The sequence below is a fragment of the Arachis hypogaea genome, chromosome 13, assembly GCF_003086295.3.
Source record: "Arachis hypogaea cultivar Tifrunner chromosome 13, arahy.Tifrunner.gnm2.J5K5, whole genome shotgun sequence".
NCBI classification, from domain to species: domain Eukaryota; kingdom Viridiplantae; phylum Streptophyta; class Magnoliopsida; order Fabales; family Fabaceae; genus Arachis; species Arachis hypogaea.
The window spans coordinates 125833425-125905513 of record NC_092048.1 but is presented as its reverse complement, the minus strand read 5'-3'; the positions used below and the strand labels follow the sequence as shown (position 1 = coordinate 125905513).

Here is a 72089-nt window from a genome sequence, read left to right as displayed (position 1 = left end):
TCAAAATGACATCAACTAAATCTCTAGAGTTCTTTCCCAAGTTCTCATACCCAAAATTATGTCCAAAAATCTTAAAATGATGTCATAGAAGCTTACAATCTTGTTGGGAAGGTGAAATAGTTGAAAACAAAATTTAAATTTGAGAAACAGGGCGTGTGTGTACGCACAGGGGAGTGAGCGCGCACGCCTTAGAGAAGTTTTAAAATGTGTGCGTACGCATAGAGGTGTGCATATGCACAGGTACCAAAATTCACAATGTCTGTGCGCTCACACAACCTGTGCTAGCGCCCTCAAAAGATTGACCTTCCCAACGTGTGCGTGCGCACAGAACTGTGCGTACGCACAGGTTGCAAATTCTTATTGGCTATGCGGGCGCACAAGCTGTGCTAACCCTTCAAACAGAAAGCCTTTCCCTGCCTGTGTGTCTGCGCACACAAACCAGAAATCACAAATTCTGCAGCATTTACAGAATTCAGATTTCAACACCAAACTTTGAATGATCATAACTTCCACTACAGAAATCCATTTCCTACAAACTTGATATCCACTTAAAGGTTTTTCAATGAAATTTAATTTAAAATAAATTCCAACAAATTTTGAAAACCGAGGCTCAAGTTATGATTCGTCAAAGTTCACCGAAAATCAATTTTTACCAAAAACACTAAAACTCAATTTTACCATAATTCTCAATTCAAGACCAACTCAAACCCATTTTTAACGATATCAAAACAACCCAACATCCATACCAACCACTCCTTCAACCATTTTATCAATCACACAACTTTCTTAACTATTAAACCATTTAATACTCACCTCATTCCAACTCTAAATTCAGCCTAATATCACATCCAAATTCCTCTGCCACCAATCAATATCAACACCAACCACAAGATTTAAAACTCCAAAATAATCATCAACTTATATCATCACACATCATAATCATTATTCAACACATCCAAAATCATCATAAAGACTCATAATTCTTCTCATTCACCAATAATGTTCCCATTTATCATCATTAATTAATCATCAACAATACTAACAACTCTCAACAACCATAACAAATCTCAACATTCGTCATCAAATTTCTCAACATTAACAACCATCAACATATAATATCACTCCTCAACCATATCCACTCCATACACTATCATATCAATCACTAAATTATAATTCACATTCAATTAACATATACATTCAATTCCATCCTATTTTAAGGTCAACTAGCTTAAATTTTCAGAAACATTACATATTACATAAAGGAAACCGAAACCATACCTTGGCCGATTCCCAATATGCGCAAACACCCAAAGCTTGATTCCAATAAGATCAACAAACCTCAAGCACCAACACCACTTCCAAAACTCACCAACTATCAAACTATATACATAACATAGCAAGAATCAACACCATGGCTAACCAAAACATCAAACCATAAGAGTTTGAAGAAACTTACCTTACCCAATGAGATTACAGATAAAATTCAACAATTATCCGCTACTAGAGATCGCCTAAACAACCAAAACCACAAAACTTACTCAAAAACCAAACTCCAAAAATGCAAAAAGTTAGGGCAGGAAACTGGGGTATGAGTTTCGAGTTCTTACCAGATTTTCTTAGATAGAAAGGAAGAGCTTATCGAGAGCTTCGCATGGCCGCAAACGACTCGTCAATCGGAGTTCCGTAACTCAAGATATGATCAAAACAAGGTTAAGGTGAATAGTAAAACCCCAAACGCCTTCTCTTCTCTCTTCTCACCATCCCTCTCTCTTTCTTTTCTGAAAATGAGGCTAAATGCCTCTTAGTTGGGGAATTTATATGTTTGGGCCCGGTCCAACCCACTAAGTGTTTTTGGTCCATTTGGCCGACTTTGGGCCAAAACCTTTAAAATTAGTATCCGGTTTTCGATTCTAAATTATTTTTATCCTTTCAAAACAATAAATCAATTTCACAAAATCTTATTTTCCAAAATACGTAGTACTGGACAGATTAGAGCCGGTACTGCCAGCTTAAGCGCTAGTCTGCATTTTTACAAATTTTTTTCGAAAAAGATACATTTTCCAACTCAGAAAATTTCATTAAATTTAAATTTCACCTTTATAATTTCAAATTAAAACTTCTAAATTTTGAATCTACTCCGGGAACTTAAGAATTATTATTTTATTAAAACGGTTTTACGTAAAAACTCCAGTTGTTATAGTTAAGATATGTTAGAATAGGTTAGATTAGGCTCTGAGATTGTTGAAAATGTTGAATTATTGAGCTGTTTGCTGATTCTTGCTACTAAAATTGTTTGGAAAATGCTTGACTGTATTAATAATAATTGAGTTGTTTGTATATTACCTTAATAATGATTGAAAAAATTAATAAGTTGAGAAGGATTGATGGATATTTAGTTTGGATGGAACCCTTTAAGGGTGGCTAAATCCGAATTTTAGGGGAGACTCTGTTGAAATTTTTATAAGATTTTTAGTGAAATCGAAAAAATTAAAATTATGTTTTCGAAGCTAGAATTAATATTTCTTGTATTTTGGTTCATATATATTTGTCTCTCATTGTTTATTAATTTGTTCGTTTATTTTATTACTTGGTTGATATATATATTAATTTGTAGTCTAAGTCGTTGGATCATGAGACGACACAGGCAGAGACCTTCAAGTATACCCATACTTTGAGGAAAAACAATGAGAGATTTGCTAACGAGCAGTCTATGGCCCATTATATGAGTTTAAATTAATCCTAACACTACAGGAAATTTTCATAATAGCGACCAATCAAACTTTTCTAGGATTTAAAAAAAAATCAGTTGCTAAATTGGTCGCTAAATTTCAATTAGCGACCGATTTGGTGACCACCCACTCTTGGTTGTTAAATTGGTCGGTAAAATAAAAATTAGTGACCGATTTAGCTATTAATGACAAAGCCAATCTAGTTGGTTGCTAAAATTGGTCGCTATTTTTTAACTTAGCGGTCGAATTAGCAACCAAAACAAAAAACAAGATTTTAGGGTATGTTAGCGACCAACCACTATTAAGCTTGTTTTTATATTAGTCGCAAAATCGGTCGCTAAATTAAAAATAGCGACCGATTTTGCAACTAATATAAAAACAAGCTTAATAGTGGTTGGTCGCTAAGAAGTTGGTCACTAAATCAATTGCTAAATGTTAAGATAGCGACTGATTTAGTGACCAACTATAAAATACTGGTTTTAAAGCAATTGGTCGCTAAATTAATTGCTATTTTATAATTTAGCGACCGAGATAGCAACCGACTTAAAAATATGTTGATAAAATAGTTGGTCGCTAAGGTAGCGGGCACTAAATCGATTGCTAAGGGTTAATATAGCGACAGATTTTTGCGACCAACTATAAAAACTTAGCATTAGAGAAATTGATCCCTAAATAGCGACCGAATTTGCGGCTAACTAAAAAATAAAAATTACAAATTAATTAGTTGCTAAATCGGTCACTGTTTTAAATAATAGGAACAAACTGGATTTCAAAATAAATTAAAAAAATCCATCACTTTTCAACCTTAACCCTAAGCTCTCTCCCCATATAGAGTCTCTCTCGCCGCCTCCCTCACTCTCCGGCGGAGTGGAGAGAGAAGTCACTTTCCGTTGAGTCCTAGTCGGTGCCGTTCTCGTCGGAGCCATTCTCGCCGGTGCCATCTCTCCTCTTTGAGTCTTTATTACTGTCTTCCCCTCGCCGCATACTTTCTCTATTCGTTCCGCCATTGTCGCAGATCGTTGAATCCCCATCCAGATCTGTTATTGCTCACATCGCGTCGTTCTTTTCTCAGCGTTGCCTCCTGTGGTAAATTTTTCTCCGGTAACAACAACAATAACAATCTTCCAGTTAAGCTGATTTTCTCCTTCAGTCAAGGTAGTTCAACTTCGTATCTCTGATTTTGATTTCTCACTATAATTCTAGAGAATGTCTCTATATTTTTATTTTGATTTGGTTTTATCTATTAGGATATTACTTATTTTTGTTAAATTAACACAAAATACAAAATAGCTCAATAATAAGTTGAATTTGGAGGTAGAAGCTACACTGAAGTGAAACGTGAGTTTCTTCATGGCGTGGCTCTTCTTCGCTCAAAGGAGACTCCTTACGCCTCTCACTTCACTTCAATCGCAACTGCATTGCATTGTCTTCTATTAGGTTTGTTCCTCTGAGATTCACTTTAAATTCTATAGATCTAAGCTTCGAGTATTGCTCCACCATTGCAAATTTGTATTTCACTGCTAACCAGGTGAGTATGACCATGCATTTTTTTTACTTGCGATATACTTTTCGCAATCCAAGCTAAATTTTATATTATTTATTTAAGCATCAATCTATTTGATGACATTTAATCATTAAAAATATCCTTTTCTTTGAGTTATTCCTTTAAAATATTTCAAACTATTGAGTATTTTTCTTGTATTATTGAAATTCCAAGCAGAAAGGAGTAAAATCTCAAAGGTTGGAATTAGAGGCAACCCTGAAGAGTTCTCATGAAGAACTTGAAAGTAAGAAAAGAAAGTCTTTCTTCTACAGAACCAAATGACAGATTTAGAACAGAAATTGCAAGTGGGTGTTGATAAATTACCAGTTAAAGTAATTATCCTCCTAATCTTACCTTTATTTCCAACTAATTTTAAAAGAAGACAAAAAACTGAAATAACAAGATTTGTATCCATTTCAACTTCGCAAGTCGCATAAAACGAATAATATCATAATTCAAACTCATCATAAGGCCAAAGTATGATTTTCTGAGTTGATGTTTCAGAAAGATTAGCCATTTTGAGCTCTTGTGTGTTAACTATTGTAACTAGTCAAAGTAATGCTATTGTAACATAGCATTTAAGTACAAGAGATTAATGTTTATAGTATGATTAGAATGAATAGTTTTATGTGTCTCATATTGGCAGAAGAATATATAATTGAATGTCTGTATAAATATACAAAAAATGAATGTATTTGTTATTCAAATGTGCTATAAAAATTTCGAAAATGTAATGTTTGCTATTATGTTATAGGGTGCTGAGGGTGTTGAACCTAAAGAAGAGATGGAAGTTAAGTCCAAGAACATTGGATCAAGCATTTCAACACCATCAAAGAGAAAGAGCAAGAAAAAATCAGAAGCAACAACTTCTCAAGCATCATCTTCTTCTTCTGAGGTACATATTCAAACAACTACTGTCCATGCTTCTTCTGCCATGAATTTCGAGTCTATTTTGGGAGTTGCTGGTGTTTCCATCATCTTTTAATAATCTTATTTCAAGTTCATTGATTTTTAATTGTTTTGTTGCATTTCCACCTTGTTTTTTATATGCAAAATTTGGAACTTGTAATTTATGACCTAACAACTTTTTTTTCAAACCTAATTGACAAATTCTCTTTCTAACCTTTTCTTTGTATATAGTTGATTTGAATAAGTCTCTTGTTTTCCAGGTACAGGCACAATTCCTATCCCTCACATCTTTCTTACATATTCTCCATGTCTTGTCTTGCAAGAGACTTCAATTGTTGTATAGGTTTGATTTTTGTTTTTAGAACTTATATATGACTTTGGTAATGATTTATTATTTGATTCTAGGAGACTTTTTTTTTGTTCTTTCCCTTTTTTAGGGATTTCAAAGGTTTGTGGACTGAAGTGGTCTTATGATGATAACCGTAAGTTAGCATCTGGAGGAAATGATAATTGTAACATCCTAACTACCAAAGCTCACGCTTCCGGCTGCGCGACTCTGATAGCTCGGACATTACGACGACACTTATACTATTTAATACTAAAATATGAGCCTGTTTAAAACTTTAAACCGTAATACCGCTCCCAAAAATACTTTCGTTCGATAACGTACATCCATAAATACCATACAACTCACACACACACACACACACACACACACACACACACACACACACACACACACACACACACACACACACACATATATACAAGCATTAGACAATACAATTCATATCCCTCTTACAGAATATCTCAAGATAAAGGCGAGGGTACAAATAATAACCTAAAGCAATACAGAGCATCTCAACAACAACTAAGTATACTCTTCGTGACTTCTGCGCCCATATCCTGAAAGGGGAAAAATGTAGGGGGATGAGAACATCATCCTCGAAAGGGTTCTCAGTAGAGGGTTTTTGGGAATTACTGTAATAGGATACGTGAAGATAAACTGTACCAGTGATTAATAACCGTCTTATGCCTCTTTTCAAAAACAACGGTTTACAATAAAATTGAAGTCGAAAATCTTTCTGAAAGAGGAACCATTCAATTCTCAAAAACTCAAAAGCCTTTCAAAACAGTTTATCTATGCTGAAATAAAATAGCCTTTCATATTTTATTCTAAACCAGAAACACAAAACCGAAATCAACAATCGGTTCATCTCATTCCAACCACGGCCCTAGGCCCAAACAATCCAACCATCAACCAATCACCACAGTCCAACAGAGTCCCAGTAGCAAACACAAATAGGAAGATGCAAGCACAAACAAACAGTTATTGCAAGTAGAACAATTAGCAATTAATCACATATGCAAATCAAGTATAATATGCACACCCAAACAATGTCATATAGATGCATATGATGCATGCCTGTCCCTAGTGGCTGATGATATCATCTGTCGGTTATAGAGCCAACCCGACAAGTCCTGGTAGCTAACCATTGGACTGTCCCTCTGTCGCGCATCCCCAACTCGAGTTATACTCATTATAAACTTGATCATAACCATGATCCATATCCATCACCTTCACTGGTGAATATTTACGGGGGCGAGCTCATCCGGGGCTTTCACAGTGCCCGGCCACCCTTACGACATAGGGTCAAAAGAGCTTCGAGTCTCAACCTGGAGCACGTGGTGGCTAGCCACTGCTTCCTCCCAGGAAAACCCTAATCTCCAATAGTGGAAGTGCAAAATCACAATTATCAATATCTCAGCATATATGCATTCATTCTCAGCCATGGATCAACATCCATCTCAGCCATCCAGCTCATGGTCCAACCCAGAACCAGCCAATATTGATAATCATACACAGCCATTCCGACTCACGGTTCAATCCAAAACCAGCCAATACTCATAATCATACACAGCCATTCCGGCCCATAACAAAATAGCACTTCCACATTCAATATCATCAATTCATAAAATCGGCATTTAAGCCATAAATCACTTTTTTCCAAATTATTTCACCTTGAAATCAAGTTTCAACTCTTTTCAGCCTTTGCTTTAAAGACCTCATTTCTCAAATCATCTCGGCTCATAAGCCACTTTTACTCAAGGTAAATTCCCCTTTGAAAACAATGCCATTCTCGGCATCCTCTTTCCAAAGCTTCCATAACCATGGCAAGTTAAAGATTTATTTTGAAACATTCAAAATCATCCATTCAACAATGGGATTTTATAACAAAAGTTCCTTGGCAGAGTCCCAAGTCTTTAGGGGAGGATAGCATAACTCATTTCGCCAATTCATTTAAAATCATTAAAACCTTGGCTTTTCGATTTGAGTAATAAAATAGGGTCTAAGCCAAATCGAGTCACGTAATCTTTTACTTCTTTCAAAGCCGTTTCCTTTACTTAGGCAAAACTAGCTTTAACCCCCATGATAAATTCTAAAGCGTTTCAACTGTTCAAAATTGTTTTAGTCTTGCAAAAATTCAGAATTCAAAGAGTACTTAAAACTTTTCTCAAAACATTTCAAAATGAAACTTGTCAATAGACATTCAGGTTCTTTCAAAGTCATTGAAACTTCTTTAATTGAAACCCCCAAGTCAAATTCAAAGGCATAAACCTTTTTCACATTCAAACAGCTTTAAAGCACAAGTTTCATATAAATAACTTTCTCCTGAAAGAGATACAATGCCTTTCTTAAGAAGCAAGACTAAATCACAATTTCCTCTTTACTGATTCATTTCGAAAACATGAATCATCCTTTTCTCGATAATTCAAATAAAACCGGATTTCAATAAAGACTTTAACTCATCATGAATCATCCTTTTCACAAGTCTTTAACTCATCATTTTCCAGACAACATTTCAATAAAGACTCAGATTTTATAGAAATTTCGGCAGCACCTCCCCTAAAATTTGGACTTTGCCACCCGGTTTGGGTCCCAACTAAACCGTTTCAAAATCCTTTTCAACAGACCAAAAATCCAAAATCAATTCAAGGCAAGCCAAATCCAACAGTCATCTCAATTCCATATTTCAAGGAAACCGTTTCAAAAATCAAATCGTTATCAGCCGAATAAACTCATTTCTAAAGCTTTAAGGAAACGGTTCAGTAACAATCATTTATCAAAAACCAGATCATTTAAAGCAAGCCAGGCTGAATTCAAGAGTGGATTCTATTTTTCACATTCTCAATAAAATTAACTCAAATCAATTCTCAACGGGTTAAACTCGATCTCAAAGCTTTAAAAGAATCAACTTGAAAAGCATTTCGTTTCACAAAACCACACAACAATTCAACCAACAGACGTTCATAACCAACCAAGGCAAATCAAGCCATACATAAGGCCGATACAATCACCAAATACACATTCACTCACATCAGTATCCATATGTAATAATTCCAATATATAAAATATAGTTTTTGGAAAGCTCCCCTACCTCAAAACGCAATTCCATAACCCAAACGTCTCACAGAGTCCTTTCCGCCTCAACCCGAACTGACGGCAACCAAGACCTTAGCTCCCAGTCACGTTCACAATAACCATAGCAACACTAATCGCAACATACAATAATCAGGACTCGATTCCACGTTACCAAACACAACAGAATACTAACGCGAGATTGTTCGAAACATAATTTCTTACCGAAATAACACAATGAGGCAGTTGCGATTTCGAACAGGTCCGGCAACAGCTCCGGCGGCGACCAGAAGCTCCGGTGAATCAACTATAAAAACCACGCAGCATTAAAACCTTCTCGAGATCCAAAAAGGCAGGAACCTCAATTAAAATCCTTACCGGCAAACTTTTCTGGCGACGGTAGCAAGGTCTCAAGTGGCAGAAGCTCAGCCCGGAGCTCCGGCGGTGATCCCGGAAGTCACAGAACCATCCCTGCCGGTCAGAATCACAGAGATACGGCTCCCTTCTCCGGCAACGACACCTGCGGCGGTCGAAACCCCTTTCTGACGCGGTAGCTTGGCTCACCATCATCAGCAACGACGAGCTCCGGTGGGGGCAAGGGCTACCCTAGCGATGGCGACCACCACAGTGACAGCAGCGATGGCAGCAGCGTTGCTTTTCTCTCTGGCTGTCGCGTTCATTCTCCCCCAGATCCGATCGGCGACTGACCACCTTCAACGGCAAAGGAGCAAGTGACGGTGGCGGCTGGGTAGCGATGGATCTGAAGCAGGGAGGCTCGGTCGCGGGAACAGAACCTTACCTCCGCCGATCTCCCTCCCTCACAGTCGTGCAGTTCATGGAGGTGGCAGAAGCTTCATCCATGGCGACGCTGCAGCGCGGTGACAGATCGGCAGCAAGGCGCGGCTCTACGGGACGGCGGCGCATGCGAAAACGGCGGCGGTGAGGCAGCAGACGCGACCGGCTGGATGACGGCGCGGCATGGTGGCGAACTGAACAGCGGCGCCAAGCTCTTTCCCTCTCCTTCCCTTTTTCTGGCTCGATCCCCCTTTCCTGATTCTGTTTCCTTCTTCCATGGAACAAAAAAAGGAAATCGTGGGTACTGCTATGGGCTTCAAGTTCGGTGAACTTGCTGAAGGTGAAAGGGAAGACAGGGTAGGGTTAAGGGAAAAAACTATGTGTTGAGGGAGGTGAGGCTACGGCTGCTAGGGTGAAGGGAATTAGGGTTTCATTTTAAAAAATTAGGTTTAGGGGCATTTTAGTAATTTCACATAAAATTAGGAATAATATAGTAATTAGAAGTAAATTCTAATCCAACAATAATATCCATAAAAATACTATTTGCTCATCAATTTTTACAAATTACTTTCAATAAAATGCCCAAAACCAAAAATTATAAATAACATAATTAATTTCTCTATTTTCCAAAACAGCAGTACTAATATATTAAAATATTAATTATTTAATGCAAATCATGTAAAAATCCCTATTATTTCATAACTGCCAACTTTATAATATAATTATAGTAAATAATCCAATAATTATCAAATTGGATAATAATCATAACTTATCTCAAATTCAATAAATCAAAACTTGCTTTAATTTTCTTTAATAAAGAAATTTCTGAAATTAAAGCTACATAAACACTGAATTTAAAATTAGCTAATAATAATCCTTTTTCAAAGATTTTGGGTCTTACAATAATAGAGTATGTACTTGCAAACTTCATCAACTTTCTAACTCCCCTTTCTACTGTGTTACTCCTTTGATTTTTATGCATTGGTACCCTAGTAATTTCCTTTATATGTTTGCAGTTACTTGTTTAGAATGAACACTCAACTCAGCCGGTCTTGAAGTAACACAATAGTGTGGACTCCTTGCATTTGGAGGAGGAACTGCAAATAGATGCATTCATTTTCGGAATACAACCACAAACTCACACTTAAGCTATATGGATACTGAAAGTCAGGTAAAAGTACTTGTCTAGAATCTTTTTTATAATATCTAGTTGATTTTGTTTTAATTTTTTTATTTACTGCATGGTTGATTATTGGGTGGAAGCACTATGAAAAATACATGTCTCATGCTGAAGGGTATTTCTGAAAATTCAAACTATGAATGGATCACAAATTACTAAATTAAAATTGAAATTAATTAATCATCAATAGAATTGAAGACTGAATGATTAATCATTAATGAAATGTTAATAGAGGGGAGGGATCATCAATTATGTAATATCGTGACATTCATAGCATCAACTTTCATATATCGAGACAAGGATAAAGACGATTCTTACTCTCAGGGGCGGAGCTAGAAGAAACATTAGAAGGGTTAAAAATATTTACACAATAAAATAATATTAAAATAAATTTTTGAGGGAGGCTAAACTGAAATTTACATATAATTTACATGTAAAGAATTAAAATTAGGGGAGCCGCCGTTGCCCCCCTTTCGCAATATGTAGCTCCGCCCCTGCTCACCCTTCCTTTCTTTTATTCTTACCCAGGGGTTAAAAATGTTAGTGCCAACATTTACAGCAAAAAGAATTAACAGCAACTGCCAATTTCAATTTGCGTCTCAGTAGAAAAGACTACACCAAACTTATTGGTGATAACAAGTGTCAATTGCGTGAACAATTAATAACACTTGTTTTTCTATTCACTTATATGTTTCTTGGATTGTAATCTTTTTATGACTAAATTGTGTAATAATTTTCTGTTTTTGCTCTTATATTACTCACTCTTTTAATGACATTTGAAATCTAGAATATAATTTGTTTGTTCATTATGCCTAGATAAAAAGGGTGAACTTGACTAAAAAAGAATATTTATGAAGATTTTTAGCCAATTGCTCGATTTTCATGTTAGTTGTTAATGTTTTCAGAATAAATGAAGTTTTATTAGAATTGAATAAGAATAAAAAAGCTCTTACTATCAAGAATATGGTATACGATGCATAAAATAAGCTTTTCAATTAATATAGTTATTTGGGAATATTTATGTTGTCAAGTCTTTTGTTTCAATTCATTGCAAAGCAATATAGCTCATTTTATTTGGGATAACAAAAATATTTTGTTACCAATAATGCTTGGTTGCTAATTAACGACTGATTTATTGACTGAAATGTTGGTTGCTAAAATACAGGTCTCCACTTAGGGTTGGGGTCGTTCTTCGCCAATGACCTTCGCTCCTCCGCGTTGACAAATTTCTTTACCTCTACCACTGTTAGTAGTCCCAGAAAGTTGTTGACTTGAGGGAGGTGGTACAGAAGCTAGCATAAGAGCTTCACCAGTAGGCAGAGCAGTATGAGTAGAAGTATCGAAAGATTCTTGCACGCATTGCTGTCAGCTCGAACCTGACAGAGAAGTTGGAGCAGCTCAATCGATTGCAACAGTAAATGGAGGAGTATAGCCAACAGATGCGCGTTGGAGGTAGCGCGCGGCGCTGCTAGTTCCAGCGGCAAAGCTGTTGGTGGGGCACCAACAACAGCACCTACTCCTCCGCTTCAGTAGGGGGACCATGACGCCGCTGCCGCCGCCAACGAAGATTACCAGGGTCTGTAGGGTTTAGGGTTTTATGCATTTTGTTTGTCTATTTCATTATATTCTAAATTTGTGACATTTTATTTTATTCAGAGTATTTATTGTTTAATAAAATAACTTGTTGATTTCTGACAACTTTAATTTTTTGCTAACAACTTTAATTTTTTGCTAACAATTTTGTTAACAAGAGTCTACTAATTGTAGCTTAATTATACCAAAAAATTAAAAAATTAAAATTAATATTACCGTAGAATTTATCGTCGGATTTAACTTGGCGCCTAAACACATGAAACGGCGCCAAAATTACCGTCAGATGTATCTGTCGATAACCATCAACACAATCTCGCCAAATTTATTGAAAAGACTGATGAAAAATTCGTCAGTAATTAGTGTCGGACAAAATAAATCTGCCGGCAAATAGTTTCCGACGATATTCATACCATTAATCCAAGGATAACGGTAATCTTTTTAGCGACTAATTTATTTGATTAATCTGACGGTAAATCTGATAGTACTCAGCATTTTCCTTGATGTGTATGTTATAAGGTTATTAATTGAAAAATTTTATAAAAATAGGAGGTTTGGATTCTTAGTATATTTATTTTTATATTTATTAAAAAAGTTAAAAATATTTGCTAATAATAATTTTAATATGTGTCTTTAATATATTTTTAGCTAAAATCCTTAATTTTTTTTTTGTTTGCACCATAGTATTTACTAAGACGAAAATCTAATGACTAACTTTTTAGGTAATATAAAAATATAAAGTGGTCGATCATTTCAAACAAACAAGTTTTATTTTCATCCTCCAAGACGAATCAAACACAGAAAAAATAGTTAAAAGACAAATCTTTATTCACGTGTGTCAATTTGCGTTGGTCTAAAATCTTTAAATATATTATTAAATTAAGGTTGAATATAATTATTAGATGGAAAAGTATAGATAGACAATAAGAATACTAAACAATGTGAATAATGGATATGTCAGATGTTCAATTCAATAGATATGCAGATGATTATGTTCATTATTTTTAATTTGATAGTTATTTCTTTTGATTTGATTTACTTATGCAGAGTTAACAATGGCTAGATGTTCAATTTACTAGGTGTGCAAATGGTTATCCGGTTTAGGAAATAATTTAAAAGTTGAGTGTTTTTTTACTTTATTGGATCAATTCTAAAGCCCATTGTTCATATTGTTTATAAAAATCATTGTCTATCTAGTAAAACTCTTATTAGATATATTCAACTAGAAATTAATTTCACACGAACTGAATGCGGTGATACCTTAATTACGTGAAAAACTAGACATGAAAGATTCCATCGAATAATCTTAATTATACCTCTAATCCTTATTAATTACTAACCGCTATCTAGCTAATTCTACTTGCCATTTTCAATGGTTGCATGGGGGCTGCTTGAAGTTACTTTGTTCGTGAAACAATTGGAGTGGGTTTGTTTGTATATAATGTCAATGAGATTTTAATGCCAAATATAATTGCCTAGCTATAAAATCTTAAACGCGGTAGCGAATAATGGCAAACACTAGTAATAATAATGAAGACTTTACTCTCTTTTAAAGTAGGGCCTTTAATTCATAACCTAATTATGCTCTATATCAAAAGAAGATGATGGATATATGGAAAGTTTTACAAGTGCTTGGCAAATATATATACAAGGACACATATAAAAGTATTAGTGACTGCTAGCTTAATAGAAAAACATGGTTAAGATGTCACTATCCTATATTGCTAGCCGACGGTAGGTTCGCTTTGGCGTATGTTAAAACATCCTAAAAAGCTTAAAGAAGTAACATATGATTACAATTTTGTACATATGAAATATATTACTTAATACATTAATAATTGTACAAATTACAAAGCTGATTTTACATGGATGCATGATTTACTAGTTAATACTTTCGGTTTGAGAGTAGAGACAAATATTTTTGTCACCATATGTCTGCCAATGTGTCATTATTGGGTTGGAAAACAAAATCTAAAGAGATATATATGCGTAGAACCCGGCCCTAGAAATAATGGCTGATCCTCAAGCGAATTATATATGGAGGTGTTAGTTAATAGTTAGAGATAAAATTTTGTCTTATATGTAAATTAACATTAATTAATGTTTTATTTTTTACTAAAAATGTATTGTATATATATGTGCATGTTATCATTCTTATAGTTATGATAACTATAATGATTATACAATTTTATCAATGTTTTTAATTATTTAACAATGTTTTATCATTTGAAAAATAAAAAATATTGATAAAATGTAAAAGATTAACTTTAATTTTAATAATTCTTTTTAAATATTGTTTAAGTACCTTAAGTCCTTAACCATCATTATAAATATTGACGTTATAAACTCCACCATGCATACGGAGCATTTTTACATTCATGACAGACAAAAAATACTTGCATTGAATAATTGCATCATCATCATCAACATTACTATTATTATTATTATTATTATTATAATAAAAATCTGCAGTGGTTCTGAGTCCTGTAAGATTAAGAAGGTGGAAATGGAGAAAGATTTGGGTGTTAATAAGAGTGATGATAAATATAAATGAGAGATTTGAGCGATGAGGGCATGATATGGATTATAATGATCAGATTGAGATATGGGATAGTGTCTCTCTCATGCACGCTGGCTCTAATAACACAGCAACACATTGAAGGGTCGCTTTCATGTGCCATCACTTTATTCCTTCTTTTCTCAGAGGCCAGGGAATGTATGTAGTGCAGGTCAGAGAGGTGAATACTGAATCAATCAATAATAACGCTTTCTCCTCCTCTCATTTCTCGTTGAAGGGATGATGAACCAACCAACCAACCACATTTTTATATACAAACAGAATGGAGCCAGTATAGGGAACTTGTTATTTTGCATACAAACTGAAAACGTGCACATCTATACATGTAGCGCGTGGAGTGATGAAATAATTATACCACTACTACCATTCCAGCAGTACCAGTACCAGACTCCTCTACTTCCTCAGGAATTTAAACTTAAAAGCCTGCTTCCCACAGTTGGCATCCATATATAATACAATATTCTCATCATTCATTCTCAAAATAAACGTAACTTCATCACATGTATACATATCTAAGAGTAATTTAATTAATATTATTCAAATTATTTATTAATTTTAATATAAAATTATCAAATATAAATCATATTAGCACAAACTCACTTGTTAATTCAAATTAGACACTTAGGGTTTGAATGGAATTGGAATGGAAGGCAGGGAGCAGTGGAAGTGAGAGACATGTGACATAGGGGCGGGGTAGGGGGGCGTGGGGGTATTGTCATCTGCCAGAAATGGCAGAGAGACAGAATGTGGACAAGAGTTGTATGCACACCTACACTCACTTTCACTTCTTCATTAGCATGGCCTAATCATTTCCTTCCATATATTCCTATTTACATCCCTCTATCATATTCACACATATCATATCTCATATCTATCGTAATCATTTTTCTATGCATCATATGCTTCTTTATCATAATTTATGACCCCAACTTTTATTTTATTTGTATGATACAACTTTTTTAAAGAATTCCTACTAATATTAGTTTAATTTATAAATTATTTTATATTTTTTTTATAAATTTAAAATATTTATTCACAAGCTAAATTTAAAAATTAATATCAATCTAACAAAATAAATGACACAAAATAAAAACATTAATTTGCTTTTAAAAAAAAAAATCGTATGGTGGAAGCGCGTGTGGTCTCCCACATTTGTTTCTAACTTTTCTCGATCGTCCTCCCGGTCATTAGTATTTAGTAGTGATATTTCTAGCTACATATACATGGGAATAGTATATCAACATAAGATACGAGGTATTATTTAGAAGCGTCATTGTTCATATGCAGTAATGTATGTGTTTTACGAAAGTGATGTATGTGTTTCGTGACAAATATGCATCATATATATGCTGAAGTTTTCATAATTGATATCACTTATTTATTTGCGATAACTAATCATGCTACATCTCTAAGTTCAAATGGCACTACTGTGATACTTATATAATAAATATAGTAGATGCGATAGCTCTCTCCCACTTCAACAACTTATTCATAATGCTATTAATTAAACTTTTGACACTTTATAGCTTTAAAATGAATTAATGGACATTTGTTGAGAAGCACATGTAACAAACTTAGTTGCTCAAACTTATAGCTTAGCTTGAATGAATATGTACATGTGTATGGAATTGTGAATATAACGATTAACGACCATCCAACTGTGTTCGCTTCAAATGTAAATAAACATAATTATTGCCACACAACTTTGCCATTGAGGTTAACGAAACAACTTTATTTTCTGCATATTAATACATACATACGTTATATATTTTCTACTAAAAACATTGACTCCTAGTATTTTCATATATATATATAATTTCTTCAAAAGATAACAAAATTCACAAGTACCTTTTTTCTATATAAAAAAAGCAATCCTTCCGAAGTTTAAAATGATCAACGTTATTCTTTTTTTCTAATTATACATATATATATATAATTTCTGTATACCTTCACGTACATAACTCCATATATATGCTAATAATTTTTACAAAAAATTAACTTTTGAAAATTAAGGAAATCTGATAACTGGTTATACATAAAATTTGATCTCTAAATTTCAAAACCTACCTATATCGCAATTTTAATTATATATTGAAGTTGATAATACTAAACTATATAATCGATGTTAAATGTTGATATGTGGTTAATATATAGTAGATCTGCAGACTAAACTATTGTTCTTACTGTAATGATAAAAGGGAAATAAAAAATAAAGGAAGAAGAAAGAAGAAAAGAAAGATTATTGAGGGATAGAATTATAGGTGGTAATTTGAATGAAAGGCATAATGGCCAGCTATAAGCAGAGACAAAAAAGAAATGATTTGTGTTTGCCACCGCCATGCCATTTTGCCATCTTACTTAGGGCTCAAATCCAAAAAGAGAAAAAGCATTGTCATTTAATAATCCAAGGGATCTTGCTCTGTATATCATGGAAGATATTATTCCCACGGTACGTATTTATTCTGACATCACCACCACGTTTGCCTTACGACACCATTAACCTATTTACAAAATTATGCACAATATTACACTTTTATTATACTCTCTTATTATAATTAACCTTCTCTATATTCGTCATCAGTAAATTACGTGTCTCCCAAAGTAATATAATTATCAGTAATGTTAAGGGGAGAGTATCTAATTTTTTTATATTATATAATTTTTCAAATTATAATTATTTTAAAAATAATTAATGAATATTAAATAAAAAAATTTAAAATTATTTGAACTAATTTTTTATATTTGTCTTCTAAATATTATTGTATAATTATATCAAACAAAAAATAAATAAATAAACAAATTAAAGACAAAATGAAAGATTGCAATTAGGGCCAGAAATAAATTTAGTTGGATCAAACTTCATTATTAATAGGTTAGGTTTATAATGTAATTAATTATCTTAAAAAACTCATTTTAATAACAATTATTTATATGTAATTATAAAATTCAATATTTACAAGAATATAATTATTTTTAAAGTTTTTAAATTATAAAAAATATTTATAATAAAATATAATAAATTTAAAATATTTAATAACTTTTAAATTATAAAAATTAATTATATCTAATCAGACAGATCCGACAAATTAATAAAACTAATTTGCTAACTTGGATCAAACTTATTAATAAATTTAGACTTTTAAAATAATCTGGATCCAAACGTGTTTTATGACAAACTAAATTAAGTATTAGATCAAATATAGGCCAAGCACCAGATCCATTTCCATCTCAAATTGCAATTCTATATATGTTTCCTTTTTTCAATATAAAATACCTGTTAAGACTGTCAGTAGGTCATAGGATTTTTTCCCTTCTTCTTACATGATATAAAGCTTCCAATTCAAATTTTCTAGTTGTTACTATCTTACTAATTAACTTAAAAGAAAGTATAGGAAATAATACTTTTTTGAACCACGTAAATAATAATAGGTTAAGAAAAAAATTAACGTTAATTTTAATTTTAAAGATTTGAATCTTCTAAGTTTCAAAATTCACAAAATAATCTATAATGTTTACTTTTTTGTTAGATAATATAGTCTTCTTTTAATTTGATTCTTTTAATCAAAATGATTATTAAAATTTTTAAATATTACTTTTAAATTTTTAGAGACAGTTTTATACTTTACTCTTCGAATCAAATTGGAGAAAAACTAGATCGTTTAATAAAAATAAATGTTGGAGACTGTTTTATCTATTTTAAAATCTAAGATACTAAAGTCTCTTATTTTAAAATGCCCAATGATTAATTTTGGTAATTATTCTATATTTTTGTTTATATAAAAAGAATTTTTTTTCAAATTATTCATGTTAATTAAATTTAATTATTTTTATTTTTTAAAACCAAATTAATTTTATAAAAGGATTTTTATTTTTTTTATTTATTTTTTATATGGGTTTAAAATTCTAGTGTTTGTGGATTTTTAGTATTTATAAATATAAACAAAAATTTATTTTAATTTTAAATATAATTTAATTTTTATTTGCTACGATAATCTGTCTTCTCAAATCCAAAAAATTTAACTTATGTATATTTCAACATTTATAAATGATGTGCTAATATCTATTTTTTCTTTATTTTTTAGCATAAAAAATTTATTTTCTCCAAATTTTCGTTTAAAATGTTTACCTTAACCATTAATTCAAAGTTTCTTTAGAAAAATCAGGTTTGGCACTTCTTTGTAGTCATCATAGACATAGTAAAATAATAGGTACCACGTAAAACACCTTGTTAAATTAATGTAAGAGTTACAAGATGAAATAGCTGCTTTTTTTTTTTGGGAATACCAACAAACCAACAAAGAAGGGGTAACAAACACTGTAATGTAGACTCCTAGAGTTCAAAAAGTAATTATATTTGTCACTTTGGCTTTGCTACTTATGTGTATATAATCATCTAATAATCTACTTAATTGTAAGATTTCTTACTCAATAGCTATACTTTTTACTTCACTCATCAGTTTCTACAAAAAATGTACTTCATCATTTTATGTGCTTATTAGTTAATGACAAGTAACAAAAAGAGAACATAATTATTATTAACTGAATTATTATATATTGTGGCTAAATTCTTGAACGGTAGATAAACTAGACGCTTTCAATTGTCCAGATGGTCCACAAATTTTTAGGCATGACAAAAGAATATGAAGTAATTAATCATGGTTGTCACCCTCTTAATTAATTCATATGAGATGATAACAATATTATAAGTTTGGGGTTTTGGAATTTGAGAAAAAAGGTAGGTGAATGTGGGGTTAGTTCGAGTTTAGAAAGTTAAAAGAGCAAAAGGGATATGAGAAAGGCAAGAAGCTTTTTTGATCCCAAAAGTCAAACGAGCAATCACCCACCATAATGATGCTTCACCGCCGATGCAGCAGAGAGAGAAATGCATCCAATATATAATTTATATATTAAATGAATAATATTTACATTCAATATATGAATTGGTCCCCCAGAAAAGAAATATTTTTATAATAAAAATGATCTTAGTAATAAACAAACACCGGAGAAAGTGATAGATATATAGATACTTTACATTGAATTGATGATGAATATATGATGGATTAATTTTTTTCATCACTTATATATACATTTGATTCTATGTATCTATCTCTATTATTGTGCACTCATCATTAATATTAGGCTTTTGCTTTTGCCCATATTAAATAACGAAAAAAAAAACTAAAAAAATAAAAGAAAATTATTAATATAATTTTTTTTAGTCTAATAATTTTATATATTTTTAGTTTATATTTTTTAATATTCTTCTGATATAATAATAATCTACAATTCTACAGTAACAACATAGGGGAGGATGTTGCATAGAAGTTTCATACAGATTTTGAGGGCAAACACTATGAAATTTTAACTATATTATATATATATACTAAAATTAACTTTTAAAATCAATTATTAATATAAAATATATATTAAAATATAAATACATATTAAAAATAAATTAAACTACATATATATTTATATATAAATATATTAATAATTAATTTTAGTATATAAATAATATTTTTGATAAATTTTTGTCGTCTATTGTTGACCTCCATGGCACAGTGAAATTCCACTAACCAGTTTTTCCCAGAAGCTTTTTATTATTATTAGCACACACACGAACAGTGGCATCACTATACTACGACTTGAGGACAAACTGATAGCTTCCATTGTAAATTGAAAAATAAATAAATAAAGGTATGCTATACTACACGAAAAGTCTCTCTTCTTTCCTATTGTCTTTCTTCACTTTTTAGCATATTTTTCGCTTTCCCTTTTTCAACATTTTCAGCTATTTGTTTGTTTTATTCTATATCCAAGAGATTATCAATTCCCCCATCACATGTTTAGAAAGAGAGAGAGAAGAGGGGCAAAGAGCAAAAGGGAAAGTTATTGGGTTTTGTAAACACTATAAGTTATAGTGTAATAGCTTCCAAAAATAGAGAGAGAAAAAAACATTCTTGCTGCTCACAAAGATCATCATCATCTTTCTATATATATATCTTGGTACTAATAGTAATAAGTAGGAGTTATTATTATGATGTCAACAACAACAACTTCACAAACTATGGTTAATAACCAAAGCTTATTTGGGGAGCAAGATCATGATAATGAGAATATGGCTACAGAAATGGGATTTCTTCCTCTTCTACCAACAAACATGATCTTCCCTACGTCTCCTTTGGGATGCAATCAACAACAACCCTGCTACTCGTTATTGAAACCCTTCTCTTCGATATTATCTCCAAATTCACTTGCATCTGATCAAGCTGATTCAACATCAAACCTAACCGCTGAAACCCTACTCGCAACTGATGCGCAACAAAAATCAGGATTGGACCTCACCTCTACCACTTTTCTTGGACCTCAGTTCCTATCTTTGAACAGATCCAGTATAAGTAATCCATGGTGAGAAAATTAAACCTAGTTTTATTTCATTCTCATGCAGGCTGTTAATTTGTTTTGTATTTTTGGAAAATAATCCCTTTTTATCATGAAAAGCTGTCTTTCTTTTCTTCAAGTTGTTTTTTCCTTGTTGATAAACTATTTTTGGAAAATGAGATAACGTAATTGTACCCTAACTAAATATTTAATTATATGTATAGAGATAGTGAGTCACGGGTTTGGTTTTCATATAGGGCAACGGGAGAAGTACCTGATTGCTTCAGCAGTAAAAGAAATGTAGTAGATAATCATCATCATCATGTGGGGGTTCCTACCATTAAGATGAAGAAAATCAAGGGAAGAAGAAAGGTTAGAGAGCCTAGGTTTTGCTTCAAGACTATGAGCGATGTAGATGTCTTGGACGATGGCTACAAATGGAGGAAGTACGGTCAAAAAGTGGTCAAGAACACACAGCATCCCAGGTACATACCGTTTTTTATTAATGCTATTGTGGTTCAAAGTTTTTCTCTTCTTGTTTTTGCTTTAGTATACAAAGTTGAAACAATAATAATAGATTAATACATGCTAGTTTATTTAATTTTCCTGTTTAAACCTTGTAGCCATTGTACTATACACCAACACATGTTTTATATACTAAATGCTGATTCATTCTCTCTCCAATCTTCCCCACACCCCTATCACATTATTGCTTTTTTTTTTTTTTTATATCAGTCTTCACCCACGCACATTGGCTTTGAGGCTAGCTTCTGGGTTTTGGGAAGATTTTAGTTTTCTTGAATAATGTGTGGGGATGACAACAATAATTATTAAAGCAAGATTTTTCACTTTATGTCAAGTTTGAGGGAGGAAAAGAAAAGCATGGAACATAAAGAATTTTTGCTAAGGACAGAATGAGAATAGAAAGAGTTATTATTACTCATGGTGAAAAGTTAGCATGCATTACTCTTTCTATAAAATTGATAGTTAAAAATAGTTAATAATCAAACATGTTAAATTATCTAATAATTTATAATTATTAACTTCACATAAAAAAAAGTATACGTAAGTCTCCACCGTTAATCATTGCTGTTATTAGATATTGTTTAGTCTAATTTTTGCTTAAATGTAATGAAGCTCATTATTCAAATTCAAAATTTGTTTTCCTTCACACTAATATTAATTCATGGTGCTATATATTTCCCTGATGCACTATAGAAACCCCATAATTAACCAAGTCTTCATCATAACATTTTTCGTGTGCCTTCATGATTTCTTACTATGGAAAACGAGAACACTCAAAAAGAGTGAAATGATTCAATCTGCAGTACCCACTTATTACTTTAGCATCATGAAGATTTGTTTAGTAGTGTGACTAATACATACCACAATTATTGGCACATGCATGCCATATATATTTTCTTAATTCAATTAAGACTTTGGCCATTAATTATTTGACATAAAGATGAATTAATAGTAAGAATAATGATTGAAGAAGCATGTTTACGATGCATGTGCAGAAGCTACTACCGTTGCACACAAGACAATTGTCGCGTAAAGAAACGTGTGGAGCGCTTAGCTGAGGATCCAAGAATGGTGATAACAACATACGAAGGAAGACATGCACACACTCCATCCAATGATCTTGAAGACTCTCAACCTCCCTCTCAACTTACCAACTTCTTCTGGTAGTAGTCATATATACGATGATCATCAACACCAACATCAAAATTTATATTTATAACTTATAATATGATGAATGTTGTACGTTGCATATTTTTATATGTGTAGCTTCCAAAGGGTGTGCTTGGTAGAGATGAAATTGGAGTAGGTAGAGAGGGAATTGGTGAAGAGAAAAAACTGACCATATAATGTCCATGTTTTTGGATTTTATGGATGCATGCACATGTATATACTCTTCTCCATATATATATATATATATATATATATACCCACTCCTTCCATTTTCATCCCTTATTCCAAGCACATACCATACCAGTGTGCTTGATTTGTGTCTACTTTTTATAATTACTTAACATGGATGTAGTAATATATCTTGGTGTTTTATAAAAGAAGTAAGATACCAGTGAATTCGTAAGTTGCCCTACTTTTCTGATGGGCTTCTTCTATTTATGTAACTACGGCTGAAGCAAAGACATATTTGATTAGAATTTTAGATCGATCATTATAACTTGTTTATATACCTGCCTATCTAGTTACACTATAATCGTTATGAGGTCCGATCCGGTAACAGGAATTATTCTGAAAATTCAGATTATATACCGTGCGAGTCTAACTTAAACGAGTAAGCTTTTGCAAAGCTTTCATCCTTGCATGAATATATCTCACTTCATCTCCCTCGCTCAAAACCAAGACACACACAATCACACAAAAGAATTAGTATTTGAATATAATTAAGGAAAATTTTTAGACACGCTCACTCAGCTTGCTCAAAATGATTTGGTTTCACTACTTTTTATATAAAATAAATTTCAAATATTAGTATTAAAGTTTAATTTTGATATATTGAATAAAATATTTTACATATTAGTCTAATTACATTTATTTTTGTAGATAATCATTTATATCGTTAATGTAAAAAATAATTATTTTTACTGATTTGGTGATATATAATTGATTAACATGTGTAAAATTATTTTATACTAATAGTACATTAATTAAACTAATATCATCAGATTCTCTACTTTTTATATAAAAAATATTAGTCTCTTAGCATTTATTTTTATAATTTTAGATAAAGTAATAATACTTGTCTGTTGGATTAAAAAGTCTTTTATTATTATTATTATTATTATTATTATTATTATTATTATTATTATTATTATTATTATTATAAGAGACTTGGAAATGATGTTTATTGATTATTGAAAAAAAATTTGGTCAGTCACAAGAAAAAAATTGTTTTCGGTAGGGAAAAAAAAGTTTTGTAAAACAACAATACTTAATATATATTTTTAAAAGGCACATAAAAAAAATGATAATTTGTTGTTTGGTTCGGCCCCTTGGGCCTTTTTTTCTCCATTTTACCCGTTTTTCTCATTCAATTAGGCCCAATATTTACCGGCTTAATATTTTTAATTTTTTATTCGGTTCTTGATTTTGTTGGTCTTCGTTTTATAAATTAGTTACGCCGTAAGCATTGAGATTGGTGGATCCGTTACTTCTCTGTTTTTTTTTCCTCAATCTGAAAACGTTATAATGGAGATGAATGAATGTGATAAACACCAAAAAAAAAAAAAAGAATATGATAAAGATGAAAGCGGTGTAGCTGTTGCAAGAGGGAGGAGGAGACAAGAAACTGATGGCACTGAAGGGGGCCACCATAGTAGGGTAAGCTCTCCGACACCCACAAGATGACCATTTCACCCGTCCTTCTCATACCCGTGCCTCCCAATCCCATTTTCCATCTCCAACTGTTTCTTTAACGTTCTCAATTCTTCTTTTTTAAATAAATAGCAAACTCTGCTGTATTGCTGTTCATTTGTCGTAGCTCAAATTGTTCCGAGCCTTTGTAAAAATATTTGAAAAGTATAGATAGATAATAAAAATATTAAATAATGTAAACAATAGATATATCGGATGTTCATTTTATTAGGTGTGCAGATAGTTATTCTAATATTAAGATTTAGGTAAATAATTTAGAAGTGTAGTATGTTTTAATTTAATTGGTAGTTGTTTAAAAAAGTTATTGATTACCTAGCATAACTTTTTCGCTTTTTATCTTTTCTATACAAAGACATGGTCGAGAGAGTAAAAGATGCATATTTTTTTTACCACCATGCTTGATGAGTTGACGTATATTAAAACTATATTAAATATAAAATAAATATTATAAATAAATTAAATTACATATATTTATATATAAATATATTATAACTAATTTTTCGATAGTACATAGCATTTTAATTATTTTAATTAATGACTCATATTCAAATATTGGATATTAAAAAAAATAAAGTTAAAATATAATTTTTGTCCTTAAATTTTGGTAAAAATTTTAAAAATATCTTTAAGTTTTATTTTATTTTAATTTTGTCCCAAAAATTTTCGATTTGCATCAACTATATCTCTGGCAGCTAATTTTTCAAAAATTTTAAGACCAATACAACGATAGTTTCATAAGAACAATCTTCCAACACAAACAAATCAAGCATAATTATATTTTCATACATTTTCGTTAGATTGGTTTTAAATTTTTTTAAAATTTAGTTATCGGAGGTATATTTGATGCAAATCGAAAACTTTTGAGACAAAATTGAAACAAAATGAAATTTAAAAATATTTTTAAAACTTTTACTAAACTTCAATAACAAAAAATATACTTTACCCAAAAACTAAATAACTATTTTACAACCTCAAAAGTTTATCATTTTTACCAAATGAATTTTAAAAGATATAAATGATGAAACCTTGATGAAATGAACAAAAATACATAGGAATATAAGTAAATTTATTAAATATTTGATTCAATTTGTCAAAAATAATATATTTTAAAGTCATTTTACACTACTACGTAGTCATTTTACACTACTACTATGCTGTTGGAAATAACGTCAAGCGTCACTAAATATGGACGTGTTTTATTTTCTTTTAGAAAATTTATTTACTGACGTCTTGGCCATCAATAACATTTGACATTGATTGGTGTACGCTAATTTTGCTGACTCTTCTCATTATTGACTCCTGTGCCATCGGTATTTAACTAGTTTAGACGGTCTGCAACAAATAAAATATTTTTTTTTGTATAATAAAAATAAAGTAATTAATGACGGTCTGGCCGTAGTCTATGGGTAAATGTAATTTAATAGTTACTTAATTTTAAAATTAAATTATTATAACATTAGGGTATTACTGACGGATGTGTGTTAGTAAATTAATAATCAAAACTTGTGGGTGAATGAATATTACTAGTAGTTTGTGTTGGGTTTTTTAGGCTCTCTTTTTATGTGGAAAAAAAGCCTAAATGTTAGTATATAAGCTCATGAGTAGTTGAAGTGGCTGAGGTGAGTTAGGGTTGAGTGAGAGAGGTCGTTTGGAAAGGAGAACACCAAACACGGAGAGAAAAGAAGAGAGAAAGTTATTTTCGCACATACACAAAGCTGCCTCTGTAAATTTGTCGCTGCAGATTCGTTAACCGTTGGATCGAGTTCAAATTTGGACAGTGTGTTCTACACATCTGGTTCTTCGATTTCACTGTTTGGATCTTCAATTTGATGTCTGTAGCTAGAGATATTGACCACGCACAGTAGCTCTGTTTTTTGTGGTATTTTCATCTTCTTGTTCTTGTTTTGAAAGCTTTGAAACTTGGATTGTTTGGCTTGTTGTATGCATGTTTTGTGCAGTAATTTGTGACTCTCTTGTATCCTAATTTTCATCATACTGAAGCTATATCCTGGTCTTGGTGACTCGTGGTTTTTACTTCTCTCATTAAAGAGGTTTTCCACGTTAAAAATCTTGGTGTGTTAGCTTGTTTCTAATTTCTGGTTTATGTGATTTTTCCGCTGCTATTGGGTATTATTGTGCTGGTGTTAATACTTGTTGTGAGTGGATATTGTTGCTCCTCTAATTCTTGCAAGTAGGAAATTGTGTTTTATTCCTTTTAATTGGTATTAGAGCTCAGTTTTGGGTATTTGGTTATAACTTGCTTGAAAGATGGAGGCAAATAATTCTAATAGAATGATAAGTTTGAATGTCACTAATTACCTCTATGGAAGGTCAAAATGAAAGATTTGTTGTTTGTCAAAAATCTACATTTACCCGTATTTTCTACACAAAAACCAGAATCTAAAACAGATGAAGAATGGGAGTTTGAACACCAACAAGTTTGTGGTTTTATTAGGCAATGGGTGGATGATATAATGTTTATAATCACATTGCTAATGAGACTCATGCTAGGGCTTTGTGGAATCAAATTGAATCCTTGTATGCTTCCAAGTCTGGCAATAATAAATTGTACTTGTTGAATATATTGATGAATTTGAGATACAAGGAGGGGTCACAAGTATTAGATCACTTGAATGAGTTTCAAAGAGTTCTGGATCAGTTGTCAAGCATGAGAATCAAGTTTGAAGATGAGATTCAAGGATTGTGGTTGCTAAATACTCTACCAGATTCTTGGAGACATTTCGTATCTCTCTTACTAATTCTGCTCCGAATGGTAAAGTGAGAATGCAACTTGTTAAAGGTGGCATTTTAAATGAAGAGATGAGAAGGAAGACGCAGAATTCTTCGTCACACTCTGAAATGTTAGTCACTGAAACCAGGGGGAGAAATCAGAATAGAGTTCTAAAGGGTAGAGGTAAAAACAGGAGCAAATCCAAGGGAAGATACAAGAATGTTGAATGTCACTACTGTCACAAAATGGGTCACGTTAAAAAATATTGCTATCTTTGGAAAAAGAAAAACAAAGGTAAGCAAGAAAAGAAGTATGATAGTGGTAATGATCGTGTATCTTCTATTTCAGATGATCTTCTTACTATTGATATTGCTGATTATGAGTACAAGGTCAATCTTATTTCTGATGATGAGTTCAACTGGGTAATTGATAGTGGCGCCTCAATACATGTTACACCGAAGAAGGAGTTCTTCACTTCTTATACTCCAGGTAATTTTGGAGTACTTAAGATGGATAATGATGGCGATTGGCCAAAGTTATTGGTGTAGGAGATGTTTGTCTTGAGACTAATATGAAAATGAAACTGCTACTCAAAGATGTTAGACACGCTCCAGATGTTCGCTTGAATTTGGTTTCAGTTAAAAGGCTTGATAATGAAGGCTTTGTAAACACTTTCGGCTTTGGACAATGGAAGCTTATTAAAAGCAACTTAGTGGTGGCTTGAGAAAAAGGTACTTCAAGTTTGTATGTGATGCATGCCATGATTGCAAAAGATAGTGTGAATACGATTGAAAGTAAAGAAGTTTGTAACTTGTGGCATAGAAGACTTGGTCATATTAGTGAAAAAGGACTTAGCTATTTGCCGTCGCTATTATTATTTTATTATTATCGACAGTTTGAGACTGTCGCTATAATATTTGTTGGATATTTCAAAGTCAATTTTGTCCAATCTCTTTTATCGATGATACAATTGTCGATAAATTTAAAGTTTAATTATTTTATTGGTCTCTATAATTTTATTAAATTTGTAATTAGGTATTCTATATTTTTAATTTTCTAATTAAGTCTTTTTCGTGTTAAAAATATTATAATTAGTAAAATATTCTTCTAAAAAAATGTGATCAAAGATCTAATTTATTTTTTAATTATAAATACCTTTAATTTGTAGAAAGATATTCTATAACTCTAATATATTTTACACTAATAAGAATCTAATTATAAAATTAAAAATAGTATAAGGATCCAATTAAAAAGAAAAAAAATACAGTGGTCTAATTATAAATTTAGTAAAAGTATAAAACTATAAGAACTAAAAGAATAATTAAACATAAAATTAATTACTAATATCTTGGCCGTCGACTGTCAATAAAACTCCTACGTCTTGTAGTGTTATTATTTATATATTTTAAATTTAATATGCTATAAAAAAAATCAAACTTATTTTATTTAATATTTATTAATTTTAATTATTTTTATTAATTTTTTATTAGATATTTTTTTAAATTTTATTTTCTCAAAATAGTATTTATTCCGGAGGAGTTAAAGATGGATATTTACTAAAAAGATCCATATTAAGAAAGCTGTCTTGCCGTTTACCCGGAAAAAATGATCAAAGACTGCAAGTTTTGGGTCAACAATACTGTTTAAGTTATATTTTAACTGTACAAGGCTATTTTTTTCACATGGCTAGGATTCATCACGCTTCAGAGGACTAATAGTTTGGGATACGACAACTTAACTAAATCATATGATCTGCAATAATCGACTACATAAAACCGAAAGGTACATTTCGATTTTCCTTTTCTTCAATTCCAAATTTCTTCGCGTGATTGATTTTTCTGCTCAGTACTATTGTCTTCTGTGCACTAGGGATCAAAAAGGAACAATAGAGAATCTATTATATATATTATTAATTTTAAATTAAGATGTGATATATGTTATATTTTTTATTATAACTAAAATCATTTTTTTCTGAAATTAAAGATTTTTTTTTCTATTTTTTCACTTACTCTATCTCTCTTATATATCATTATCAATAACTAATTACAAATTTGACAATAAAAATATACAATACAATATTCTCTCTAATTGCATTAAAATTAAATTAAAATTAAAATTAAAATATAACTATATTATATATTATATATTACTAACTAATTTAATAACCAAAATCTGTCGTCACATGACACTTTTTTAATAAAATTGAGAGAAAATATTTCTCTCCAAAATTAATCAACTTCCTTCTTATATTTTCTCATCTACTTCTCTTCCTTTTCTATTTCTATTTATCCTTCACATTCTATATATAACTTATAATTTATATTTTATATTAGTAATTTGACAAATTAAAATATGTCATCAAATATTTTTTCATTACAATTAAAATAAAATTTTTTCTTCTAAAATTAACAAACTCCCTCTCTCATTTTTCTTTATATTTTTCTCTCTTTTCTCTTATTTTCTATTTTTCTCTATTTTTCTGTTTTACATAAAATAAAATTAACAAAATAATATAATTCAAATAAAAATATTAATATTATATACATATTTTTTAGTTTTTTTTTTTTAAGTTTTCACCACTTATCTTTTTAATCTATATATTTTTTTCATTTCTCTTCTTTCAAATATTTATTACATATAATTTGAAGAGAATATTAATATTGTGATTAAAAATTAGAAATAAGATTCAATTGTTAAAAAAATAATTTTGAGTTAATTTTATAACTATCAATATAATTTTTATGCTAATATCTAATTATATTTTTATATACATAAAGAAAAAAATTAATTTTAAACAAGAAGCATAAAAATTAATTATTTTTATTTGTATAACAGATATAACAATCAAATATAAAAGTATATACGTTAAAATTTTTCAAATTTTAGATAACAAATATTAAAATTAATTATTAGTAAAAAATTAAACTCTTTCGTATGAAAATAATAACTAAAAATCTTATTATTTTATTTTTTTATTTACGGAGATTCTGGTATTCTTAGTCAATGGAGACTTTTGTTTTCTACGACCTTTTTTATAAAATTATTTTGATTCTATAAATCTTGTGTTATAATCTATAATATCAAGATAAAGCTGACGTAGTTTTAAAAGATTTATATTCCAGTAATGTTATTACGGGTAAAAATACAAGTTAGAAATTAAATATCATGCATCGTACCATTGATTAAAAAAAAAAAACAACAGTGAGAATTTTGAATCGAAACTAAAATAATATATAATTTAAGTAAGTGGTCTACATCTAAACTAAATTTAGAAATATATTTTATCTAATTAAGTTATTTAATTAGTTTATTTTATCTATTATTGTCCTTGTCCGGATCGGATGAGTCACATGCATGATGATGAGTGGTAAAAATAATGCAAACATTATTGGATGCTAAAAATTTTCACAAATATTATAAAGTATATAAAAGCAAATTGAGAGATGTAACTTGCAACCTAGACAAGGGAACAGGAAAAGACAGGAGTTTTGCAAAAGAAAATGACGAAGGAACACAAAACTGAAGTTAACAAGGTAAGATAGAAGAAAGAAACAATACAACATTGATTAAGTCGATGAATGATGAACATGTATCCATGTTATGAAGGACATGGAGGTTCACGGTCACGGAAGGAAATAAAGTATTTAATGTCTGAGAGAGAGGGTAGGTAAATAGTAGGGTACATCTTGGTCTTGGTTCATCAGATGTATTATTATTTCTTCGAACCTTCAAGTGCAATCTCAGTGAATAAAAAAACAAACAAACACATAAAACAACCACATTTCGTGCGTACTTTTCACTGTTTTCATCACCATGTATATGACAAGTGAGCACCTCTATTATTGCCACCATTATTGTCCAGCTTTTTTTCATTTTCATTATTATGTAACCTTACTTCATATTACCGTCATGATAGAATCAGGAACAGATTCTTCTGTGTTGAAGCTTTATACGATAAGACCATTAAATTGATAGATAGTTAGATAGATATATAGATAAAAATATAATTAATAGTGGATTATTGTTATTGGATTGGATCCTTATTGTTAGATTGAAAATTATAACACATTTTTGTATGTTGACCAACACAATAATAAGCACCATGATTTGATTTTATTAGAATCCTATATCTAGGCTTTATTAAAATAAGGTTTTTCTAGATAATAACAGTAATTATACTGAAAAGTTGGATGTATAATGACTTAATGAGTGTGTGATGGGATAATATTCATAATAATGAAGCACATAATTCATACGTAATGATAGAAGAAGGTTGTGTTACAATATGAGGACATTCTGGGATAAGATTTTTCAAACACAATAGGAGGTGGGTCGCCACTAGTCCTACAAGGACGCATTGTCTCAGTCACTGGGAAAGTAAATAATTTACAGCATATGTGGTCCATATTCACGTGGAAAGCATAGTACGTGCATGAGAACAGACAAAATCTATTCATTTCTGCCATTTTCATCTTTCTCTTTGAATCAAAAACAAGCAATCATTCATCAGCTGAATGTTTTTTTTCTTATTCTTTTTTTTTTTAATTTCATGTGTCAGTTGAAGATTCTTTATACTTATGAGAGAGAAAAAAGATCTAAATAATTTATGTAAAAGGTTTTCAGATATATGACTGAATGAGGATTGACTCTGTTCAAAGATGGTTCAATCAGTATGTTTAAGGGAAGTTCAACTTTGTAAAAGATACAAATCTGTTTTGGAAAGTAGCTAAAACATTTTGTTATTATTTATTTTGTGTTTTTCTTATTTGAAGAAATGTTGTGACCTAGCAAATCAGAATGCACACTGGAGCAAACGTTTTAGTTGAAGAAAAGTTAGTGAAACCAGATGTAACATTTCAAGGAAGGGCCAAAAGATCAATGAAACAGTCATGAAGCTAACTATATACAAATACAATACTTATCAGAGGTTAATTAATCACCTTTTCCCATGAAGTAATAACATAATAACACACATCAAATGGTAGAGACTCAAGCTAATTCCCTTCTATCCCTTAAAAATTTGAAGCGGGAAAGAAGGAAAAAAATCTTGGGGAGTTGCATCATCTTCATTCCTTCTTTTTTCATTTGCCCCCCATAAAGAATCCTCTCTTGAATGTTACTGAATTATATTTGTTGTTGCCTAAAGCTAAAAAGCTTTGCTTAATTCAGGAATCAGGAGCTTCTTTTATGCTCATATCTACCATTTCAACTGAATCAAAGCACACATCTTCAGTACCTATAGTAGACTGTGAATCCATACCTGACCCTGCTTGGATTTCTTTAAACATAACCAAGACTTGAATCATATTGGGACGCCGCCGCGGCCGATAATCCAAGCAAGCAAAGGCAACGTTTAAATACTGCACAAGCTCAAGTTCAGGGCAAGGATCCTCTTTCCTGAGTTCAGGATCAAACACATCACTTTTCTTGAGTTTGGCATGCTGTTTAACCCACCCCACAAGGTTGTCATCGCCAAAATCAGTTGAATCCGTGGCCTTCTTCCCCGTAAGAAGCTCCAACAGAACCACGCCAAAGCTATAGACATCGCCATGAGTGGAACAGCGAAAGCTGTGATAGTATTCGGGTGGAACATAGCCGGGTGTTCCGGCCAGTGTGCTGACACTCAAATGTGTATCCACGTTACTCATAAGCCTAGCCATTCCAAAATCAGCAACTCTGGCTTCCAAATTTTCATCAAGCAACACATTGCTTGATTTCATGTCTCTATGAATGATGTTTGGGTTACAAGTATGGTGAAGAAAAGCTAATCCTCTGGCTGCTCCCACCGCAATTTTCTTCCTGGCCGCCCAATTCAGCTTGATCCCTGCTTTCTTCTGGTCATGCAAAATATCCAGGCTCCCATACTTCATGTATTCATAAACCAATAGCCTCTCCTCCCCGACCTTGCAGTAACCGAGTAGAGGAACCAGATTCTTGTGTTTAATTCTCCCTATTGTTTCCATTTCCGCAGTGAATTCTCTGTCCCCTTGTCCACTGATATGGATCAGTTTCTTGATGGCCACAACACTTCCATCCTTCAATTGGGCCTTATACACCACGCCGAAACCTCCCGAGCCGATGATGCTGTCATCATGGAATCCATTGGTAGCTTCTAAAAGATCCGCGAATGTGAGCTTCCGAAGCGGCCGCTGCTCAAATGTTTCAAGATTTATGCTGAGTGCTTCGCGAGCGGTAATCATCTTCCACCCTGCATTGGCCGTCCCCGAATGAGATCGACTGTCAACGTAGAAATCAAGCGCAGGCTCCTTCTTCTTCCTCCTTTTTCGCGTCTCGATGGCGATTATAACCAAAACAAAGAGGCAGAAGAGCGAGGATAGCAATCCCATGGCCACATTCCCTACAAGTGTAACCTGTCTTCTATGAGACTTGTGCCGCTGTCCATTGGCGCCGGATGCAGAGTCGTCCTTACACGGAGCCAGAGGAACACCGCAGAGTCCGGAATTGTTGAGGAATCTGCTAGCCGGGAAAGTATAGAATTGTCCCGACGAGGGAACCAGTCCGGAGAGAAAGTTGTTGGACAAATCTATCTCCGTGAGAAACGAGAGGCCTGCCAAGCTTTCAGGAATCCGTCCTTCAAGCCTGTTACTAGAGAGATCAAGAATGCCAAGATTCTTCAACATTCCAAGATCTTGTGGGATGTTCCCGGATATATTGTTGTGACCCATATATAAAATGTATAAGTAGTTCATGCTACCAATCTCCTTAGGAATACTACCAGAGAGCATATTGTGCGAAACATCCAAGAAAATCATTGAACCGTTGTTGTTAAAAGTTGGTGGCAAGAGCTTACCTAAGCTACCTTGATAAACCCTGGTCACATTCCACGAGTTCCTACTCGAAATCCGGTTCAGCTGCTCCTGCCTGATCCCTGCAAATTCCAGCAAACTCCCTGCCCCGTGGAACATCTTACTGCCATCGTTCTTTATGTACACAAAAGTCTTCCCGCTGATGAAGTTAACGGCTATCTTGCCAGATTGTTTGAACAACTCGGCAGGAACCGAACCGGTCAGCGAATTAGTATTCAAATCCAACCATATCAAGCTGTGACAATCACCAAGCTCCGGCGGAATCCTCCCAGACAACGAGTTATTACTCAGCTTAAGTATAGCGAGCTTCGAGAGCCGGCCAATAGAGGCCGGAATCTCCCCTGTCAGACGGTTATTTGAAAGAGAGAGCCAACTCAAGTTACCACAGTTGCTTAGGCCAGAAGGAATCTCACCACTCAACTCATTGAAATCAAGAATTAAATTCTCAAGAGGCTTAACATTCGTTAACTCTTGTGGTATCTCCCCAGTGAGCATGTTCATCCAAAGGATCAAATCGCGGAGTTCCGAGAGGGATCCTAAACTTGAAGGGATGGTGCCCTTAAAGTAGTTAAAACTCAAATCCAACGAAACAAGCTGAGAACAATTGCTGATTGTGGATGGAATAGAACCTGATAACATGTTATTTGGCAAGAACAGTTCCTTCAAAATATTCCCAGGATAATCGCAAAGTCCTCTTGGAATTGAACCTGAAAAGTTGTTAGAACTCATATGCAGCGACTCCAAACTCGCCAATTTCGACAGTGACTGTGGCAAGGGACCTGAAAACTCGTTGAAAGAAACAGAGAGCTTCTTCAGGTTACTCATACCGGCGAAGGTCTCCACCGGAAACTCGCCGGAAAGCTTGTTCCGGGATAGAACAAGTGAATTCAACAAAGAACAATCGCTAAGTTCAATCGGAATTGTGCCGGTGAGGTTGTTCGACGAGATATCAAGCTCCACGAGGCTCGAACACAGCCCGGCGACCTTCACCGGGATCTCCCCCCAGAAACTGTTTCCAGAGAGATAGAGGAACTGCAAGCTCCCGGCGGGAAGCAACGGAACCGCGCCGGAAAACTGGTTATTCGAAACGTTTAAGTAGGTGAGGTTCCCGCAACCGGAGAGAGCACCGGCAACGTCGCCGGAAAACTTGTTTGCTGATATATCGAGGTACTCCAAAGCAGAGCACTCCCGAAATGAAGGAACAAGAGAAGAGAAGTTGTTTGCTGAAATGTCCAAACGCTGCAAGTTCCGGCAAGCAGAAAAATCAAGTTCTCCCGTGAGCCTGTTTCCTTTCAGAGCCAAGTAACGAATCGGATCGCAACCGGACGAGACGATCCATGGCATAACGTCGGGACCAGAAAGCTGGTTGTAAGAGAGGTCCAACACCCAAAGATTCAAAGAACTTTGCAACGACTTGGTAACGGTTTCGGTGGATACGATGTTGTTGTTGGAGAGGTTGAGGTGGTGCAAGTTGGAACATGGAGCGAAGAAGTTGAAGAGTTGGTTGAGTTGGACGTTGAGGCCGTTATGGGAGAGGTCGAGTGTGGTTAAGGAAGCGGTGCAGGTTGGAAGTGGAGAGAGGAGGGAGGCGGAGAGTTTGGTGGAGGAGAGGGTGAGAGAGATGAGGCTGTGGAGGGTGAGGAGGGTGGCGGAGACGAGTGTGAGGTTGGTGGAGAGTGGGAGGGAGCTGAGGTCTATGGAAGTCACGTGGGAATGGGTGCAGGTGATTCCGGTGAAGGAGCATGGGTTGTTGGAGGGGAGCCACGTTTGGAGGAGTGATGGGTTTGGGAGAGAGGTTTTGAACCTGATGAGTTGTTCCACCTCTGAAGAAGAAGAAACAGAGGGGTGATAATGGAGGGAAAGGAAGGTGATTGTGGTTGTTAAGAAGAAGAGTGAGTAGTGGTGGTGGTGACCGTTCATGGTGGTGTATGGTGGTTTCTTTTATGTGTATGGAGGGTGTGAGTGGTAAGTATGTGGCTGTGTGAGAGTGGGCAGAGACAACTTTTTCTTTGGTTTCAGGGTATGAGGTGTGCCATTGGAGACTGAGCCTGGGAGCTTCAGGTTCAGGGGCTGAGAGAGAGTGAGAGAGAGAAAAGTCACTTTTGAGAGACTCAGAGAAAGGGAAGAACGAAAAAGGTAACTATACTCTTGTGTGAGTTAATTAAATTAACTGGTCTCAGAAAATTAAAATTCACTGGCAAGAGAGGATATATAAAAAATTATGACGACTAATGTTCGGAAATTATTTTTTATTAATATTAACTATTTTTTAAAATTTATTTATTTATTTTTAATTTTGAATTATATTTTAATTTTTTATACTATATATTATTAATTCTAAATCATAAATTTAAATATTAAAATTAATTAATATTAGATAATTAAAAATATAATTCATGGTATAATAATTTAATAGCAAATATACAGGCAATTTTAAATTTATATCGTCGTCGTGTGAAACGGAAATAAACAAACATGAGATAATGCACCTTTGACTGTTGCTGTAGTGCAGTAGCAGCACCATTAAACTTTGCCTCTTCTTTTCCGAAACACTTACCAAATTTCGTTATTTATCAAGTTGAAGAGTGGACACATGTCACATGCAATGTCACTTTCATAGATACAGTGATGCAGTGACATATCTAATCCTATCAATTTTAGGCTCTTCTTTTTCTCTTATAAGAATATTTATTTATTTATTTATTTTTAAGAAATGGCAGGGGCAACATAATTCAGTAATATTAATTAATATTTTTAATGAACACTTTACGGCTAATTTTTTGGAATATTACAACCAGATGAGTGTAATATATTGATGTTATATTAATTTAGTATAATGCATTGATATAAAAGTTTTTAATATCATAAAATATGGTGACTAATAATTTTAGGTAAAGACCAAAAATTTTTGAAAATAAGACTAATAATTTAAAATAAGACAAAAAAAAAAATGAGACTAATAATTTGAAGTAGGACAAAATTTTTTTAAAATCTCTGCAACCATAAAATCGCTTTTTATTTTTAATATGGAGGAAAGTGTAGGGTGATACAGCGTTGTGGAGAATAGGAATGTTTTCTCTGTATATGATGTTAGGAGGCTGAAATCGGACCGAAGAATTTAGAGCAAAGAATTTGGACGGTCCGATTAGAAGGGATTTACAAAAAAATAATTTTTTAATAAAATTTGTAGGGTTCGTTCTTCATTTTAAGAAAAAATAAAAAAAATAAAAATTGTAAACGGAGGGTTCGGTTCAGTTTAAGAAAAAAAAATAAAAAGTATAAACGGAGGGTCCGATTTGATTTTAAGAAAAAAAAATTAATTGGACAGTCCGATTTCTCTCTATCCCACACCTATATACACTATAACCAAGCACAACTCACACACTCCTGTCATATAAAAAAAAAAAAATTAGCCCCATAAAATCGGTAATGCCGATTTGTTTTATCAAGATTTAAAAAAAATTTAATTTGTAAACATGAGTAACGATTTCTATAATCTCCTCTGTATGTAAAAAAAGTTCGTGAATCCTATAGTGATTGTCTATCTCTTCTCCTCCTTTTCTTTCTCTTTCTTTATGAACCTATTCTTGTTGTTTTTCTTCTTTTTGAACGTTGCTTTTTTTTATCCATTTTAAATGTATGGATTTTTTTTATGAATATAATGTTTAATTAATTCATTTTATTTATCAAAATAAAAATTTGATTTTTATAATCAACAAATGAATAATAATATTAGTTTTAAAGTTTATTATAATGGTCAAATTTTATTAGAAATATTTGAAGGTGTAATATTTATGTGTAATAATTTTTGTATAGTTGTTTTTTTTTTTTACAGTTTCGTTCGATGAATTTAAGAATTATATTTGTCAAAATATAGATCCTCATATATAGGGCTGCTGGCAATAGATATCTTATCCACGGGTACCCAATCCGACCCAATCCGTTCGGATAGGATAGGCTACCCGACTTGCTGCGGGTAGGGTAGAGATCGGTCCAGGTATGTGAAGGAGGTGAGAGTTGAACCAACAACCTCCTTTATGTAATAGACTTGCAATAAGTGAACAACCGCTAAACTGGTTAGTTAATTTAGTAATTTAGAGTATTAATTTTTATTTTTTATTTTTTATTTTTTATTTTATTAATATGTATGAAATTTAAAATTATTGAATTTTATATTTGTTTTGAAAAATTTGATATTTCTGCGGGTACAGTAAGGTAGGATAGGGTTTAAAATTTTAGGGTGCGAGTAGGGTTAAGGTTGAGAGATTCTCAACCCGTGAGTAGGGTAGGATAGAGTTTTAATGAAATTTTCATCCCACGGGTAGGGTTAGGATAGAGTCCAAACCCTACCCTACCCTACCCATTACCAGCCCTACTCATATACTAAAAAGAGTGACAAATATTTTATATAGACGACCTATATTAGTATTTGGTGGGTTCGTACAATTTCAGACAATGTCCATAAATGATGACACAAGTTTGTAAGAGATGTTCTCAATCTATTATCAAGTCTAATCATTGGTGTCTATAATTGAGTTGTATGTGGAGTTCGAACAATTACCTAATAAGATCACAGAACCTGACTATGATTTCGATTGGGAGAGTTATAACAGTAAAAGCGAAGAGAAATATGAAGGCAACTACGATTTTGTTGATTCCAATGCAGATGAAGAACAAACGAACTGCACCGTTGAGTTAGACGTAGAGCACGTGGCTAATGCACTAGTAAGTAAGCACCATTCGAAGATCCATCTTTCATGCGCGCTTTGGAATACTCTAGAATTTTTAGAGTATGCCAATGCAGGTTTGTAGTCGTGAGCACCACATCTGAATTAGTTATTTAAATATTATATTTGTATATTAATATATTGCATGGTCTAAATATGTTTAATTTGCGGTGGTATTGCAGATCTACCTGTGGTCATAAGTGGTAAATTTGTCATAAGAATAAAATTTAATTTTAGAGAAGTCGTGATAAAGACAGTTAAAGATTATACTATTTACAGAGGTGTTAATTATTATCGGGTTTATGAGTCTGAGCCGATTATTCTTTTTCTCCACTCAGATTGTTAATAACAATTTCTTACAAATCGATGCTAACAATTTCTTTGACATTAATTATAAATCCCATATCTAGATATTACACACCGAAAATTTTATTTTTGCGTATTACACTACTCTAGTTAACATATCAAAAATAATTATCAACACTTTACTTTTTTATTAGAATTTAGAATTTAAATTTTGATATTAAAAATTTAGTTAAATATTAATTAAAAATAAAATTTTTATTAATCATATAATAGTATTTTTTCATGTCTATCGTAAAATTAATAATTAGAAAAAGACTATTACAAAATCTATTATAAAAATTAGAAAATCTTTTCTATTATGGCGTTAATAACTGTGGTAACATTTCTGGAGTGATAAGAAAATGTGATTTATTATTTAAAGTTTTGTTTATAGAGTACCTAATTAAAATAAGATGGTGATTTCGAGTTATAATTTGTTAGGTTTTTTTTGTCGAAACTCTTTAATGATTAGGGTTCGGCATAAAAGGTAGTTTTTATAGACACAAGATTAATCATGATATTAATTTTAATTTATAACCTTTTTTTACTAATAATATTATAATCGTTTGGTCATTAAGGTAATAATAATTATCAGTGTTTTGTTATTCTATATTCTAAAAGCATATTTTAAATACTATAAAAAGTAATATTTGACTAGAAATTATTACATTTTTTTATATATTTATAATGCATTAAATATATTAAAAATTTAGCAAAAAATTATATATTATTAATATATATCTTTGAAAAATAAGTTAGTTAAATTCTAATTATCATTGAATTCATCAATTTTAATGAATAACAATTAAGATCGAATTATACCTCATCTTGTATAATAAAAGTTATAGCTTATCTTTGAATATATCGGATCACTTTCAATAATCTTTTCCCAAGATTGATAGTGGTTCCTGTCTTCCTTATAGTGCTCCTTCCTCAAAATATAACTATCATTGTTGCTGATGTTATTTTTCTCTCTAATTAAAACTTCTCGTTTACTTTGGAGAGGGAAAAGCGGGGCACTAAGGTTTTTTCTTAAAGCGAGGCACGAAAATAAATGCAAAGGAAAAGTGTATCCAGTTTCACTCTCCTTTTATTTGGTGAAATCATTCTTCTGTTCGAGAGAGAATGGACAAGCTGACATTTGACTCCATTTTTTTTACCTCTCGGCATATATTGTCTTTAATTATTTTTTTGAGAGCACTATTTTTTTTTACTCAATAAAATATTAAAATAGGCTCATTTTTTTAATATAAAATTTGTTAGTGAAATACACACTAAAAATGGGTTAAAAGATATAGCAAGCGATATGTTATTATGAGTAAGATATTAGTTGAAAGTTATTTCAATACGCAGGTCATATATGGAGTATTTTTTTATTTATCCGAAAATTCTGTCTATAAATATAAAATTCGTTATTATTTTATTTTATTGTGAGGAGTTATTTTAGTGTGTTGGTGCTGTAATGGAGAATTTTGCAAATATATTGGTATATTATAACAGTGAGATTATAGAAAATACACATAAGAATGTGAGTTTTATGTGTGAGAATCTGTTTTTGTTTGTGATTTCAGGCATTATGACTTTTGTGAAGCTACAATATGGTCTCTGTCAAAGCATAGAGAGTAATATCTTAAAGAGAGTGAGCGATATTCTGTACAGAAATTCCATTATCGTATTGCGGTATAATCCAGTTTGATATTATGCCAATTATTAACAAAGCAAGTATGCAGCATATGTTTCAATTTAGGTGCAATAACCAAAGATTGAGTTGTATGTAAAGTTTGAACATATAGCTGCGGATGGGTTCCAATTTGACTCAGACATGGAGAATGATAGAGCTAAAGTGTAGGAAGGAATGAACAGTGACAACGAAGAGGACTTCGAAGCTAACTATAAAGTCGGTGACGAGAACGAGGATGGTGAATTCGTGATGGGAAAGGTAAGGCAGTCGTGGAAAATATAGTGGTTCCACCTGCAACCAGTCAACCTGTGGATGTCCCACCTTTTATATATTTGTAGTTTGGATCTTGACGCTATACATGCACGAAAGTTCCTTGAATATGTGAACATAGGTACATGAGGAGTGAGTAATACATTTTTCTTAATTTATATTTTGGATAAATTGACGAGGGACAATTTTCTTTTTTTGTAGGTGTTGATGAACCTGAGAACGGGGAGTTCAGGATCGAAATAAAATACAGTTCTAGAAAGTTGCTCGTCGCGGCAATTTGGAGTTACACTATCTCTAGAGGAGTCGATTACACTATGTATAAGTCTGAGTCACAGATGTTTTATGCAAAATATAAGACATATGGTAGTGGTTGCAATTGGCTTATTCAAGCAAGCTTGATAGAGAAGAAAGATTGTTGGGAGATACGGAGATACAATGGGAGGCATACGTGCACCATGGGAACAATTTCACAGGATTATTCCAAGTTGGACTCAGACATGGTTGCGAAGACTATAAGGCCATTGCTTGAAATCGACCCATCCCTGAAGGTGAAATCTACAATTGCGGAAGTCTAGTCAAGGTTTAACTACACCTTAGTTATCGGAAGACATGGTTAGCAAAGCAAAAGTCGATCAAAAAGATCTTCGATGGTTGGAAATAATTTTACTAACATTTGCCATTGTGGTGCACGGTAATGGTTCAGAAGATGCTTGGGTTAGTTGTCTAAATAGAAACATGACCCCTATATAATGAGAGTGAAGAGGTGGACGTTGTTAGGATACTTTACTGGATATTCTGGACTTTCAATTTATGTATTAGAGCATTCCAATATTGCAAGTCTTTGGTTTAGGTTAATGACACACACTGACGAACAGGATTTCTGTCGGTAAAGAAATTTTATAAAAATAATCGCGTTGTAAGTATAGTTTCTAAATCAACAGAGAATCCTTTCGTACAAAAGTTTGGTTGTCACAAGTAACAAAACCCAATAAAATTTATAACCGAAGTATTGAAACCTCGGGTCGTCTTCTCAAGGAATTGCAGGGAAGTATGAATTATTATTGGTTATGGAAAAAGGTGTTTTTGGGTTTTTTTGAATTAAAGAACAAGCAAATTAAATGACAAGAGAAATAAATTAATAGTTATGAAAGCTCTTGGCAAGGTATAAGAACTAGAAATCCCATCCTAGTTATCCTTATCAGGTGTGATGAGAATTGTTTATCGCTCCCACTTAGTTAACTCTTACTAAATAAAGGAAAGTCAAGTGGACCAATCAATTTGATCCTCAAGTCCTAGTCAACTCCTGTGGAAAGACTAGCTTTAGAGCGATCCAAATCAATTAGCGAGAATTCCAATTTTTAATCAACTGCTGAGTTTGATAACTCAAGTGTTACCAATTACTTAACCAAAACCAAAAGGGGAAAATCTAAATTAAATTGAAAGCATCACAAATAGAATAAAACAATCATAAATCTGAAATATCTCAAATTATATTAAATAGAATATTCAAATCTAACATGAAAAGATTCATAAGCCAAATTGAAAAGATAAATAACAATCAAAGTAATAGAATAAATAAAAGTAGAAAATAAATTAAAGGAACATTGAACTTGGAATGAAGAGAAGTAGCCTAATCATAAGAGAAATCATAAATCCTAAATCCTAAGAGAGAGGAGAGAGCCCCTCTCTCTAAAAACTACATCTAAAATCTAATAATTGTGAATAATGAATGTTGTATGAATTGTTCCATGTCATGATCGATTCCCCCATTCTCTGGCTTTTATTCTGCGTTTCTGGACTTGGATTTGGGCCAAAAAGGGACCTAGAAATCGCTGGGGGCGACTTCTGCAATTTACTGCACGTGGCGTCCGTCACGCGTGTGCGTGGGTCACGCGTTCGCGTCATTTGGAGTTTTTCCTTGTCACGCGTACGCGTCAATCACGCGTCCGCGTTATCCATGCGTTCGCGTCGCTGCCTTTTCTTTAAAACTCCATTTTTGTGCTTTCCTTCCATTTTTGTATGTTTCCTTTCTGTCCTCTAAGCCATTCCTGCCCTATGAAGCCTGAAAATACTTAACACACAAATTACAGCATCGAATGGTAATAAAGGATAATTAAAATTAATATTTTTAAAGCATAGGAAACATGTTTTCACATATAACATAAAATAAGAAAGGAATTATAAAACCATGCAAATCTTATGAATAATTGGGTGAAGAATTGATAAAAACACTTATTTGAGCACAAGATGAATCATAAAATAGGGGTTTATCAACCTCCCCTCACTTAAACAATAGCATGTCCTCATGCCAAATCCAAGAGAAAAGAATGAAGGTAGAATGGTGGAATCTTATGCAATGCAGTCTATTCTAAATGCAAGCTACCTAAATGAATCATGCAATTCTAATTATTATCCATCTATATATATAAAGCTTACATGTGGTTAAATTGAGTTAAATTTTTCAAAGAATCATTTATGCACAATAAAAGGGTCAAGCCATATTAGAATATGTTCACAATTGAGTTGAATTAACCAAAAGATTGACAAACTTGCAAGACAAGAGATAATTAAACATGGATATATGGAATTGAGATATTGAACCCTCACTGGATTTGTGTTTACTCTCTAATCACTCAGTGTTTGGGGTTAATCACTCTATTCTTTTCTAGTCATGCTTTCTAAAATTTTGTTCTTCATCTAACCAATCAACAAATATATAATGTATACATGCAAACATCATGAGGCCTTTTTCAAGGTTGTAATGGGGCTAAGGTAAAGGTGAGGGTATATATATAAGGCTAAGTGAGCTATAAATTGAATCCTTGATTAGTCTAAGATCTCACCTAACATATACATACTCTATACAATTTTAAATTTTGCCTAGCTTCCCAATTTTTCCATTTTTGTGTCACATACTCATGTACCAATTTTATTTTTTTTTTATTTTTATCCCATGTGCATTGGTTTTTCTATTAAACTTAATAATAGGGGTAATTTTCTCCCCTTATTTATTTATTTAATTAAAAAGAATTTTTTTAATCTGAAATATAAACACAATTTATTTCAATGCACATGGTATTTTAATTTACTTTGGTTTCACATGAGCATGCTCCCAAATTTCTGATTATTTTATTAATTTAATCCTTTCCTATTAACCCATGTTCCCACGTTTTCCCACACTTAGTGGATACACAATCTCTATCTTAAGCTAACCAAAGATTCAATTTGGAATTTTTAATTTATTTTTCTGCTTAAGGCTAGTAATGTAGTTATAGAACAGAAGGAGATTAAAAGGCTCAAGGGGGCTAACAAGGGTGACATAAAAGGGTAGGCTTATTTGGGATAAGTGAGCAAAAATAAGTAATGGCCTCAATCACATGCAAGTATGTAAATACATTCTATATTGGACATATAGACTGAAACAAAGTAAAGATTGCAAGCATAGAAAAGAAGTGTGAAACACACAGGATTGAAATTTATGGTTAAATGTAACCATACAATTAGGCTAAAAAACTCACGAGTTGTGTGTTCTTTGGCTCAAAAACTATATATCAGTTATGTATATCATGTAAGTAGAGATCAAGAGTTTCCATTCAACTCAATGTGAATCTTAGAATGACTCTTATAAAATTTAGTATTTTCCTTGAAAAATGTTGTCAATTAACTAACAGTTATTGCTATATATATATAGTGTGTGGATTGTTGTGATTCTTGAAAGGCTAAAGTTTCTAGTTTACTCTTTTTATTTTCAATTAAACTAAGTTATCGTATGCTAAAAGGGTAAACTAAACTAATTAATCCATATTTTCTATATCACAACTTAATAAGCTAAAAGTGCAAACTAAACTAAATATCTAAGATATATATAAAACAAAGCGAGAAATATAATAAAGTAAACAGAAATACAGCAAAAGAAAATGCACAAGTACTGAAAGACAAATAAAATAAAATAAAATACAGGAAAAGAAATAAAAATAGGATAAAGAGAGTCTGAAAGTGGTTCACCAAAAATAAAGTTTGCCAGAGATGGCGACCTCCCCACACTTAAATAATAGCATTGTCCTCGATGCTCAATCAAGCTGGGTGTGAAGAAATGGCATCTCTGGAAGGATGTACTGCTGGTGTCTCTGTGGGCTCTGGTAGGGATAGTGCATGAGGCTCTTCTTGGATCGGTGCCTGTGGGTTTGATGGCTGTGCCTGCGAAGGCTCCTCATGCTGGGACTCTGCCTGCTGATGCTCCTCACGTGCCTCTGTCGCATGATCATCCGCCTCCTCCTCAGATAGCTCTGATGGTGTGTCAGGCTCGGAGGGGATGTCAGGGGTGCCGGACCGGATCATTAGCTTCAGATGCTCATAATGCCGCTTGTTGCAGCGCTCCATCCGATCCAGGCGCTCGAAGAGTTGGCGCACTAGGTGGTAGATAGGCTCTGAAGCAGGTGGAGGTACTGTGGTGGTGGCTGGTGCAGCAAGAGCTGAAGGGGTAGCAGAAGATGTGGCTGCCTCAGCAGAGTCAGTGAGAAAGGGTGGTCAGTAGCCCAAAGCCTGGAACTTCCTGCTGTGTGGAATAATCTTCTTGCATTCGGCGGCAGGTGGCTTTTTATCAGCAATCTCCCAGGGTACCTCAGTTCGGCGTCCCATCTGAGTAATCAAGTATGGAAGTGGCAGAGTGCCTCGGACATGGACCCTGGACATATAATACCTAATAAATCTGGGAAGGTACAGGTCCTTACCCTCCATCACACACCGAATGAGGGTAATCATGGCAGCTGGCACCTCTGTCTCATGAGTGCTCGGCATCACGTAGTTACTCAGAATCTGCTGCCAAAGCTGAGCCTCATCATTCAGGTAGATAAGCTTTATTCCCTTTGGGGCCACTGTGGACTTGCTCATGACCCATGGGACAGTAGGATCAAGAGCTATGGTCCGCTTTACTGCGTCCCAGTCAAACCTCATGAATCTCATATCCTCTTCAGCCTGCTGATAACCATCTGGTTTATCTGATTTAGGTAGGAGCTGGAGGATATCTTCTATTGCTTCCTCAATAACCAGTATCTGTTTGTCTCGGAGCTGTACTGCATCCAGGGTCGTTTTGAAATAGTTACACTAGAATTCTCTGACCCAGGATGAGTTGACCTCAGTCAAGTTCCTCTCCAAGAAGAACCAGCCTCACTGTTTAATTTGTTCTGAGGTGTATTGTTTGAGTTCTTTTGGAATTTTGAGGGTCTTTTCCAGGTATAAATTCCTTGAAGTTTGAAAGACCGGATACTTGAGTTCATAGTATCTGTTGGCAAACTTTACTGGGTCTGTGGCAGGCACCAACTGATCAGCCTTTTCCTGCAGGGTATAATTCTTCTCCCGCCAGGAATCATCATGGAGGATATCCAATATAGAGGTAGAGGATTCGCCTCTTTTCCTTTTGCCAGTGGTTGCTTTGCCCTTTCCTTTTCTTTTAGGGTCAGACATCCTGAAAAGCAGAAGTTTCAGGATACAGTTTAAAAAACTAAAGTAGGAAAACAGGTAAGTAAATAGGATTTTATCAATATAAGCAATAGAGTGGCGAAAGAGGAATAAAGTAGCAATATAATCATGGATTGAGTTAAATATATGTAAAATGTTGGATTGTATGTAAGTTAAAAGTTGGAGAATAAAAATCACAATCCAAAATCTATGATATGTGAAATTCTTGTTAATTAGGAAAAACAATAATCATGCCTTGAAATGGTTTGAAGGTAGTTAGGTAAAAACCAAAAGAGAAGTTAGAAAGTTAAAGAAGTTAGGAGTTAAAAGTGAAGTTAAAGTAAGTGGCATGGTAATGTGGTTCCTAGTTAACAAAAATCGCAGAAACTTGAATAACAAGTAACTCACATTCAAGTAAATATTGCATATTATTGATGATAATTATAGAAAAAAATTGCAAAATGAAAGTGGAATCATCAATAATGTTATTTAATGAATAAGGGAATCAGAAAGAATAAGAAAGCTAGCCCTGTATACAATAATAGTTACCATGCGAGTATCGGAATGGCTCCGTATGAGGCATTATATGGGAGGAAATGTCAATCTCCGCTATGTTGGTATGAAGCTGGAGAGAAAGGCTTGTTGGGGCCGGAGATGATAGCTGAGACCACTGAAGAAGTTAAGAAAATCCGAGATAGGATGCTTATGGCGCAGAGTTGCCAGAAGAGTTACGCCGATCAAAGACGGAAGCCCTTGGAATTTGAGGAAAGAGATCATGTTTTCCTTAAGGTTACTCCAACCACGGGAGTTGGTAGGGCGATTAAAGCAAGGAAGTTGAATTCTCGGTACATCGGTCCATTTCAGATCCTGGAAAGGGTTAGACCGGTGGCATATCGGATGGCTCTACCACTTCATCTTTCGAACTTGTACGACGTGTTTCACGTGTCGCAACTTCGGAAGTACACTCCTGATGCTAGCCATGTGTTAGAACCTGAATCGGTTCAGTTAAGAGAAGATTTGACGCTTCCAGTGGCTCCAGTCAGAATTAATGATACTAGTATCAAACGGTTGCGTGGGAAAGAGGTTTCATTAGTCAAGGTGGTATGGAGTTGAGGCGGTGTTGAGGAACACACTTGGGAACTTGAGTCGGAGATGCGATCGGATTATCCGCACTTATTCTCAGGTAATTGAATTTGAATTTTGTGGGCAAAATTCCCAATTAGGTGGGTAGAATGTAAAAAAACCAGTTAATTAACGGCTAATTAACCCATAAAATGAGAATTTATTCTAGAAAGCCAAAAATGTGATTTTTATGGCTTAATATGATAGAGGAGATTGAGACGAGAAATTCGGTACCAATTTTATAGAAATCGGACCAAGATTGGACCGAAAGGGCCAAACCGGTCCAACCGGGCCCAAAGTGGGCCCTTGGCCCAACTAAACTAAACCAAAACCCTAGTTTTCAGCACTCTCTCTCCTCATTTGTTACACACACACACTGAAATGGAGTGAGGGAGGGGAAGAACACTCTCAAACTTCTATCTCTCACTTGATCTTCAAACCACCATAACTTTTGATCTAGAGCTCCGATTGCCGCACCGTTTGCAGCCACGCGTTCACCGCGAAGAGCTCTACAAAACCCATACAACCAATCTTGAGGTAAGTCACGTTTTTCTCTTCGAAATTCCAGCCCTTGTTTTCGAGTTTCATGGGTGAAATGTTGAGATTTTGGGCTCTTTGATGTTATAGGACCCAACTCTCTTGAAGGAGAAGGTTAATCTTGTCTCCTTGGACCTTGGGTGTGGTAAGATTCTCAACCCTAGTGTAATTTATTGTTCTATGATGATTGGGTATTGAGATGTTGTGTATGGGTATGATGATTGTGGCTTAGGTTGTGTATATGTGAATATTGGAGCTTGATTGGTGACTTTGGAAAGCTTGAAAAGGGAGTTTTGTGTGATAAAATCTGTTCTTGGAGGTGTTGAGACCTTGAGAGCTTGAGGAAAAGTGATTTGGAAGTGCTCCGGTTGAGCTTGGAAAATCGGCTAAGGTATGGTCTCGGTTTCTCGTATCTAATATGTAATGTGGTAGGAAATACTTAGGCTAGAGGCCCTAAGATAGGCATTGAATTGATGATGTTGTTGAATGGTTGAGATATATGATGTGATCATATATGTGACTATGAATATTGATGCCTTGATTGTGTGATATATGAGAAAATGCATGTTGTGATATATGCTTGATGAATGATTGAGGTTGAATTGGTGGGTGGTACCATGTTGATGGTGAGTATGATGATGAGTATGTATAATGATGTTTGATTAGAAATGGTATTATTGAAAATTGTGATGAGGAAGGATGTATGACATGATATTGTGTTTGTCCTTTAGCCATTTGACTGAAAAGTGTTAAAATGGTTGGATGGTGGTTTTGGAAATTTTGGTAAAGTGTCAATGTGTGAGTTGAGGATGGCTTGATGTTGATTTTGATACATTTTGATTGATTTCAAAAAGGGTTGAAATTTGGCATGTTTTGGTTGATTTTGAAAAGAGTTGAATATGGTTTGTTTTGAAAATGGCACCTTGTGGTTTTGTATGAAAACATAGTTTTTGGGCATGTTTTGACGGGACATAACTTGGACTACGAATCCCCGTTTTGTACCAAGCTTGTTTAGAAATGAAATTGGATCTGGGATGTCCATGCCGTTGAAAGAACGGGCAAAAAACGATTTAAAATGAGAAAGTTATGTCCGTCGGAAGATTGGAGGTTGAATCTGTAAATTCTGCAGTTTTTAACTTAGAAAATTTTTAGCAGAATGACCCTCCGCGCGTACGCGTTGTTCTTCAAGAAAGCACCATCCACATGTGCGCGTGGTGTGCGCGGGCGCGTCGATGCGCTGCACCAAATGCCCAGCTATTTTCCCGAGAGTTGTGCCATAATTGTGCCAGTTTTGTGCCTGGGGCGCAAGAGCACCCACGCGTACGCGTGGCTGACGCGTGTGCGTCGTTTGGCTATTTTTCAACCCGCGCGTCCGCGCGTATGATGCTTGCGCGTCGATGAGTTTTGTGGCCATCCATGCGTGCGCGTGGAGTGCGCGTACGCGTGGCCCTGTTTTCATCCCAAAGTTGATTTTTGAGTTTTAAAAGCCAAATTTCATACTTCTAAGCCTCCGATCTCACCACTTATGTCTTAAATCATTATAATATGCCTAGCAATGAGACAAGAAGCTAGTGAATGTGGTAACTTGCGAATAAAGCAAGGAAAAATGAATGATCAATGAGGATCAAAGATGATTATGTGAGATGCGGAGGATGGCGGTGGAAGTGCTTGTTATGCCATGGTCCGAAGGGCCGTAATTGCTAATGAATTGGCTAGTTATGGATTTAACCGTGAGCCGGATGGCTGGATTATTGCCGTGCTACGGCGGAGCCATGATTATGGCTAAGTATAAATGCATATATGCTGTTGAATGAATTGTGAATGTTTGCACTTCCACCATCGGAGATGAGGGTTTCCCTGGGAGGAAGCAGTGGCTAGCCACCACGTGCTCCAGGTTGAGACTCGAAGCTCTTTTGACTCTATGTCGTAAGTGTGGCTGGGCACTGTAAAAGCCCCGGATGAGCTCGCCCCCGTAAATATTCACCAGTGAGGGTGATGGATATGGATCATGATTATGATCAAGTTTATGATGAGTATAACTCGAGTTGGGGATGCGCGACAGAGGGACAGTGCAATGGTTAGCTACCAGGACTTGTCGGGTTGGCTCTATAACCGACAGATGATATCATCAGCCACTAGGGACAGGCATTTATCATATGCATACTATATGAATTGTTTGAGATTGCCTATTTGACTGCATATTACTTGCTAATTGTCTAAATGCTTTATCTGTTCCTATTTGTATATCTCTTGTTTGATTTAGCTGTGTTTGCTACATTATACTCCTTCTAGTGGTTGGGAGGTCTGAAGGAATTGGAAAGGAAAGTATTAGTTAGACTGAAGGATCTTTAGTCAGTTACCACTTATGGTTTAGCTTGTTTATAAGCTTTGATATTATCTGGAGGAAGTCCTAGGATTGCCTTCGGCTTTCCTCTATTATTACATGTTATATATGGGGAACTGTTACCATGCTGGGGACCTCTGGTTCTCACCCATGCGGATTTCGTGGTTTTCAAATGCAGGACGCGAAGCTTCTCGTTGAGGCATGCTGGAGACTTCTGGATTAGCGAAGATCCTTGTTTTCGAGACTCTGTTTTGATTTTATGATTTCTCTTAGATACTTTTATCTCCATTGAATAATACAAACTGTGATGACTCCTCTTAGAGGGGATTTTGGAGACTAGGTTCTTTGTTTTTGTGTCCCTTTGGGTTTCCTTTGGGGTTTCCTTATTTTATTATATGTATATATTGCTATGCTCGGACCGGTTATCTTCGCATCCGGATTTGAGTTTTGATATTTCCGTTTTTGACACTCTTTTGTATATATATAATCTCGCGTTAGCTTATCCCTGTTCGTTACGTTATCGATCGGAGTGTCGCGCTTTCGAGTTACGGTTTTTGTTTACCCCTTTTTCTACAAAGGCTCCTAGTTATAATCAATTATTCATACTACTATACGTACTAAATTTTAATTCTAGAGGTCGTAATACCTTACCATCTCAAAATTATGACTTAAGCATAAGACTTTGTATGGTAGAGTGTTACACCAAGTGATTGCACATTTTTTTAGCTTTATTTTACAAGTAAATCGCAATGCCTTTTGTGGATTATCTCTTTGGTTTTGTACAAGTAAATCGCAGTGGCTTTGGGCCTTTTTTTTTTTAAACATGTAAATTGCAGTGGGATTATATCTTTTTGTTAATTTCTTGTAAATTCTGCTTACCTATTACAATTTACTTGAATATACAATCCAAAATTTTTACAAATATGCATGTGTAATTCACAACTAGTTTTGATGACTTTACTTGTTTTTTAAATTTTTAAATGACTAGTACGATTTACCAGATATTTAAAATGCATTAAATTCCAAGTCTTTGTTGCGATTTACATTTTATGTGTTAAAAATAAATTAGTCAGTGTGATGTACTAATAATAATAATAATAAAAAAGACATTTGCATAAATAATGTTGTATTAGGTTCATACATTATTAGCTATTTTTTTCAGTTTAAATAAGTAAAAAACCCAAATTCTAATTATTATTAATTACACTAATAGCAAATTATAATAATACAATGTACATTACAACTAGTTTAGTTAAAATAGTATAATATTATGATAAAAATTTTCCCAAGAAAAACAACCGAACTATATTTTTGTAATACTCTCAAAAAATAATTAATAATAAAAAATTTCTAATTATTTATTATTTATAATATTTGCAAATTAAAATAAATTAAAGAATATAATCATTCTTACTTAATTATAATGTTTACAGAAATTATAATTTATCAATATAATTAATATTCACAAAGAAAAATATTACAAATTACACAAGAAATAGTTATATAATTTATGACTACTTAAAATGAATAAAATAATTATGAATGAAAACACTAAAAATAGCATTAATCAAATTTTGAGTTCTAAACAATTTTTTTTAACATAATTTAGACGATCCAAATGATTAATAATATGTTTCGCTCTCAATGTCTAATCATGTACCATTTTCTAGTAAATAAAACTAACACTACTTACCCTAAAATTTAAGAAAAATCACTCTTAACCTCTCTCTTTTATTTGAATCTCTTAACACTCTCAACACTCTCCATCTCTTCACTACAACATTTTTGAGCTATTGCAACATATGCTATAAACAACACTTAAAAAATGTTGTTTAAAATAGTCAAAAGCAACACTTAAAATTTATTGCAAAAAATAAGACTATTACAACTCTTTGTTAATAAGGGTTCTCTTTGATAGATTTAAAGAACATATGAAAAACGTTGCTTTTAAATATATAATAAACTTCTGGTAGTAAACATTGTTTAAATCTTTTTCATCAAAATTTTAATTCCCTCCAAATATTTTAATAGAACTTACTTTCCCTCCTAAACCAAAAACAAGAAAGGAAACACGAGCAATAATTGATTCATCACCTTCCTCACTAACATGAATTCAAGTATACGTAGAAACAGAACTCAATTCCTACCATTTTAGAATCAAAATCCTAACCCCAACCCTAGCTCAATTTCCACAATTTCACGACATTGACTCGTGTTCTGCGTTCTTTTCTCTCGCCGTCGTGGTGTTCTTCACTGCTCTGCTCGTGTTGTGTTCTGCTCCGCTGCTCGCATAACATTCTGCTCTGCTCTGCTCTGTTCGTGTCATGTGCTTCTTCTCGCATCGTGTTTTGCTCTGCTCCGCCATGTTCGATCTTCAGCTCGTGTCATTCTGAAACATTCGCTTTGCTCCGCCGTGGTGTCGTCCACATCTTCCTCTCAAGTCTCTCAGGCATGACAACAATTTCTCTCAAACTTTACTTACTAGTGGTTAATTTGGTTGAATTGTTGAAATAACAAAACAACTCCAACTACTTTGAATTTTGATTGATGTGTGATTTACTCTTTTCTCTTCGCGTTCCTTGTCACTGCTCGCGATTTACTCTTCTCTATTCAATTTCCTCGTCATTGCCTGTGTTCCTCATTGCTGGCGTCATTGTTGGCGTCTCCGTCGTGTTCATCGCTGCTCGCCTCGCCTCGCCGTTGGGTTCGTCCTTCCTCACGTCGCTATCTGTTCATTGCCTACTGCTTAATTAATTCTGGTAATGTAAAATCACTACAATGTTTCATTGTTATGATATATTTATCTGCCGCTACTTTAATCACTAAATGATGGCAATTTTAGGGCTTGAAATTTAATTATTGTTGGTGGAATCTCAATTGGGAATTTAACCATGGATTCATTGTTATTGTAGGTGTTAGAGTTGGCTAGGAATTCTTTTAGTTCAATTGAGTTAGCACTATGTTTTTCGCCATGCTTCCAATTACGTTCACTTCTTTTTTTCTGCTTCTCTATTTGCAAATTAGGTTTGCTTTCATAGCTACAATATTTGGAAAATTCTTGGAAGCTTTGTTTTGGTTACAGCTGCCTCAAGCGCTTAAACATTTGATGGTTTTTGTGTGCAATAGCTATTTCAATGGTTTTATCTTGTAAAGTTGTAAACAATGGTTTGGCTGCTTGATGGATTTTGTGTGCAATATCTATTTCAATGAAAAACTTGTTTTACTACTTCAACTTATAAAAACTAATTTAACTTCAACCTGAAGGATGCTCAATGTGATCACTGATTAGTTTGAAATTTACAAATATGCTGTTGTTTAGTATTTTGTAATCTATATATTATTTGATTAGCTGAGTAGTTGTAGGATCAAGTCTTGTTCTGTTTCCTTTTTTAGCTAAATTGTGTCTCCCATTTAAATATGGTAATTAACAAATTATCCACTGTTAATTATGTAATCCACTCTTGAGAGGCCAAGTACTAGTCATTTTAGTTAATTGGATGTCCTTTTAACATTAGAATTTTACTGCATGCAGATCTATAATTTGGACAGCATAGGCTTTGCAATTCTTTTGCAGTTTCATTTAAGCTCTATGATTTGGACAGCACAGGCTTTATAGAATGCCAAAATGTAGCTATTCTTTTTATTTAATGCTTCAGGATGTAAGTAAGCTATTTTTTTTATAGAGGAAGAGGTTGATAGATTCTGCAAAGTTCAAGAGAGTTTCTTGCCAAGTTCTTCAACTCTCAATATACTTGAATTCATGTTAGTGGTCAAAACATAAATGTGGAGCCAATTGAATTGTTGCAATTGTGAAAAATGTGATGCTGTAGTGATTTTTTATTTGAATTTTGGCAGATTGCTGATAATGGCAAAACTCTGCTGTTGTTCATAGAGCTTCAAACCTTGGGTGACAGGACATGAAGAAGCTGGCATTTGATCACCTAACTCATAGTATTAAGTGAACTAGAAGCATAAGAAAAAAGCGAAGAACCATGCTTTGAAAGTGTCTTGTTTTCAATGCTATAGGTCTCATTTAATTTCAATTGAACCTTTTGGTTATGTTGGCTGTGTGATTTCCTCAGATGGCTGTGCTTATTGAACAATTTGAATGAATGTTTGTGTATGTGTTTGTTCTTTGTCTTTTTTCAACAGGTAGAGGATGAAGCATGAGTTAAGAAAGCGCTTGTGACACTATGTGAACTTCACAGAAGAAAAGATTGGTTTCACGAGAGAACAACTAATATAGTGTTCACTATTTGTTTCCATCCAGCACCAAGGTTTTTATTTTCCCCTTTATATTTTGTGATTGTGCGTCTGTTTTGAAATTCTGATCTTAGGCATAAAGATAGTTTTTGGTGTTATCAGGATCATGAAAGCATCTTTATCGTCTCAATATGAACAAGACTAAGCAGCAAAGGTAGAATTTGATTCACAGAGAGGCGATGGGTGTGATTCTCAAGTGTCAGATCATTAGTGATTTGATTTTCTAATGTAACAATATAGCTTTAAGATAATTCTGTTACAGTAAAGAGATTTTATGCATCTCAATAATAAAAACTAAGCTTCATTGATATATGTGTAGGTTACTTGTGGTAGTAGCTAAGGTAATAAGTGGATACGTTGTCTTTTGCCTTCCCTTCTTATATGTGCTATCATCAAATTTGGTCCGCTCCCACTTATATGATTTTCAAATCGTATAATGTTTTTGCTTCTGGTGTTGATAACATCAAAAACTCGTGATGGACAGGGAAGAATTCATTCTTTTGGGAAGGTCAGACACTAAAGGTGAATATCACAAACCCTGAGCATATTAAAAAAGTTCTTACCAATAACTGTTACTTCATGAAAGAAAAGCCTAATCTGATGCGTCTTGCCACGTTAATGGGCTCTGGACTTCCAAACTATGAGGACCAACAATGGCACACATATCGAAAGATCATCAACCCTACTTTCCATCATGACAAATTAAAAGTTGGTTTAATTTGCTTTTTATTCCAATAAATTCTCTTATATTTATGTATGTTAAGCATTGCTGACTCTGCTACTAACTATGTATATAGGTTCTAACATCTACAATGATCCAATGTTGCGATGATGTGATTACTAAATGGGAGGAGATGCTGCCTTCAGAGGGTAAATGCGACACTAATGTATGGCCTTCCATCCAAAATTTGGCTTGCGATGTTATTTCTAGAACAGCCTTTGGAAGCAGTTACCAAGAAGGAAAAATAATTTTCGAACTCCTTACCAAGCAAGCTACACTTGTAATTTTCTGTGGCAAGGACTTGAGTGAACTTTATAACTTAAGCAAAAAATTTCTGCTGTCTGAATTTGTGCAATTGTAGGAGTTTTATTTATTTGTTTATTTATGCCTTGTCTCAAGTCCCTATAATTCTTAAGAATTTTACTTGAGGTTTTATCTCTTTTCTAAATTTTATTTGTACAAATTTATTTAATAACTAAATGATTATACATGTTTCTTTTGTATTTTCACTGCAAAAACAATCTTTATTTTTAGCCAAAAAGGCAACCTTTCAATTGTTGCATATTTAGTTTAAAGGCAACACTCATGGGTTGCATATTTAGAAGAATAGGCAATGCTTCCAAGGGTTGCATATCAAACTGATAGGCAACACTTTTAACAAGTTGCGAATTCAAATAAATAGGCAATATTTTTAACGGGTTGCATATTCTAAACAATAGGCAACACTTTAACGTGTTGCATACTCAGAAGAAAAGGCAACGCTTCTTACTAGTAGCTGAAGCATGACAGCCAAAGAAACAGGTGTAAAGTGTTGTCTAAAACACAGTTCAGAAGTGTTGTCTATTTTAAAGAATAAGCAACGCTTTTAAAGAGTTGTCTTCAAAACTGTTACTTTTGAGCCAAAAAAGCGTTGCCTCAACCTAAGGCAATGGCCGCATCTGCAAGGCCCCCCCAAAAACGTTGCCTCAAGTCCAAAAATGTTGCTATAGATCAAAGGTAACATTTTATGAACCTTTAGGCAACACTTCTTAAATGTTGTCTCAACTCTAAAATGTTGTAGTGCTTCTTCAAGCAGAATAAACTCTTCTTCCAATTATTGTGGATGTGACGTTGAGAGAGTGCCAATTTAAAGAGCCAAAGCATGCATCTCCTGTTCCCTATGCACAAGTCCTGATCGCTGCATGCATGCAGCAGTAGTACACAGCCCACGTGTTTTCAGTTCACTGCTCTCGTGTTGAGAAAAGCTGGTCAAAGCTAGTCCCAAGACAACAATAGTGCGTGGCCTGCGTGTTGCTCAGAGGACGTCATACCATCTGGACAAGACCAGTACGCCATCTGCATGTTGCTCAACACACTACCTGTGTGTTGTCAGGATTCCCTTCCGCAACTTTGAACATCTCCATTGCAAAACACTCTAGATGTTAATATTCTATAAATACACCACTCACTTTTTCATATGAAAAATAATCTACAATGAAATACTCTCATTTTATTATCGTTTGTGATCGATATTTTTTCTTTTTATTTTAGCTAACATATGATAATTAATGTCATTCAATTTTGTTATTCTTATAAGTTAATATATCAAATGCAAAATAATTTTTTCTTTTAATATTTTATATTTTTTATATAACATATTTTCTTTTCAATATGTTATATTTCATTATTTCGGGTTTACTAGGAGCTGTAGTACAAATAAGAATGACAAAAAACAATAATTCTAAAAATTAGACCAAATTAATCTGTTTGACCATGTTAATTGAAAATTAGTTTGCGTCATGATAAAAATTTGTTGTAAAACAATCAGTCAAAAATTGAAAAAATCAATTAAAAATCAATAAAATGGTTGAACCGGACTAATTTCTTAATGATTAACCGATTTAAAATAATATAATACAAAAAATATTTTGCAAATAAATATATACTTTATAGATAAATATATTATTTTATTATATTCAATTTAACCTCAATTAATCATTGAAATTTTTGAATCTTTAATTCCACCGATTTAGTTTTCAAAAACTTAAAAGAAACTCATTAAAATGAACATAAGTGGGGATTACCTACTATAGGGACAAAAATGAAGATTTGCCAAATTTTTATAAGAATGGAGACCCGTCCCACAAATAAATAGGGAAAGAGATCCCTATCCCCGGATGCCCCTAAAATTTCCATGAATTAAAATTACAATATTTTTTATTCTATTTATAGAAAAGAAATCTAAAAGTAAAATCCTAGTAATAAATGATTTTGTTAATATGATATCTAGATATTATTATCATAAAAGTGTGATAAACAATATAGAGTTAAGCCCAACTTTGATCCATGAGATTGGCGAGTTGCATTGATTTAGTTTTCGAGATCCCAATTGCCTGCTCTAAATTAATCCCCCTATATTCAAAAAAATGCACCACGTTAGTCCCACCCTCATTCTCCGCCACTAGAGCACCACCGTGAGTGATGTGGCCAATGCTTGCCACACTGGACACAGAGAAATGACGTTGTTTTGTGTTTTAGCTCTAAATACACTTTGAAATGACATCGTTTGTTGGTGAAGAGAAATAAAATGTTACCCCCTCTTTTTCCATCACTCTTCGTCTTCTACTTCTCCACGAGAATTGCAGAGATAAAAAAATTTCTTTCTTCCATGGGTGATAGAAATTAGCAATTGGTAACTGCGTTAGGGTTTTTGAAAGCTGTAGGAACATCGCCTAGTTTATATAGTCATGCGGAGAGTTCTTTTGTCACTGCAAAGGGTTTTTTGTTTTGTCACTGAGGTTAGTGATGATTTTTTTTTCAAATTTTATGCAATGCTTTGATGTTTGTTAATCATCGTTGCTTGTTTTGTATATTGTTATTCTATCCTTTTTGAAGTGGAGTCTCTATTAGAATTTTATTTTGATGCTTGTTATTCTATAGATATTTTTGTGCTATCTGTGAATGATACTAGTGAATTCTATCTCAATGTGATTAATGAGTGTGTTTAAGGATTTTTTTATGCTATATTTCCATGGTGAAATAATGGGTGTCTTTTCATGAGTGATTAAAGGTGGTCTAGTAATTTGTATAGGTATTTTTGTGCTATCTATGAATGATACTGGTGAATTCTATCTAAATGTGATTTGTGTGTGTCTGTGTGTCTTTTCATGAGAGATTAACGGTGTCCTAGTAATTTGTATAGGTATTTTTGTGCTATCTGTAAATGATATTAGTGAACTCTATCTCAATGTGATTTGTATGTGTGTGTGTGTGTCTTTTCATGAGGGATTAAATTTGGCTTAGTAATTTGTATAGGTATTTTTGTGCTATCTGTGAATGATACTGGTGAATTCTATCTCAGTGTGATTTGTCTGTGTACGAAACTTTTTTTTTCAACCATGTAGATGGATGTGTTGTTGGACATTATGTTCCATGATGGAGAAAAATTTTAGAAAGATGAAAAAAGAATAAGTGAATAACTATTTATTCTCCTAACAAAAAGGTCTATTGTTAGACATTATGTTCCATAATAAAAAAAAGTTTTAGAAAAATGAAAAAAGAATACATGTGTATTCACCTAATAAGAAGGTCTGTGTTAGTGACCTTGATAAAGATACATTGGATGTATTTTTCGTGACAAATTATTATAAAAAACGGGATATGACAAGATAGAAGAATGCTGGTATCATATTCTTGGGAGGAGTTTAAACAATGGTTTAAGAGCTCCAAATTCTGACAATGAGCTAAGAAAAATGTGTTTTATGGCTCAAAAGAATGATGGACTAATTGATGTTTACTTTGAGCTTGGAGTGTCATTACTAAAAATTCTTGAGAAAAAAGGGATTGTTATTTATAATGATGATGATGATGATGATGAGCTCATAGTGGGTGGTGACTCTAATGGAAATATGAAGAGAAAACCCAATGGTGAATTCCCTACTTAAAATAGCCCTCCCAAACCTAATGACAAAGATGCAACTATGCCCAACAATGAATCCCTGTAAAACAATGACCCAAATCATAGTCATGTCTCCACTTCAAGTCCCCTGCCCAACAACAATCAACCTATTATCCCTGCTGCTAATAACAATCATAAGCCCACACCTCTGCTAATAATATCCTATTCGCTAACAACAATGAACCAACCCCATGCTGTTAATAACTCTTTGCCCCACAACAATGAACCCACTATCACTTCCAAATCTAATCCTAATATTTTGTAAATGATAATAATATTTTGTGGTTTAAGTTTATGATAGTAGGCCTTTTATTTTGTTGGATACATTACATACTTTGATGAAACTCTGTGTTCCTATTATTGGTGTATTTTGGGTTTAGAACTTATATTTTATTTTGTGGAAAAGTTCTCACTAATATGGCATTGTTTTATTTTATTGAAAACTGGTTACTTTCTTGAAACTCGTTATTATGGTAATTATTATTATTATTATTATTATTATTATTATTATTATTATTATTATTATTATTATTATTATTATTATTATTATTATTATTATTGCGTAGTAAGCCTCAGAGGATGTATAGCTTGTCTTGTCCGAAGTTAAACTTGTCTTTACCTGGGATGGATGAGGTATACGTCGGCTTCAAGAGGAACGACGACGGAGAGCACTTGCAAAGGCACTCCGACACTCAAGTCAATAAGAGTAAAAGTTGAATATTGAGTATATTCAAAATGAATAACGTACCTTTTACGTACTTAGGGTTTTGTATTTATAGAGTGTTACCTCTTCTGAGTGGTTGAGATATTTTGAGTTAAGTACGATTTTGGTAAGGTAGTTTAACTCAAAAATCGAATTTGTCCCTGATTTTTTTGCATTCGAATTCGTCTCTAAGGTTTGTATTGGTTTTAAAACCGTCATTCGGACCATTATACCCACACCTCTCCCTCCCAATCCTTCTCCTTCACTCTCTTCTTCTTCTTCCATCGCCTCCTCTCCCTCTCCAACTCCCTACTCAACATTGTCGCTGACCTTTGTGCCACTCGCAACGACATTTTTGGAATGTTGAGGGCGATCTCCTTTTTATGACCTTCGAAATCCCACTCGTATTTAGAGAAGCCACGGTCTCCTTTGCCAAAAAAGACACCACCTTCACCTTCCTCAATGACACATTCACAGTCCCACTCGCAAAATCAGAATTTGGTTTTGATTTCTGGACCAGAATTCAAGAAGGGTGTGATGGTGTTGCCGTGCGGGATGACGCTATGGTTGCACGTGACTGTGGTGGGGATGCCGAGGTGGGCACATGTGGAGAAGGACCCAAAGATAGTGGTGGTCAAGAAAGGGGATGGAGCGGTTATGGTTTCGCGATTTATGATGGAGCTTTAGGGTTTGAAGGCCATTGAGAACAAGGAGTCGCCAAGGGGTGAAGGTAGTAAAAAAAAAGATAGGGATTATTTTTGTCATTTAAAAATTAATCTATCCAAAAGGACGATTTTAACTCTAAATGAAACGTTGAGAATGATTTTGAACCCAAAAAAAAGGTTACGGACGATTTTGATTTTCAGGCTAAACCATAGGGAGCAAAATCGTACTTATCCCAAATATTTTTCTGATATTTTGGTAACCACTCTCAATCTGTTGTGAAACATTTCTGTTATAACCGAGATTTTCTCTAACTAAAGTATGTCATGTTTTATTTATTTTATTCAGATTCTGATTTATAGGTATAATTGGGTCGAGTTATAGCTAAAGGCTCACAGTCCCCAAACTTGACCTGTGATATGTTTCAATAAGACATGTTGAGTTTTCGACCTATAAATCAAAATCGTGGTAATAATAATAGCCCCAAGCTCAATTTGTTGTACTTGAAAAATAACAGTCATGTTAGAGAGAAAAGTCTAAGTTAAATAATAATAAAGTAAAATAAAACTAAGAGTTATTATGAATATTGATAATATGTGAGTCCTTAAGCTTAACTGGTATTATAGAAAAAGTATGTTAAGATTGGTAATTTGATGAAGGAAATTGAATGAATTAAATATTAAAAATGTGATAAATTTAAAAGGTGTTGGAAAGAGAAACTACCCCACTTACAATGAGTTGTAATTATTGTGGAGTTGTCTTTAGAGAAGGAAAGCTTAGAAACGAATAAAGATGGGTATGGATCGGAGATGTTTGCCACGGTTCGAGAGGGCTGTAGAGCAAGTCAAGTTTAGGGCGCCAGACACTAACATTTTTGCTATGGACTTCTACAAAGTGATTGTGAATGGAAAATTTTATTGATGATAACCAGGATCAAGAGGGTGATGATGAGAACATGGCTACGCCATGACACCTGCTTTTTATTTAAGAAAATTTGCCTTTTGTTTTATTTGGATGGAAGTTGTTTTAATAACTTCAATTGTAATAGTTTGGTAATTGATGACATAAGGATAGCTCGGTCAAGTATAATGTCTTCTTATGTTGGGAACAATTTTAATTTGTAAAGTATTTGAATGAACATAACTTAAGTATATTGCATGATTTGGTTATTTGGATGGGTATGTTTGAGTGTTCTTTTCGTTGAATAATCGATTAAATAGGCATTTGGTTTGGTGCATTATTTGATGTGTGATAGTAAATAAGCCGACTTATAAGTCAATATGGTTTTGCTTGTTGTGAAGGGGAGAGAAATAATAATAATAATAATAATAATAATAATAATAATAATAATAATAATAATAATAATAATAATAATAATAATAATAATAATGAGATGAAAAAAATAAAATGATGTGATATGAATGTGAAACATTCATAGTTGAAGGTGCAGGGAGTGTGTCTCATCCAATAACCTTAGCTATTCTGAATGGTCCTCCCTATTGTTTTGATGTTTATTTTGTTTGTCATCTTCTCGGCTAAGAGTTTGTTTTTCCCCTCTTTGAACTTGTCAAAGATCTTCTATCTCTATTTGGCCTGTTGTGTTCTCTCAGAACTCGCCTAGTGTCTTTAGTTTTGTCATTGTTATTGTCTCCTGGAATTTTTCAGGACAATGTTCACTCTTCAATGCATGTAGATGGACATCTGGGTTGATGTTTGGGATCTCCATAGACACTTTAGCGAATCATGTCATATAGTCCTTGAGACTCTTGTGTTGTCCTTACCTTATGGTACTGAGATAGTTTAAGTCGTGCACATAGATCTTCGAAGCTGCAAAGTTATTGAAAAATGGGCCGACCAGCTCATTGAAACTTGATATACAACCTGCAAGTAAACCAGAAAACCAGATCAAGGCAGCACCGTAAAAAAAAAATAGAAAATGCACGACAAAGTATTGGATTGGATGCACCATTCATGAACATCATCGGGTAGAATTTTGTGACATGGATATTAGAGTCGTTGATTCCCTCATAGGGGTTCAACGTTATTGGCAGAGTAAAGTTTTTTAGCTTATGGAAACTTATAATATCCTTCGAAAAAGAATTTGTTCTTTTTGTTGATGACTTTGGAGTGATTACTACCGCGGTCTTTACTTCCGAGGTGTGGTCGTCACCGTTGTCACCATTTTAACATTTTTCTGGTTCTCCTCCTCACTTCGTCCATTCTGCTTAGATTCAGTAGTTCAGTCACTCTCTGGACCTCGGCCCATAATGATTCATTTATAGCCAGTAGCTCGGCTGGAATAGAAGGAGGGGGAATGTTTTGCTCTTCCGCCATTTGTTAAAGACCTGAAAAAAGAGGTAAAGGCAAGTAGAAGAGGTAGTGGTGGGGTTAGATAAAACTCGGCCCCGTGGGAGCTGATGCGTGAGCATCTTTTTTTTATTTTCTTGTTATTTTGAATATGAATTTAGTGAGTTTTGTTGAGTTTTTAGTATTTAAAGCCTATTTGGATGCTACTTTGAGACGCGTTATGGTTTTATTTATTTCAGGAAAAATCCAGACATGTTTGGCAGAGTTCGTACAGAAGAAAAATGAAGAAGTTCGTAGCTGCCAAGATGGGGCTAAACGCCACTACTGGGCATTTGGCTCCAGATGCCACGTACCGCGTGCAAGCTTTTTGCTGAGCTGGCACTAAACGCGAAAGACGTCGTAATTCATGCCCAAAATCAGAAGCTATCAACACTAAATGCCGAGCTTGGCGTTTAGCGCCAGAAAGACAAAAACATCTCTGCCTCAAGGGCGCTAAATGCCGAAATTGGCGTTTGGCGCTAGTAGCGCGGATCTAGATCATAAAGAAGGGATTCATGGCTGAAGATTTTGTTAATAATTATTTTATTTTACTTTCTTATGATTATTATTATTATTATTATTATTATTATTATTATTATTATTATTATTATTATTATTATTATTTCAAAACACAATCTTTTAGGTTTAGAATTTATTATTCTATTTTATTTTCAAATCAAATTAGGTTAAATATAAAAGGAAAAAGTTTTAGCCCTTTGGCCTAGACCTTTTTTCTCTACCTCATTCTAGTTTTCACAGATTTTGGAACCTTAGTTTTTCTCTAAGTCATGAGCAACTAAACCTCCCCTGTTAAAGTTAGGAGCTCTGTTTATTCTATGGATTAATACTATTGTCATTCTATTTTAATTAATATATTGATTTCAAATTCAAGGATTTGCTTTCGTTCTTCATCTTAGGAATTAGGGTATATTGGGAGATAACCCTTTTTCTACTTGAGTTCTTGTTAAACCTTGGAAAAGTAATTTACTTGGACAAAAGCTTGAAAGTAATTCCTCCTGAACACTAATTGCTTGAACTTAATGGAATACGTGATATATATCCTCTTATATTTGAGTAATTAGGGTTTTTGTGGTTAATAAACTAGAATTAGACTTGAACCTCTAATCGAAATTAAGTGACCAAGGAATTGGCGGTTAACTAGGTTAGAGTAGACTAAATTACTAAAGAATTAGGGTTTAGTCAATTACAGTTTGGCATGAATTGAATCTTGCATGATTAAAATAGTTGGTAAGAAATAGAAATCCGGAAACTAAACAACTCTGAAACCTTAACTATTCTCTCATATAATCTTTACAATCCGTTCACTGCTTGCTTTTTTAGTTCTCCTGATTTACTGTTTAATGCATATTAACCCTAAAACACTCTTTTCTGCTTGTCTGACTAAGTGAATTACTCAACCATTGTTGCTTGGTCCATTAACCCTCGTGTGATCGACCCTCACTCACCTGAGGTATGACTTGGTACGACCCGGTGCACTTGCCGGTAAGTTTGTGAACTTTGAATTCCGCACCAGGTGCCAGATGTTCCTACATAGTAAGCCTCAGAGGATGTATAGCTCATCCTATCCAGAGTTAAACTTGTCTTCGCCTGGGATGGATGAGGTATACGTTGACTTGAAGAGGAACAGCGACGACGAACACCTGTAAAGACACTCCGACTTTGTACTTATAGAGTGTTACATCTTCAGAGTGGTTGAGATATTTTCTTGATATTTTGCTAAGCACTCTTAATCTGTTTCGAAATGGTTTCGTTATAACCGAGATTTTCTCTAATTGAAGTAGGTCGCATTTTATTTATTTTATTCAGATTCTAATTTATAAGTATAATTGGGCCAGGTTATAGCTAACAGATCAATTATTATATACCTGAGAGTCCTCCCAACACTCTTCCTAGTGACACAATGCCTAATCCAAGAGAAGAGTGCAAGGCTATCACATTGGTGGGCGAATCAGTGACAAATGAGGAGGCAAAGGTTACTGAAGAGCCAATTGAAAAAAAAGCTCCAAAAAAGACTGAGGATGTTGTAGCACATGCCCCTTCAAGGCATTCGGATAACCCCTTTCCAGTTGATCATGAGACATATTGATGAGCGGATAATTTATACCCTTTTTGGCATTGTTTTTACATAATTTTTAGTATGTTTTAGTTACTTTTTATTATATTTTTATTAGTTTTTATTCAAAAATCACATTTATGGACTTTACTATGAGTTTGTGTGTTTTTCTGTGATTTTAGGTATTTTCTGGCTGAAATTGAGGGACCTGAGCAAAAATCTGATTCAGAGGCTAAGAAAGGACTGCAGATGCTGTTGGATTCTGACCCTCCTGCACTCGAAGTGAACTTTCTGGAGCTACAGAAGCCCAATTGGCGCGCTCTCAATTGCGTTGGAAATTAGACATCTTGGGATTTCCAGCAATGTATAATAGTCCATACTTTGCCTGAGATTTCATGGCCCAAACTGGCGTTCATACGCCCACCAGAAACCCTTTTCTGGAGTAAAACACCAGAACTGGCACCAAAACTGGAGTTAAACGCCCAAACTGGCACCCAAGTTGGCATTTAACTCCAAGAATGTCCTATGCACGTGAAAGCTTCAATGCTCAGCCCAAGCACACACCAAGTGGGCCCCAGAAGTGGATTTCTGCACTATCTGCACTTAGTTACTCAATTTCTGTAAAACCTAAGTCACTAGTTTAGTAAAAATAGCACTTTTTACTGTTGACTTTAGGGAGCTGAAGACTTTGATGTTACGTTTGAAGGCTGGCCACACGGCCATGCCTAGACCTTTTTCTCTTATGTATTTTCTACGGTGGAGTTTCTACACCTCATAGATTAAGGTGTGGAGCTCTGCTGTTCTTCATGAATTAATGCAAGTACTATTATTTTTCTTTCAATTCACGCCTACTTCTTCTCCAAGATATACTCTCGTACTTAATTCAGTTAAGTCAGAATGAAGGGGTGACCCGTGACAATCACCCACTATCTTCGTTACTCGCTAGGCCAAGATCCGCGTGCCTGACAACCACAAGCGGTCTACATGATGTTCAACGTAGTCATTGGACGACAGCCGGAGAATAGTCTCTTGGGTTTCTAATCTATGGACCGAGTCCGGAGGATTAGAACCTTCGTGGTATAGGCTAGAACCATTGGCAGCATTCTTGAGATCCGGAAAGTCTAAACCTTGTCTGTGGTATTCCAAGTAGGATCTGGGAAGGGATGACTGTGAAGATTTTCAAACTTGCGAATGTTGGGCGCAGTGACAGTGTGCAAAAGGATAGAAAGATCCTATTCTGACGCTAGTGAGAACCGACAGATGATTAGCCGTGTGGTAGCTGTACCTGGTATTTTTCATCCGAGACGAGAAATCTGACAGTTGATTAGCCGTGCAGAGATCGTACCTGGTATTTTTCATCCGAGAGGATCATACAGCTTGCCATGGAAGGAAGCACGCATGATTGGAAGAAGATAATAAGAAAGCAGAGGTTCAGAAGCAACAAAGCATCTCCAAACGCTTATCTGAAATTCCCACCAATGAATTACATAAGTAACTTTATTTTATTTTATGTTTTATTTATCTTTTAATTATCAAAACCTCATAACCATTTGAATCCGCCTGATTGAGATTTGCAAGATGACCATAGCTTGCTTCAACTGACAATCTCCGTGGGATCGACCCTTACTCACGTAAGGTATTACTTGGACGACCCAGTGCACTTGCTGGTTAATTGTGCGGAGTTGTGAAAAGTGTGAATCACAATTTCGTGCACCAAGTTTTTGGCGCCGTTGCCGGAGATTGTTCGAGTTTGAACAACTGACGGTTCATATTGTTGCTTAGATTAGGTAATTTTATTTTATGTTTAAGCTTTTATTTTTATTTTCAAAAAAAAATATAAAAATACAAAAAAATATGTGTTTTCGAAAAAAAATTCATAAAAATTTTTAAGAATGAATGCTAGAGCTTCATGAGATATGTTGAAACCTGGCTGGCTGTTAAGCCATGTCTAATCTTTTGGACTGAGGTTTCCACTTTCCATTGTAGAAAGGACATGCTTGTATGTGTTATGTTAAAGCTTGGCTGGCCATTTGGTCATGTCTAATCTTTTGGACCGAAGCTTTAGACTAACATTACAGGAATCCTGGAATTCTTATTAAAAATTTTGAATTTCTTTATTTTCTTTTTCCAAAATAATTTCGAAAAATACAAAAAAAAATAATAAAATCATAAAACCAAAAAAATTTTGTGTTTCTTGTCTGAGTCTAGTGTCAAATTTTAAGTCTAGTGTCAATTGCATGTTTTAATTTTTTTTAATTTTTGAAAATATATGCATTGTGTTCTTTCTTAATCTTCAAGTTGTTCTTGTTGACTTTCTTTGTTTAATCGTGTGATTTTCTTGTTTTGTGTCTTTTCGTATTTTTCATATACATTTTCGAATTCATAGAGTCTAAACAATAAAAATTTCTAAGTTTAGTGTCTTGCATGTCTTTCTTTTCTTAAAAATTTTCAAAAATATGTTCTTGATGTTCATCATGATCTTTAAAGTGTTCTTGGTATTCATCTTGACATTCAAAGTGTTCTTGCATGCATTATTTGTTTTGATCTTAAATTTTTATGTCTTGTGTCATTTTGTTGTTTTTCTCTTTTTTCATTAATTCAAAAAAATAAAAAATAATATCTTTCCTTTATTTCACTCATAAATTTCAAAATTTTGGGTTGACTTAGTCAAAAATTTTCAAAATTTAGTTGTTTCTTATTGGTCAAGTCAAAATTTCAATTTAAAAATTCTATCTTTTCAAATCTTTTTCAAAATCAAATCTTTTTCATTTTTCTTTCATGTTTTTCAAAAATTCTTCAAAATAATTTTTTTTTCAAAATCTTTTTCTTAATTTTATTCCATATTTTTGAAAACTTTACTGATAATTAATGTTTTGATTCAAAAATTTCAAGTTTGTTACTTTCCTGTTAAGAATGGTTCAATCTTTAAATTCTAGAATCATATCTTTTAGTTTCTTGTTAGTTAAGTCATCAACTTTAATTTTCAAAATCAAATCTTTTTAAATTTATTTTTCAAATCTTTTTCAAAATAAATTTCAATCATATATTTTTCAAAATTTAATTTCAAAATCCTTTTCTAACTTTTCATCTTTTAAAAATTGCTTTTCAAATCTTTTTCAATTAACCACTTAATTTGTTTGTTTTAATTTTAAAAAGTTTACTATTTCTTATCTTTTTCAAAACCACCTAACTACTTTTCTCTCTCATTAATTTCAAAAATCAAATAGTAAGAAAAGAAATAAAATAAAATTAGAATTTAAAATAATTAACTTAAAATATAATTTTTTAAAAATCTTTGTAATTAATTAATTTATTTAGTTTTTAATTTGCCAATTTTTCCTTTTTTCTTTTAATATTTTCAAATTCTAACTTATAATTAAAATAAAAACAAAAATATTTTTCTTTTCTTCAAATTAATTTTCGAATACTCCCTCTCTCTGTGTTCGAATTCTTCTCATTCTATCTTTACCTCATTCTTCTATTCTTCTACTCACATAAAGGAATCTCTATACTGTGACATAGAGGATTCCTCTTCTTTTCTATTCTCTTCTTTTTCATATGAGTAGAAATAGAGATAAAGACATTCTTGTTGTAACTGATCCTGAACCTGAGAGGACTCTGAAGAGGAAGCTAAGAGAAGCTAAAGCACAACACTCTGGAGAGGACCTTTCAGAAATTTTCGAAAAAGAAGAAGACATGGTAGCCGAAAACAACAACAATGGTGGAGATGCCAAGAAGATGCTTGGTGACTTTACTACACCAACTTCCGACTTCTATGGAAGAAGCATCTCAATTCTTGCAATTGGAGCAAACAACTTTGAGCTTAAGCCTCAATTAGTTTCTCTAATGCAGCAAAATTACAAGTTTCATAGACTTCCATTGGAAGATCCTCATCAGTTCTTAGCTGAATTCTTGCAGATCTGTGACACTGTTAAGACCAATGGGGTTAATCCTGAGGTCTACAGACTTATGCTTTTCCCTTTTGCTGTAAGAGACAGAGCTAGGATATGGTTGGACTCACAACCTAAAGAAAGCCTGAACTCTTGGGAAAAGTTGGTCAATGCTTTCTTGGCCAAATTTTTTTCACCTCAAAAGTTGAGCAAGCTCAGAGTGGAAGACCAAACCTTCAGACAGAAGAAAGGTGAATCCCTCTATGAAGCTTGGGAAAGATACAAGAAATTGATCAGAAGATGTCTTTCTGACATGCTTTCAGAATGGAGCATCCTATATATATTCTATAATGGTCTGTCTGAATTGTCCAAGATGTCCTTGGATCACTCTGCTGGTGGATCTCTTCATCTGAAGAAGACGCCTGCAAAAGCCCAGAAACTCATTGAAATGGTTGCAAATAACCAGTTCATGTATACTTCTGAAAGAAATTCTGTGAATAATGGGATGACTCAGAAGAAAGGAGTTCTTGAGATTGATACTCTAAACGCCATATTGGCTCAGAATAAAATATTGACTCAGCAAGTCAATATGATTTCTCATAATCTGACTGGAATGCAAGCTGCATCCGGCAGTACTAAAGAAGCTTCCTCTGAAGGAGAAGCTTATGACCCTGAGAATCCTGGGATGGAAGAGGTGAATTACATGGGAGAATCCTATGGAAACACTTACAATCCTTCATGGAAGAATCATCCTAATTTCTCATGGAAGGATCAGCAGAAGCCTAATCAAGGCTTCAATAATAATAATGGTGGGAGAAATAGGTTTAGCAATAGCAAGCCTTTTCCATCATATTCTCAGCAACAGACAGAGAATTCTAAGCAGAGCCTCTCTGACTTAGCAAACATAGTCTCTGATCTAAGTAAGACCACTCATAGTTTCATGACTGAAACAAGGTCCTCCATCAGAAATTTAGAGGCACAAGTGGGTCAGCTGAGTAAAAGAGTTACTGAAATCCCTCCAAGTACTCTCCCAAGCAATACAGAAGAGAATCCAAAGAGAAAGTCCAAGGCCATCAATATACCCAAAATGGCTGAACCTATAGAGGAGGGAGAGGCAGTGAATTCCAGTGAGGAAGACCTCAATGGACGTCCACTGACCACTAAGGAGTTCCCTAATGAGGAACCAAGGGAATCTGAGGCTCATACAGAGACCATAGAGATTTCACTAAACTTACTGTTGCCATTCATGAGCTCTGATGAGTATTCTTCCTCTGAAAAGGATGAAGATATTATTGAAGAGCAAGTTGCTCAGTATCTAGGAGCAGTCATAAAGCTAAATGTCAAGTTATTTGGTAATGAGACTTGGGAGGATGAACCTCCATTGCTCATCAATGAACTAAATGCTTTGGTTTAACAGAAATTACCTCAGAAGAAACCAGATCCCGAAAAGTTCTTAATACCCTGTACCATAGGCACCATGACCTTTAAGAAGGCTCTGTGTGACCTGGGGTCAGGTATAAACCTTATGCCACTCTCTGTAATGGAGAAACTAGGGATCTTTGAGGTACAAGCTACAAGAATCTCACTAGAGATGGCAGACAAATCAAGGAAACAGGCTTATGGACTTGTAGAGGATGTCTTAGTGAAGGTTGAAGGCTTGTACATCCCTATTGATTTCATAATCCTAGACACTAGGAAGGAAGAGGATGAATCCATTATCCTTGGAAGACCCTTCCTAGCCACAGCAAGAGCTATGATTGATGTGGACAGAGGAGAGTTAATCCTTCATTTGAATGAGGACTACCTTGTGTTTAAGGCTCAAGGATCTTCTTCTGTAACCATGGAGAGGAAGCATGAAAAGCTTCTCTCAATACAGAGTCAAACAGAGCCCCACACTCAACTTCTAAGTTTGGTGTTGGGAGGCCACCATTAAGCTCTGAGTCTCTGTGAAGCTCTCTAAGAGCTCATTGTCAAGCTATTGACATTAAAGAAGCGCTTATTAGGAGGCAACCCAATGTTATTTAATTATATTTATATATTTGTTTTCCATTGTCATGTTATGTTTTCTTTAGATAGATGATCATGTGGAGTCACAAAAATAGCTGCAGAATTAAAGCGGAATAAAAAAATAGCATTAAAAATAGAACACCCTGGAGGACAGGCTTCCTGGCATTTAAACGCCAGTAAGGATAGCATAATGGGCGTTTAACGCCCAGTCTGGCAGCATTCTGGGCGTTAAACGCCAAAATTGGCAGCCAGACTGGTGTTTAACGCCAGAAAAGGGTGTCTGGCGTCTGGCTGGCGTTAAATGGCAGAATTGGCAGAATTGGCAGACAGACTGGCGTTTAACGCCAGAAAAGGGTGTCTGATGGGCGTTAAACGCCAGAAAGGGGCATCAGCCTGGCGTTTAACGCCAGAAAAGGTAGTAGAGTTGCCGTTAAATGCCAGGAATGGCACACAGAGGGCGTTTAAACGCCAGAAAGGTGCAGGGAGCAGAATTCCTTGACACCTCAGGATCTGTGGACCCCACAGGATCCCCACCTACCCCAACTCACTCTCTCACCTCTTCACACCTCTCCATAACACTCTTCCCCAAATACCCTTGACCAATCCCATCAATACCTCTTTCCCAAATACCATTCACCTATCAAATCCTACCCTCTTCCCCATAATCTCTTCACCACCCACATCCATCCATCATAAAACCCCACCTACCTCACCATTCAAATTAAAAACATTTCCCTCCCAAACCCAAACCCTCATACACGACTTCCCTCTCTCTCTCTTACCCTATAAATACCCCTCCTCACCACCTTCAATTTCACACATCATAAACAATTACACCCCCTTTGGCCGAATCCATCACACCCCTCCATCTCCTCCATTTCTTCTTCTTCTCCTCCTTTCTTTCTTCTTTTGC

At 33.9% G+C, this 72089-nt stretch overlaps 2 protein-coding genes and 1 non-coding gene across 3 annotated transcripts; 1 reads left to right on the top strand and 2 right to left on the bottom strand.

Moving 5' to 3' along the window:
* Positions 1–20371: 20371 nt before the first annotated feature.
* LOC112733207 (uncharacterized) lies at positions 20372–23297 on the top strand. The gene is made up of 3 exons (XM_025782085.3): positions 20372–21153; positions 21384–21611; positions 22647–23297. Exons 1-3 carry the CDS (start codon positions 20783–20785, stop codon positions 22816–22818), a joined length of 771 nt encoding a protein of 256 aa, XP_025637870.1. The 5' UTR covers positions 20372–20782; the 3' UTR covers positions 22819–23297.
* Positions 23298–32095: 8798 nt separating this feature from the next.
* LOC112733206 (brassinosteroid LRR receptor kinase) lies at positions 32096–36270 on the bottom strand. Its single transcript, XM_025782083.3, has one exon. It carries the CDS (start codon positions 36007–36009, stop codon positions 32428–32430), a length of 3582 nt encoding a protein of 1193 aa, XP_025637868.1. The 5' UTR covers positions 36010–36270; the 3' UTR covers positions 32096–32427.
* A 33110-nt stretch (positions 36271–69380) lies between these two features.
* On the bottom strand, positions 69381–69484 carry LOC112739623 (small nucleolar RNA R71). The gene has a single exon (XR_003170554.1). It is a non-coding gene; the product is annotated as a small nucleolar RNA R71 (small nucleolar RNA).
* Positions 69485–72089: the final 2605 nt, after the last annotated feature.

Bases quoted from the DNA above. Each gene is read 5' to 3' on its own strand.
- LOC112733207 (XM_025782085.3), top strand. From the start codon at position 20,783: ATGATGTCAACAACAACAACTTCACAAACTATGGTTAATAACCAAAGC. The intron at 21,154-21,383 runs GTGAGAAAATTA...GTTTTCATATAG, and splicing joins TCCAGTATAAGTAATCCATG to GGCAACGGGAGAAGTACCTG. The intron at 21,612-22,646 runs GTACATACCGTT...ATGCATGTGCAG, and splicing joins AAGAACACACAGCATCCCAG to AAGCTACTACCGTTGCACAC.
- LOC112733206 (XM_025782083.3), bottom strand. From the start codon at position 36,009: ATGAACGGTCACCACCACCACTACTCACTCTTCTTCTTAACAACCACA.